The sequence below is a fragment of the Candoia aspera genome, chromosome 2, assembly GCF_035149785.1.
Source record: "Candoia aspera isolate rCanAsp1 chromosome 2, rCanAsp1.hap2, whole genome shotgun sequence".
Classification (NCBI taxonomy): Eukaryota; Metazoa; Chordata; class Lepidosauria; order Squamata; family Boidae; genus Candoia; species Candoia aspera.
In genome coordinates this window covers 19,224,478-19,295,863 of record NC_086154.1, presented here as the reverse complement: position 1 = coordinate 19,295,863, position 71,386 = coordinate 19,224,478, and the positions used below count along the sequence as shown (strand labels likewise).

At 43.5% G+C, this 71,386-nt stretch overlaps 3 protein-coding genes across 6 annotated transcripts in view; all 3 read right to left on the bottom strand.

The window, feature by feature from the left end:
- Positions 1-5,310: 5,310 nt before the first annotated feature.
- CRELD1 (cysteine rich with EGF like domains 1) lies at positions 5,311-23,444 on the bottom strand. 3 transcript variants are annotated; one of them, XM_063291436.1, is made up of 11 exons: positions 23,305-23,444; positions 19,639-19,792; positions 19,250-19,332; positions 16,439-16,549; positions 15,725-15,816; positions 13,603-13,779; positions 9,527-9,622; positions 9,101-9,184; positions 8,222-8,317; positions 6,844-6,990; positions 5,311-6,414 (listed from the first exon to the last, which is right to left on the bottom strand). In XM_063291436.1, the coding sequence occupies exons 2-11, from the start codon at positions 19,771-19,773 to the stop codon at positions 6,194-6,196; spliced, it is 1,242 nt and encodes a 413-aa protein (XP_063147506.1). In that variant the 5' UTR covers positions 19,774-19,792; positions 23,305-23,444; the 3' UTR covers positions 5,311-6,193. The 3 variants fall into 3 exon arrangements, with proteins under 3 accessions (XP_063147506.1, XP_063147509.1, XP_063147507.1); XM_063291439.1 differs by lacking the exon at positions 23,305-23,444 and adding an exon at positions 22,742-22,796; XM_063291437.1 differs by lacking the exon at positions 23,305-23,444 and adding an exon at positions 22,732-22,751.
- A 4,434-nt stretch (positions 23,445-27,878) lies between these two features.
- On the bottom strand, positions 27,879-57,836 carry IL17RC (interleukin 17 receptor C). Its single transcript, XM_063292824.1, has 19 exons — positions 57,825-57,836; positions 57,333-57,351; positions 56,463-56,624; positions 55,595-55,669; positions 55,391-55,500; positions 48,771-48,888; positions 48,631-48,675; positions 45,830-45,975; positions 44,702-44,761; positions 42,728-42,791; positions 42,399-42,583; positions 40,298-40,348; positions 39,704-39,749; positions 38,799-38,929; positions 38,634-38,693; positions 37,036-37,093; positions 35,225-35,320; positions 31,159-31,197; positions 27,879-29,145 (listed from the first exon to the last, which is right to left on the bottom strand). Exons 1-19 carry the CDS (start codon positions 57,834-57,836, stop codon positions 28,553-28,555), a joined length of 2,070 nt encoding a protein of 689 aa, XP_063148894.1. The 3' UTR covers positions 27,879-28,552.
- Positions 57,837-66,447: 8,611 nt separating this feature from the next.
- Positions 66,448-71,386, bottom strand: part of IL17RE (interleukin 17 receptor E) — a 23,908-nt gene continuing 18,969 nt past the window's right edge. For both annotated transcript variants that reach the window (XM_063291435.1, XM_063291434.1), the window contains 2 exons: positions 69,845-69,952; positions 66,448-68,410 (listed from right to left, as the gene is read on the bottom strand). In XM_063291435.1, coding sequence (XP_063147505.1) covers positions 67,716-68,410; positions 69,845-69,952 — 803 coding nt within the window. In that variant the 3' untranslated portion in view covers positions 66,448-67,715. The remainder of the gene's footprint in view (positions 68,411-69,844; positions 69,953-71,386) is intronic.

The following is a 71,386-nucleotide window of genomic DNA, read 5'->3' as shown; positions in this document are numbered from 1 at the left end:
ATGTTAAAATATGGAAGGAAATTAAACAAGATTTATTGAGGTGGGAAAAATTAATCACTTAAGAGATCATTAATCTCTGCAATTAAGATGAATATTCTGCCGAAGATGCTATTTTTATTTCAAACTATTCCAATATTTATAACTGATAAAAAAATTTAAATTATGGCAAAAAAATCTTTTAAAATTTATTTGGCAAGGGAAAAGACCAAGAATTAAATTTAAATTACTACAAGAAGATAAGGAAAGAGGAGGCTTGGGTCTTCCCGATTTCAGGCTATATTATGAGGCATGTGGTCTATTATGGTTAAAAGAATGGATCACCCTACAAGATCATAAATTACTAAATTTAGAAGGGCATGATTTAAAATTTGGATGGCACGGCTTCTTATGGTATAACAAATTGAAAGTAAATAAAACATTTAACAATCATTGTATTAGACCGTCTATTCTTAAAATTTGGGAAAAATATAAATCTATTTTAACATTGACAATACCACTATGGATTTCCCCACAAGAAGCTTTTGTAAGGCGAGAAACAATAGGAAACCATAAGTGGCTAAAATATTCGGATTTAATAAAATTTGAAGGGACCAAATTTACAATGAAAACAAGAGAAGAACTGGAAAATGAAGGATATTCATGTCAATGGTTTATATATATTCAATTAAAAGAACAATTTAAAACAGATGCCAAAAGTTACAAATTTACAAAAAATCTATCTTGGTGGGATGAACAAATCTATGCTAATAATGAACCCATGATCTCTAAAATATATAAAATGTTATTACAAATGAGAATACTAAATGTACAAATTAAGCAATGTATGAATAAATGGGAGAAAAATTTTGGATACAATACTGAATACGATGTTTGGGAAAGACTGTGGACTAAGGGATTAAAATTTACATTAAATTATAATTTAAAAGAAAATTTTTATAAAATGATGTACATGTGGTATACTACCCCTGAAAAATTATCGAAAATGTTTCGAAATACGTCAAATGTTTGTTGGAAATGTAAAAAAGGAATTGGAACTTTATACCATATGTGGTGGACCTGTAAAAAAGCGAAAAAATTTTGGTCATCTGTACATAATACAATTTGTAAAATGTTGGCAGTTAATATTGATAAATTACCGGAATTCTACTTATTGGGCTTTATGAACAAAGATTTGGGAAAAAAAACTATGGAAAACTTCTACTGTATTTGATTACTTTGGCCCAAATTATCTACGCTGCAAAGTGGAAAGAAGAATTAATCCCATCTGTGGAAGAATGGATACTTAAATCCCTAAACTTGGCACAAATGGCAAAACTAACGGACCAACTAAACGATAAAAATATGGAAGATTTTCAAAAGGACTGGAACCCTTCTTTAAATATGTGGAATGGACTCAAAAAGTTAATATGAATATATAGTATGTAAATAGCAAATTACTTTAATTGTTTAATCTCTTATTAGAAATAATGAAGGCAATTTAGAGAATTAAGGGGGAAAAAACAGCATTCTAGGATACTAAGCTGTACCGTCTAGAAAGTTGGAAACCCTAATCTTTCTATTTATTTATTTATTTTTCATTTTATCCCGTTTTTATTTTTATTATATATATATATATATATATATATATAATTTTTTTTTCCTCTTCTTTTTTTCTTTTTCTTCTCTCTTCTCTTTTTTGTATTGTAAGATATTATTGTTTGTATGTAATTTTATGTTTATTTAAATAAATTAATAAAGATTCTGGGGAAAAAAACACCCTGCTGAGCTTGATTAGCTGAGAATGTTTCATGCACTGAGCTTAATGGCCAAGCAGGCATTTGAATCCGGGTCTCCTTGGCCCCAGTCAAACACCCTGGTTACTTTATTTTTATTTGACTTTATTATTTTTTTTCTAAACTTGTTAGGGAGTTGCAAGTTTTTTCTAAACTTGCTCCCCCCCACCCCGCCCCCGATGTCGACACTACTAAGTTTGAATTTAGAAGTCAGAAGCCCCTAAGTGGCCTCTGGGCAAGCATCCTGCTTTTGTCCAAATGGGGAAAGCAGTGTCATGCTGCTAGATCTGTCCCTTTTCAGTGTGCATGCAGTGTCAAGACATACGTACAAAAGGGGCAAGGCTCGTATTGCAAAGGCCGCTTTCATCATTCCAGCCCCCTCTTGATCCCTTCCTCCACAGATGCTGCTGGACCCCTTTCATTGGCGCCTCCTTAGTAAGCGTGTTTTAAGAACAGACTGAAAATGATGGATCGGAGAATTTTACTAAGCCTTTTACACACACACACTTTAAGCACTGGCCACTATCAATACGCTGGCAGGAAACATGTTTGTTATATAGCATGTCTATCTCCTAATGAATGTTAAATAGGGGAAATTTCTAGTGTGGTGGCATAAATTTGCTGTCGCACTAAAGTCCATCTAGAATATAGCTCACATTTTGCAATCATTGTTTTCTTACCCTAAAAGAAGGCATCAATATCAGACTTCTAATCTGCTCAACGCTTTTTTGTTTTTAAACTACAAAGGTGATTGCACAGCCTACCCAGATCCACTGACGCTGACATCCCCTTTGCAAATCCTTTCAGGCAGGAGCAATCCCTAAGTGGGAATCTGCTCAGCACTCCTGGCAAAGGGAGGGTAGGAGACCTTTGCCAGTTCACCTTCTCCTCATCTTCTCCAGGGGTTCCTCAACTCTCCCAAGCAGTCAGGGGCTGCAAAGGAGGGGCGAGTCCAGGATGTGTGCTCTGCTCCATTGCACACTGTCAAGATTGCTCATTAAATTGCTTCCGTGAAAGGTCGATTTATTCTTTCCTTCCTTTTAGAAACATACCCCAGCCAGCAGTATCACCTCATCTAACCCTGACATCAGGGAGAAGAACCCTTTTGTCAGCAAAAGGCCAGATTCATACAGCAGTTAAGATTGTACAGTGCACCTACTGTGCTGTGTAAAAACAGTTGAACAGGAGTGAATGTGCATGACCCCATCTTAGGCTGACTCAGTCAATGCGTCTATCAAGTGCAGCATTATTTCTGTACTGGTGGGTGGTGGATCTCCAGAGATCCTGCTACCAGAGGCATTTTAGCTGCAGGTGCCAGATGTTGAACCCAGGACTTCTGAATTACAGCAGCAAACAACACTGATTACCAGAATCTTTTAAAATGCTTCCTACAAACTTTCTGGCATGGAAGCTTTTCAGCAGCAGACCTGTTTGTGGTGGTATGACCCCATATACAAAGTCAAGGACAATTTCCCCTTTTTTATAAAAGTCTTTGCTAAAGAATCAAGATGAATTTAGGACTTCTATGTGCTGATTAGTTCTTTCCTGCAGCCTACTCAGTGTAAATGTGCAGATAGAAGCAATAAATTGCAAATCTATATCATTTATAGACCAATACAGGATGTCAGGATGGAATTTTTATTTCTTTAAAATATACTGTACACCGTCTTGCACAAAAGCCAACACAAGCTGCATTGGTTTAATCTACTAATAATAAAGGCAAAAATGAGGGTGAGCAAAGAAACAACTGCAGCTATAGTGGCACAGTTTCTTCATGTTTGCACTGCTGCATTTTAAGTTAAGGTTTGCACAACCTAGCTTCCTTAGTAAAACGTTAAGGGTTGCGTCTGATTTGCAATTCAAAGAATTATCAAAGATCAAGTTGCATCACCAGCCAAAAACATCAGGAGCATCAAGCCTTCGAGGGGTGTCCTGAAGAGGATGGGGAGGGGGGAGAGAAATTGTTAGAAACATGACTGTGCAACTGGATGATGATTAAAAGAAAGAACAAAAAAACCTACAAAATTCTCAAATGATTATGTAGCCATTTACATATAAAAAAGACTTTCAATGAAACAATTTGACTAGGATTTTTAATTCTCCCAGCAACCTTAAAGATTTTGAACAGTTGCAATAAATTTATAAACCAACATGAATTTCCTACCCTCTAAACATTTATAGATCTTCCTGTAGGTGATTATGTACATGGAACCAAAGTAAAATAGCTCTTTTTATTAATGGCTGTAATCCAATATTGTCTGACCAACGAGCCTTTGATTGCAGTTATCTATTTATATGATCTATCTATCTATCATCATCTATCAACTCTATGATCTCTATCTTTTATATCATTATCTATCCATCTTTTTATCTATCCATCTTTTTATCTATCCATCTTTTTATCTATCTATCTATCTATCTATCTATCTATCTATCTATCTATCTATCTATCTATCTAATCTATCTCTGTCTATACATCCATCCATCCATCCGAGCTGCAAACTAGACCAGAAATTTAGGATGGAGTTGTTACTGATTCCAGAGGCTAGACTTCAGGAATCAGGAGACACAAACTTCTGGAGGGGTTTGCACACTTCCTTCAGGTTTGCACTCTGGGGGTGCTCCTGGATCCAGCACTGATATTGGACAGCCAGATAACATTAATGGCAAGGAAGGCCTTTTATCAGCTTTAGCTGATCAATTTGGAAGAGATAGAGGCCCGGCTTGGGTCACCTAGTGCTGGTCACCTCAAGGTTAAATTATTTTAGGGTCTCTTGATGCGGTGGCCCTTGAAAATAGTCTAGGAATTGCAGCAGACCTCCCAAAGTCCCACATAACCCTTGTTGAAATGCCATTAGTTGCTTACTCAAATACAGTCCATCCACCCACTTAGATCAACAATGGAGCACCTTCAGTGAGCTTGCTGTGGATGCATTTGATATCTAGGGTTAATTTTGCTTTCTCTCAGGAAGGGGCCACATTGTGGAACAAACCACAGTTTAAATTGAAGCAAGTCTGCTCTGTATTACAGTTTGGGAGGGGCTTCTTACAGTAGGAAAAATATTTGTTTATTCAGGCCTTTTAATTGTCCCATTTCTTAACAATGGTTTAAGTAATACTTGTTTTAAAACAGCATTCAATGGTTTATCTTTGCTGTTTTTTAGCTATTTTACTTGTATTTCTGTAAGACATCCAGAGCCATTAGGGAAGTGGGTGACCTACATGCTCAAGCCAGCAGCCCAGCAAAGCCTGGGAGAGGAATGAGGCTTTCTTAGCTGAAATTCCACTCACTCCTGTCTGATAGTCCAATGATCAAACTTTCATGCATGAGAAATCACCCACAAAGATTGGAGAAAGGAAATGGGGTTGTAGAAAACAGAGAGGGAGAGGACTTCAGTGATTTCTTCAGGTCCTCTCCAAGGTCTTTTAACATGAAAGCTGAAGTAGAATAGCAAGTTTTGAACCTTGTGTGAACAAGTCTGGTAGAACAAAAACCACTGGCATGTGAAAGAGAGAGAGCCCGACAGGAAGAACGATATGGATATAGACACAGACATTTATTTTCCTGAGAGACAGAATTGCAAAGCGAAAAAGTGGACATGCAGGCCTCTTCAATTTCCTTCGCCTTCCAAGCTGCCACTAGCAGCCTCAGAGCAAGTCTACACATTACACACACAAAAATGAGAAAATTCTGAAGTGTACCACTTCTGACCACAAGAATTAGTGTATATATTATTATTATTATTATTAATTAATTAATTAAATTTATATTATGCTCTCTCTGATGATACTGGTTTATTCAATACAGGGTGAGTTTGAGGTCAGGGATCAGCCAAAACACTGACTCCTACCTGAGGCGAACACTCCAAAAACTATCACCACCATTTCTCACTTCCTTCAGTGCAATGTGTAGGTCAGCTCTTGGCCAAAGGATGGGCTCTCAAAGAGCCAGCAGGGAACCACTCCATACCAGCACAGACCCAAAGAGCTGAGCTCCTCCCCAGTAAGCCTTGGCAGCCCCAAGTGGGAGAGATCACAGCTTATTGGGATGAACCCTTCCAGATCATCCAACATGCATGGAGAGCAGGCCAGATGGACAATAATGGGGGCTTCTTCTTCTGGAGCCTTCCATTTCCTAAGGAGTACTCAGTCCCTTCTAATTCCCATCAGGACCTCTCAGTCAATGACAGGCCCGCAGAGGACCCATGATGTCTTGGCTCCCATTTGTCCCTCCAGCATATGTTCAGAAAGTCAAGGCTTCCTTTAGCCCAGATGGAGACGCAGGCTGGCTTGTCCACCTCTTTCCTTCTAGATTTCAAACCTGCTAAGGTAAGGGGGTGGGGATGGGGGTCAAGGTATTCCTGCCCCCCAGCTGGCTCTCCGAGGCAGGAAGCAGAAGGGAGTTGTTCCCTGCCTAAGTCCTATCTTCCTTTGATGAAGCCATCAAGAACACGGTCACTGCGCTCCGACATCCAGTAGCCAGCCATCGCAGCCACGGCACCTATGAAAATGGCAGTGAAGACCATGTCTCCTTTGGCAGCCAAGGTGGCCAGTGCGCAGATTATAGCCCCGAAGAACATCTGCTGCAGCACAACCACTTCATCGTCTGTAATGTCGTCAAAGAATCCTTTCTCAGGAGCATCTGTAGGACAACGAAGAGGCCATCAGCAGTGGCAAGGACAGTCAACCGAGATGTTTCTGACCTCTGGAGCAGTCTGACTGTCTAGGTTGTCCCTGATGGCCCTTCCACTGCCCAGTCTGTAAAAACTGAACCTCAGTTTGATTCAGAAATATATTTAAGGAAAATAATAATTCCACAATTTATTTATTCCAAAATAAATCCAAATTTTGCATCTGATTTGGAATATAACTCCATAATTGGGAAGACTGTGCTGAACTCCATTATTGACCCCAACCATTCCTGAAGGGCCCAGTTTGTGAGGACGTGCCTGCAGACTATGGGGAGCCAGAGAACAACAAAGACAGATCCCAGAGCCAGCCCCAGACTGCACTACAGCTACCCCAGAGAAAGACCCCGTGAGCTGTCAAGGCTGCACCTGTTGACAGTTACCTGGGGGGGTGTCTTCCACACAGATCCCTTCTTTGCGTAGGTGTCCCTCAGCACAAATACAGCGATAGCTGCCATCTGTGTTCTCACAGACCTCGTTGGCCCCCGTACACACAGGTTCCTCCATGTCACCAGTGCATTCATCCACATCTGACAGGGAAGGGGAGCCGTTAAGGTTATAGGATCATAAGCATATTGGCTGAACTCATCCATTTTGTACCTCCCACGTTCACCCACAAGCTCAGCAGCCGCGGTTTCTGAGCTTTCTACTGCATGATAGCGCAGTATCATCCTGCCCAACTGCTGCCCCCCACCAACAACTTCTAACGCAGTAAAACCTTGCTTTTCCAGACCTTGATTCAGCAGATTTCAGTTGTCAAGGACAAATCTAAATTTGGACTTTGCTCTATACAAGGGAAAAAGCCTGCTGCCCAGCAAATCAATCCAGATAATGTTCATACACTTTATGTACATCAGCTACATTTTACACACACTTGGCTCAGATGCTTCATCTTCCATTTAGTCTCTTACATTGAGGATTTACTATTGGGGGAAAGATACAGTGTATCTAAGTGCAGAAAAGCCATGACAATGTACTGGTAGCCAACTCTGATCAGCCTCTTTATTTAACTCTATGTATTTGGTTCACTCCTTGAGACTGTCTCTCCACAACTCCACAACTTTCCTACAGCCTTTTCTGGAACTCTCTTATGCCTGCATACCTGCCAAAGGACAAAAACTAAGGTGACACCATTTCCCGGTTCAGGGTTCAGTAACTCTTTAACACCTGTGACACCATCAGCAAATGAACTGGGTATCTTCCAACTCACCAATGAAATCAAACAGATCCTGCAAAATCCCGCAAGACCTTGAAAGGTTTCAGGGAATTCAGTTGGCCGCATCAGTCAGAAATCTTGTAGAAAAAGACTAAAACCTTCTGACGCTTTGCGTGAGATTTTTGGCATTGGCATGTGGATTGTGTGACTTTGCAAGACTTCAGCCACTTAATTAATTAATTATATTAACTTTAACTCAATTTGGGGGATTTGCAGGCGTTGCTTGGCAATAATTGCAGATGCCATGTTGCCGACAGATGGCCAATTTAGAGCATTCTCTGGGATAGATCCAACTGCCCCATCCCCATCATTCTCTTACGTGCCCTCAGGAGTCCAAGGAGAACAATAGATTGTAACAATTCAGAAAGTCCCAAAGTTGAAATGAAAGGAGTCACTTCTACTTTAACAGGCATACTGGCAGGAAGAAAGCATTGCTGCTTTAGAGACCTTCTATGGGGTACCCAGAACATGGTCTGATTTCCTGGCTAACTCAGTTCTGCAGGGATGGAAACACCAGCTCAGAATGGGCTGGTAACTGAACTTACCAAGGCACTTAACGCCATCTCGCCGATAGCCCTTGTTGCATTTCTTGCAGCGAGAAGGCCCAGCACCCATGCAGCCAATACAAGCCTTGGCACAGTCTAAAGAGAAAGCAGAGGGCAGAATGAAGAACTGGGCACAGACGTTGACCCCCTGTGGGTAAGTAAGGCTGGGTGGTTGGGTGAATGCAAAAGTAAGGGGAATAAACCTTTGTGTATAAACCATAGCCAGTTTGGTGTAGTGGTGAAGGCACCAGGCTAGAAACCGGGAGCCGGTGAGTCCTAGTCCCGTCTTAGGCATGAAGCCAGCTGGGTGAGCTTGGGCCAATCACTCTCTCTCAGCCCTAGGAAGGAGGAGGCAAGGGCCAACTATTTCCAAAACACCTTGCCAAGAAAGGGACTTGCCAACAAGGGACCAGGCAGTCAAAAACTAGCTTGAAGACACACACTCATAAACCCAGTAAGCTTAACATGAAGCATCAATCCATCTACTGTTTCCTGCTATGGTTGAAACAACAACACACTTAGCCCTGTGAGTGAACCTACCCCCCTGCCTAAATGTGTAAGAATGTCTACATATGGGAGATGGGAAAAACAATGCTCTCCAGCTGGTAGATTATGCCGTTTTTGCATGTGCTCCCATGAAGAACTTCAACAGCAAGGTATATTCTAGGTTTCATGCCCCAAAGCAAAACCAACAAGAGTCGACATGCTCGGAGCATGACTTCCCAAGGGCAGCATTGCCAACAGGAACAGAGTCGCCAGGCCATCTGATAAAGACATATTTCTCCAACAGAAGCATGCCTGCTTCTTGAATGAGCCCCCTCCAGACCCCCAGTGGTCCACAGCAACAGACTGTCCAGTTTGGAAGCTTTCATCTCTTACCTCGGCATTCATAGGAGCCTTCTGTATTGACACAAAACTGGTTGCTGCGACAGTGTGCCATCTCAGTGCCACATTCATCTATGTCTGTAGGAAAGATGGAGAGGTCAAGATGGCGGGGGGCGGGGAGAGTACCTTCTCTCTCTCCTTCCCTCTCTCTGAATTCCCATGGCAGAATCTTAGAATCTCCTTTGGGCTTCCAGGTTGTTGTTGCTGTTATTATTATTATTATTACTATTATTTATTACGTTTATTATGGCTGCCCACTCTAAAAGACTCTGGGCGGCTTACAACGTCCAAATATACTGTGCAAATAAGACAGTTAAAAACATGATACTACCGTATCCAGAAAACACAGCCCCCTGAAGGAGTTCTGCCTTTTCAAACATTACCAAGCCACCCCAGATTTGTTCAGGGCCACAGGCTCACCAATGCATCTTCGGTCATGCAGCATCCAGCCTCTCTTGCAGCGCAGACAGCTGGAATCTTCAGGGCCAGAACAGCGTCCACAGGCCCGGTAGCACTCTGGGTGGGAGAGAGAATTGGGTGAGCGGGAACAGCAAATGCCTTCCCATCTTTCCCAGCCCAGGCCCAGTCGCCACAGCAAACAGGGTTTGCAGACCTTACCGTTAGCCACCCTGCAGGCCAATGCTGGCAGAAAGACAGGACAGAAATTGATTCACTAAACAAACAAGAACTCATGAAGGTCTATGGTACATTTCCCCAACCTGATGTTGGTGTTGGGACTTCAACTCCCAGAATTCCATAGCCAGCACAGCCAACTGAACTCCCAGAATTCCATAGCCAGCACAGCCAGCTGTAGAATTCTTAATATCTCTGGAGGGCACTAGGTTGGGGAAGACTGGCCAATTACTATGAATGAGGAATTGAGGAGTTGGTTTCTACTACAAGCCTGTGATCATAAAGGAAAACAAGTCATCACTCATCCAACAAGGGCTGTTCTTTCTTGGCAATAAACTTGGCCATGTATAGAGTGGCTAACAGCAGCCACACAGATGGAGCAGACAACTTGTTCTTCGTAATATGCTGGTTTGGCCTACTACAGCAGGTAACATTTTATGGAAGAAGCGGAGAGGGACTGTGACTCAGGCAGTAGAACACATACTTTGAATGTGGAACACCCCCACTCCACCTCTGGCATGCTGGCTGGGGAATTCTGGGAGTTGAAGTCCACGCTTCTTAACACTGCTAAGGTTGAGAAACACTGCTCTAGACATTTGCCTAGGAATAGAGATTAGGGTTATGCAAACGTTTTGTTCCCGAAATATTCCAGACAAAATTTGTGAAACAGAATGGGAGATTTGAGAAATTTATTTTGAGGTTGGAACACAATGAGGCTACTTTGAGTGTTCTGGCTATTCCTAGCCCCCTGATTGGAATTGTGTCATGTTTCCCCTTTCAATGTTCTGTTAACATTGTAACGTTTCACATGTCAAGTCATTTTCCGTGTATACGCGCTTGGTTCGTTCGGGGTTTTTCCATTCCTGCGCTCTCCTTTGTTTTGGATCTTTGGAATGTATGTTTGGGTTTGCAATCCTCTTCAAGGTTACTTTCCCAGGCGAGTCTAATGGTTCCTAACACCTGGGAGGGGGTGCGTGCTGACGAGTGCTTGGGGCGGGACTGGATTGAAGGCAAGGCTTTTAAGTTTGTATTTGGCGCGCTTTTGCTCATTCTCAGCTTTCTTTGTATTTGCATACTATTCCTTCAATAAATCAGTTATCTTTAAGCCCGAGCTTGTGAGACTGAGTATTTGGGATTAGGCAACCATTACAAATTGGCTCTTTCAGGGCGATCAGTTTACAATTGATGTGAGGAGGGAGTGCGAGAAGAAAATCAGCAGCACGGGACAGAAGAAAACACTGCTCCCAGCTGCATGTCTGCTGGCCAGCCTGTCTCATAAATTACAGCTTTTGAACAAACTTTGCTTAGGGATGGGTAGATTGCATATCTGTTGGCTGCACTTTATTTTACGGACAGGTAATACAAGGTGCGCGTATGTGCGGTATACTGTTTTCACACATGAATGTGGCTAATGCTGCTAAGATGCTATACATGTAAATGTAGTATTATTACAGTATTGACTTGGTCGATCGTGAAACTTTGGTGTGCTTGTTCTTGTAACTTGCTGATGCAAACTTCAGACTATTCTGTATTTAAAATGCAACCGTTGGTCTGAGCTAATTTGTTGACTTTTGGTGTGAGAGTGTGCACTCTGTGCATGCTCTCGTGTTTGTTGTTATAAGGGTAATGTTAGTCATGGGGGTTGATGGGTTTTTTATATTGTGGATTTTAATTTTGTAAGCCGCCCGGAGTCACTGTGTGAGAGTCGGGCGGCCAAATAAATTTATTATATAAATAAATAAAACATTAATAGAAACACCAGCAGCCCCCTTTATTTTTCCTTGCAGACAGCACCTATTCTTATGTGCAAGAAAAACATCACCAAAAAACAAATACAGTTGGTTTTGCTGGGCTTGTGCCTGGCAGGTAGGCTGCAATTTTTTTTAAAAATCCAAATCTGTTGCTTGTCCTTACTAAGGACATGGGTGCCAGTAAAATTAATCAAGGACTGGATTTTTTTAAAAAAATCAAAAAGGAATTGTGCTAATTAAAAAGAGATTAACTCCTGTCTTTGTCCTATAATCTGCTGGCTGAGTGACCCAAAGCGTTTATTTAAATTAAAAAGACCTCCGTCTGTCATTTTGGCTGTTAACAGATTCTAACCTATTTGATTTTTCAGTCAGCAAGAGCTGAGATGTGTTCCCAATATTTTCTACAGGAATTTATCTTAATGTTTTCAAAATTACCCTCTTAATCTAATTTTCTGCAATGAGAGGTAATTCATACTCAGCATGGACCTACTGTGTGGCCTGAGGGTGAAAAACAAGACAGCGCTGTTTCCTACGGCCAGAAAACGTGAAACATTCTGAAAAAATATAGAACACTCAGGCTTCTTTGAACCTTTCAAATAGAGCTGTTCCTTCTGATCTCGAGAAACCTCACTTTTTCATTGTATGCACATGCCTAATATAGATCGGCACTTATAATAATCAATGTATTAATAGATGCTCCAAGTTTTGCCACATCCTGGGCATATTCATCTGGCATTAATCAGGAAACAGGTATTTCCCATTGTTGTGTCCTGTCTTCATTGTAGTTAATCCCAAAGATAAATTTAATAAGGTTGGTGCATGCTTTAAGTTCATCCTGAAAGTACTGACATTCATCTGGGCATCTGGCACTTCACGAGGGTATTGGTTATTGGTTAAATTTTTAATTTATTCTATCAAATGTGTAAGTTTTACGGTATATTACATTGCATGGAATGCATTTTAATGTTATGTATTTCCTAGAAATGCATAACATTAATGCTTTGCATTACAGACAGTATTTATAAGTTTTCAAAATAATAATAATAATAATAATAATTGCTACTACTATTACCCCAAAGCTCAGCTCTTCAGCTACAATTTTCTTTAGTAATGAATCTTGCAAAGATGGCTTCTGATCTCTTAAACGTTGTGGCCACTGCACTGGGGAATTTGATAATGTCCCCTCATTTAGCATGTTGTGTTCCTTTGAGTTATTGCTGACTCCTGGCGACTGCCTGGACTAGTCCCTGCAGTTTTCTTGGCAAGGTTTTTTGGAAGTGGTTTACCCTTGCCTCCTTCTTCTTCCCAGGGCTGAGAGAGGGGGACTGGCCCAAGGTCATCCAGCTGGCTTTGTGCCTAAGGTGGGACTAGAACTCACGGTCTCCCGGTTTCTAGCCTGGTGCTTTAACCACTACACCAAACTGGCTCTCTTCCTAATTTAGTACTTTCCAGATATGTTACATTACAACAAAGTCATGCTTAATATCTACCATACTTAGAGGGTGTGGAGAAGACTGGAAAGTATTAGGTAGACATGGATAGGGTTGTCCATCAAATACAAGGAATAAGTAGGTTAATCATCCGTGTAAATCTGTTCAGAGGATGTAAATGTAAGATAGATAGCTTTTAAATTCAAAACATTTATCTTTCCTAAAAGTAATGGCTATTATCTTGTATTTAACAAGACTGTACAGATATCTTCAGACCCTCCCCTCCCTCCAAAGGGCCAAAGCTTGGAGCAAAGGCTACTATTTAGGATGTAAGGGAAAGACGGACAGTGATTATAGAAAACCACTATCTAGTATTAGCCAGCAAGGAGTTTTTTCTTTTTTTTTTCGTACCTTTGAGTCAGTGCTGACTCCTGGTAACTGCCTGGACTGGTCCCTGCAGTTTTCTTGGCAAGGTTTCAGAAGTGGTTTGCCCTTGCCTCCTTCCTAGGGCCGAGAGAGGGACTGGCCCAAGGTCACCCGCTGGCTTTGTGTCTAAGGCAGAACTCACCGTCTCCCGGTTTCTAGCCTGGTACCTTAACCCTGGTACCCTCTTAGCAAGGCGCTACAGAATGACAGTTCCCAGACCTTCCCCAGCCCAGCCCAACACAAACACTCTACATACCCGCACATACCAGGTGGCTGTCATTGCGAGCAGCTTCATAGTAGCCATCTCCACACTCAGAACAAAAGGGACCACCATAGCCAGTCTGGCACATGCAAAGACCAGTGCCCCCACGTGTGCCTTCGCCATCACACTGCCCATATCCACTGCAAGGCTTCTGGGTACCCCCAGGGCAGGCTGCGGAGAGATGGAACTCAGATGTGGAAACCAACATTCAGCTTGGCTCTACTCTCTTTCGCAACCCACTTCATCTCTTCTCCCCATTCCAGATACCCATCTTTTGCAATGTTAAGAATTTTACTTTACTTCACTTTTCAAAGTGAAAGACTGACGTCTCACCCCACCACTTCAAGCTGACTGGCTCCCCTTATCCCAAGAGGTGAGCATGCATGCATGCATTCTGAATGGCCACCCACTCATGCATGAAGAATGAAGCTGACTGCCTAACTAGCGTGATGAATTCTGGGTACCACAATTTGAAGAAGATTCAGAGAACTGGAATAGTTCAAAGAAAGACAATAGAGAAGATCAGGGAACTGGAAACTAAGCTGTATAAGGAGAGACTGAAGGAAGTTTAACTCTTAGAGGAAAAGTTGGAAAGGAAATAATTAGCAGTCTTCTAGCACCTGAATGCTGTCATAAAGAACACAATCATGACGGGTTTTCTGTCCTCCCAGAGTGCAGGATATGAATTACTGGTCTTAATTTATGGGAAGGTAGATTGTGGTTGGCTGCTGGAAACATTCCTTAACAAGAAAAGCAGCTGGACACTGGACCCCAATTACCTCGGAAGGTGGTGGCCTCCCCTCCATTGGATGCATTTAAACAACTGGGCCGCCATCTGTCAGAGATGTTTTACGTTGGACTCCTATACTGAGATGGGTTGAATGGCCTGAATGATCCCTTTCAACTTTGATTCTCTGAATTAACGGTGGCTGAATGCCACCCTTTCTCAAGTGATTGAAAATCCTACACAAACCTATACAGGTAGTCCTCGCTTACCAACTGTCTCATTCAGCAACCATTCAAAGTTACAACAGTGCTGAAAAAATAACTTTACAACCAATGTCTGCATTTACAACCTTCACAGAGTCCCTCAGTCACTTAATCACCATTACAGTCAGTATGTGTTGTCCTGTGCCTGACCTGTTGTTTTTCCTTTCCCCTCACCTCACAGAGTAGAGAGATTGGAGAGGAAGGGATTACAGGAGAGTAAGCAAGCACACAATGGGGAATACACATTGAAAGCGATGTGCTAGTGCCAGCAACCACAAGTGTGCTACACAAACAGCCTGGTGTATTCCCCATTGTGTGCATGCTTACTCTCCTATAATACTTTCCTCTCCAATCTCTCTACTCTGTGAGGGGGGAAACAGGTCAGGCACAGGAGAGACTGCCTACAGAAATTGTCTTTTTCCCCTCCCTTCCCCCTCCTCTTGCAGAGTGATTGGAGAGGAAGGGATTACAAGAGAATAGGCAGGCACATAATGGGGAATACATCAGGCCGTTTGCATAGCACACTCGCAGCTTTTGGTTGCATTGCTTTCAATGTGTATTCCCCATTGTGTGCCTGCTTACTCTCTTGTAATCCCTTCCTCTCCAATGAATGTAAATGCAAACATTAATTCCCTTCTTGCTAATTATCCCAGTGCCAGGGTGAGCATTCCAAAGGATGGGGGAGTGGGGAAAAAGGAAAGCACAGTTACAGTCACATGATTTCCCACTTAGTGACCACTTCACTTAATGTCAGAGCTGCTGGTCCCAATTGTGGTCGCTAAACAAGGATTAAAATCAAGCCATTTTAGATCTTTCTGTTTATTAGACTTTCATGATACTTTCCCCCATCCGGTGCCTTCTAGAAATGTTGGATTACAACTCCCCTTATCTCCAGCCAGGCGGCCAATAGGAATGCTGCCAAGCTACAGAATCAGTAGAACACCTTCTTTTGAAAATAAGCACTCCTAAGGTATTAAATCAGGGAGCGTAACACCCTACAGATCAAACTAGAGTCTTTGCTCTGGCCAGGATCTGGAGGACCCACATATGAGCAAAGGGTCTGAGATGCACAAATGACTGTTGGAGCATCCCCTACAATAAAACCAGAGGCCTTATAAAAACTCACTGTGGCAATCAGGGCCATAGGTGCCAGATGGGCAGCACAATTGCAATGTATCCATGCACAGCCACTGGAAAAAGTCTGGGTGCTGCTGCTGCCTAAGAAAAAAAATATTCTGGTTATTGCTGTCCCTCGTTCCACCATGCTATACTTTATCAATAATACAAGCTCTGCACAACTCCTGAGAATGAAACAGCCATATTTAGGCAGGAGAAGGACACAGACACAAAGCCAGGTCATCGGTCCATGTAGCACAGGATTGTCCACACCAGTGCTTCTCAACCTTGAAGATGTGTGGATTTCAACTCCCAGAATTCCCTAGCCAGCATGCTGGCTTCTGGGAAATTCTGGGAGTTGAAGTCCACACATCTTCAAGTTGCCAAGGTTGAGAAACACTGGTCCACACTGACTAGCAGCGGCTCTCAGGGTTTCAGAAGGGCTTTTTTCAGGCCTACCTGGAGATGCTGGAAACTGAACTAGGACTTTCTGCAGGCAAAGCAGGTACTCCGTCTCTGAACTAGTTTTTGATCTAACCTTGCCCACTTAATTCTATGGCTCGTTGAAGTTCCTCCTTTCAGCCCCATAGCTTGAGTTTTCCTCCTGCTAACATGGGGGAATACTGGCATGACCTTTGCTAAATAAGGCCCCAGATTGGGCTTCTTCCACACCACATCAGTAACAGCATCCCTTAATGCCCCAGCCTTCCTCTTTTTAACTCACTCATGGAACCACCAATGTTCTACGTGTTCTTCACTTTGCTCCAGCAGCTGGTGGCAGGCAAAATCTGACGTGGAACAGACACCTTCCAATACTTCCAGCAAACGTGTCTCACTAGGAGGGGAGAAAGAGACTGCATGAGCACTGAGGGAGTTGGGAAAGTCAAGGCAGATTCCTGCTCCAGAAGGTCTGTGCTGCCCTCTTGACCAAAACAACCCTTTGCTATCCCTTTAAGTCAGCGTTTCTCAACTTTGGCCATTTTAAGATGTGTGGACTTCAACTCCCAGAATTCCTCAGCCTTGCTGAGGAAGGTTGAGAAACACCGCTCTAAGTTATCTTTTGTCCAGCCAACCATTCAGAAATCTCTCTATTGACCTTTCACAGGGGAAACTTGGTTGACCTTCATATTCTTTCCCAAAATTTCATCCAGATATTCTCTGTGCAAGCAGCCAGTCTCTAATGCTTTCCTTCCTCCCCAGAGTCAAGTCAGGAGCCGGCAAAATGATAGACAAGGGTCTCTGGGGATGCTGTAAGCAACAGCTGTGAAAGCACGGAACAAACACGAAAGGTGTTTGTCAAGCTAGAGAGCATTTCCTTAGCTAATTAATTGTTGCAGCAATCAGCCTCTTACTGCAGCTCTATTTTATGAAGAAAAAAAGGATGAAAAAATGTATCTTTATCAGTTATTTAAATTATTTTTTCTTTTAAAAAAAGCAAGCTTTCAAGTTCACCCAAAGTCACAAAATGGATAATTAAAAAGAAAAATGGTAACAAACTTGGTCTATCCATGGAGGAGGCATGGGGAATGTCATAGTAGAATGGACTGTGCAGAGTACATATGAGGAATTCCAGATTTGATCGTGTATCTATATAGAAAATCTCCCAGCTATCAAATGATAACATCACAGAGAAAAATTACACCCTAGCTATGTGCTCATTTTTCAATTTAAGACTGGTAGAAATGAAATCTACCTGCAGTGGTACAATCCAATCCATTAACTCAGCTCTATACCATTTTCCTATCAGTTATTGTCCAGAAGTGACAACTCCCATAATTCCCAGGCAGCTATCCCAGCCCATACCCCCTTTCTACCTGGGAATTCTGGTAAATACTGGAGGTTATAAGTTTGGAGATGGCTGAGCTCCATTTATGTCCTACCACGTGATTCATCGCTACACAATCACATATATGTTTACTCAAAGATAAATCTTATGTCCACTGACATTTCCTTTTAGGTAAGTGAGCACATTATAGGATGCACTGTAAATTAGGTTGGGCTATGCAAAGAAATAATCTAGCTACATGATCAGATGTGCTGCATTTAAAACTTGCTCATTCTTTATAATTCTTTAAGCTTTCCCCAAATGGTCTGATATTCTTAATGAATATCAGTCATCATCACTTAATAATGATTATCATTATCAATCAATATCAGGATCAACTACCTATTAAGGGAGAAAAAGCCATTTTTCCCTTCACCCATAAATTTCATGATCAGCTAACGCAAATCCTTAATGGCCCGTTGAGGTGATGATCACTCCCAGAACATTCAGAATCATGGTCATCATAAGGAATGTTGGGAACTGGTTCAATAACATTTGGAAACATAAACATCCCCTATTTCTGATCTAAAGTAAAGGATTTAATAATTTCATATTTCCTTGACATTATTATTTTTTTCCTACTTGTCTCTCAAGGAGAAAATAAATGACTTGTACTGTCTGCATTCTGAGGCCCAAAAGGCAGAATTCTGCACTTAGAATAAAATACAGGTGAGCTTTTTTGCCCGGCATGGACTGGAAAAGTCCTAAAGCAGAGAAATACATCTATACTGGCAAAGAAATAGACCAAGTGATACCAAGAGTTGGATCAGTTAAAAGCTGCCCTACTTTTTCATCTGATTAATGAAAACTCCTCTGGAGTGAAAGCTTGCTTTATAAGCACTGACCTCATTGTAAACTCAATATTGAGAAATGCTCCGGTGTACAGTATGGATGAAGACTGACTCAACAGACCAAAGATAAATTATTGAATATCCTCAGCCCAAATGTGGACTTGACAGAACTAAAATGACAGACATGTAAATTGAGCTCCTGCATCAATGTTTAAGAACAACCTGGATGCTCATACATTTCTTTGCTCCTTTGCTATTGTTATTAACAGTAATAAAGAAAATTCTATGCACATTTTTAAAAAAACTAATAAATAGAAAAGACACAGGCAAGAGTCTTGATGATAAAGGAGGAGGACCTCAATCAAGACTTGCAGAAATATTTTTTGATGTTCCCCCTGAAGAACACACCTTTCTCAGCTAATAGAAGAGTTGGAAGTGAATGAGTTCTACACATTACAACTGTCTTCTCTCTAAGACACTGTTTCTCAACCTTGGAAACTTTAAGATGTGTGGACTTCAACTCCCAGCATGGCTGGCTGGGGAATTCTGGGAGTTGAAGTCTCCACACATCTTAAAGTTCCCAAGGTTGAGAAACACTGCTCTAAGAGAATAAACTGGGGCTTTAAGACAGGTCACTCTATCATTCATCCTCCAACTGCAGTAAGGATTCTGGTCGACTGGGGTATTGTCAGAATTGCCAAAACAATGTTTAAAATCATAGTCTTGTTTTTCCCTAAGGGACATCAACTTGCATGAATATCATAGCCTACACCTTGAGGTATGACAAGGCCCATCTTGTTGGACTTTATGTCAGGATGCTAGTAATAGGTTGCTACTTCCCAACAAGGATGCTGGTATGGCGCAGTCTGCAGTATCAGCATCTCACCAATGGCCTGATGCAGCCCAGCCTTCAAATCACCTGTTGGCATATTTTGCAAGCTTCTCTTCTTCCCAGGCTGTGTTCCCGCCCCCGAAGTTCTCTCGCTGTGTCCGCTCCAGACCCTGAGAAGGCAGGATAAGCCTCACAGCAAAGCCAGAGCTGGTTTTCTTGCCCCATCCCAGCACAGCAGCCCTCAACCACATGCAACACAAATTGAATGTCTCCATTGCTGCTTCCTGCCCCTCCCCCCCTCCACACCTCCATATGTCTCTCAGCAGCTCTTGCTCCAGCACACTCCCCCCTTCCCCCGCTTTGAGACAGGAGACCAATGCCTAGCAATCCCAGCTAAATGCTAACACATATCCACTTTGCATTAATCATGATTACACACACCCAGCCCACTTTGGAGACCCTTTCTAGCCTCAAACCTTATTGAAGTTGCTGGCAAGATCTCGACAAGTCTGGCAGGTTTCTTGCTGGGAACCAACTGAGCTTGGCATCCAAAGGAATAGCAAGAGAAAGGAGAGCAGAACAGGTGGGACCTTCATCCTGGAAAAAGCCATCTTCAGGCCAGGAACAAGACTGGAAAAAAGAGAAAGGGTTATGAGACAAACAGGAATATTTGAGAAGCTGATGGAGCAAGAGACTTCTACGCAGAGGTCATGTGGCAACTTGGGTTAAAGACTATTCTGCGTCACCTCCACATCTGTATTCTTGATGTGCAGAGTGACAATCCAAATCTTACCCACAAGAAGGGAGTGTCTAAAAATTTCATGCTATGATAGAAGATGTATTCTGAAGCAACTGGATAAAGTCAAACAGTCTTTATTTATTTGTTACATTTATATCCCATCTTTTCCCCAGGAACTCAAGGTCACATACCTAGCCATATATTCCACTTTTCTCTAAAACAACTTTACAAGGTAGCTTAGGTTGAGAGACTGAGACTGGCCCAAAGTCAACAGCTCAGCCTCCATGTCTGAAGGTGGATTTCAATTTCAGTTTCTCTAGTCCTAGTCCAATATCTCAATTGCTCCTCTACATTAGCTCTCACGGTATTAAGAAAGGAGGGAGATGGAAAAAGAGAGAGAAGAATGAATTATTCAGGCTTCTCTGGAAATCACAAGGAAGAAATTTTGCTTGGGAACACAGCAGAAAAAAAGAAAAAATGACGTACTTGTGCCCTGGGCAAGTGGGGGAAAACCCACAGAATGTAAAGGAAGATTTTAAAACAAGCCAGCATTTCTCTTAGGCAGTGTTTCCCAACCTTAGCAACTTGAAGAGATGTGGCCCAACTCCCAGAATTCCCCAGCCAGCAAGCAAGCTGGCTGGGGAATTCTGGGAGTTGAAGTCCACACCTTTTAAAGTTGCCAAGGTTGAAAAACACTGCTTTAGGGCGAGACAAATCTAATGCCATTGTTTAGGGACACCAAACAGTGGAAACCAGAGGGGGGAAAGTCAGGGAAGGATTTACATAAGAGGCCTTCTGGATTAAGTCCAAAATCCATCTAGTCAAGCACCCTACGTAACTAAATGCCTTTAGGAAGGCCACAGGCAGGACTGGAGAACAACCATCTCCTCCCACTGCTATTCCTGGCTTATATTCAGAGGGATTCTATTAGGTTTCAAGATGTGTTGGGCTACAGTTCCCAGAATTAAAGATTGCTCTAGGTAGTATAGATAAATAGGTACCGCTTCGGTGGATAGGAAACAGCGTTCCATGACTGTCATGCTGGCCATGTGACTGTGGAAGTGTCTTCGGACTACGATGGCTCTTCGGCCATGAAACGGAGATGAACACCGCTCCCTAGTGTCAGACACGACTAAACCGGAACCTTTACCTTACCTAGGTAGCATATAGTCCCTGAGCTTTTACTTGCCATTATTAGTCATTTTTAAATGAAAAACCTTCCTACACGACAGACTTTTTTTTTAGATTTTTTTTAATCTGCCTTTTTTTTAATAAATAAATCAAGCTGGGGAACATACCTAGTACTCCTTCCTCCTTTTCTTTTCCCACAACAACCCTGTGAGGTGAGCTGGGCTGAGAGAGAGGGACTGGCCCAAGGTCACCCAGCCGGCTTTCATGCCTAAGGTGGGACTAGAACTCTCATACCACACCTGATTGGCTCTTGGGCTGAGAGAGAGGGACTGGCCCAAGGTCACCCAGCCGGCTTTCATGCCTGAGGCGGGACTAGAACTCTCATACCACACCTGATTGGCTCTTGGGCTGAGAGAGAGGGACTGGCCCAAGGTCACCCAGCCGGCTTTCATGCCTGAGGCGGGACTAGAACTCTCATACCACACCTGATTGGCTCTTGGGCTGAGAGAGAGGGACTGGCCCAAGGTCACCCAGCCGGCTTTCATGCCTAAGGCGGGACTAGAACTCACCATCTCCTGGTTTCTAGCTTGGTGCCTTAACCACTACACCAAACTGGCTCTTTTTTTAAAGAAAGTAAATGGATAATAATCCACTGTAATCTCCTTCTCAAGGGCCATTTAGGCAGCTGGCCTGAAAAGGTCTATGGATTCTCTGCACTTTGAACATTGTTCTCTCCATCTTCCCATGCATGGAAGAGGAGAAAGCCAGGCTTTTTGTGGGAAAAGAATCCGCAAATCAGCAGCTGTGTTAATCCCGGTTACCCAGGATATAATGCCCACTCAGGAATGCTCACAAATATAAATTAGTTTCAAGTCATATCAACTGAAAAGCCACAAACAATGGTTCCAATTTATATCTAGTTTTTTTGTATTAATAAGTCATATCAAGAAGTAAAGACTCACTCAATCTGGTAGTATCCCAAATTTATTTATATTTCAAGTTTAATCACCACTAGTGACTCTGGGCAAATCCAAAAAAACTGCACTACACTTCTGAATAAAGTTTGGCCTTGGGCTTCTGCCATTTCCTTGTTGCATCAGCAGTATACAGAAACATAATCCAACGGCTCAGATCACATTTGAGGCGGTCACCAATCCCAAATGTAAAGTTCACAGATACCGGATGCAGCCAGTAACAGCCAGATCATGCTGCTTGATCTAAAACCCCCCAGACTGCAGAACTGACCTTAATGAATAGAAGATGAATCTCATTCTTTTCTTACTCTTATTCCACCTATTATAAACTGGTGGCGCCTTACTAAATTTCTAATGATTTAAAATAAATTGCAAAAATCCAGATGACCAACAGATACCAAAAACACTAAGGCTGCTGGGATTTTTTCAGTGAAGGTAGGGGGGGGTCCTAATCTCCAGCAGGTGGCATCAAATCCACCTTCCTGGCCCAAGGCCTTCCAAAAGCGTTGGACTACAACTCCCACCATTCCTCAGCCTGCATAACCAAAAGTCATTCTGTGGGTAGTACTGATGGGGGTTGTAAGCAACCATATCTAAGGCACCAGGGTGGGGAAAATACGTGTTATGCTGGTCCCGCATTATTCAGAATACAGCCGCAAGACACCGCAGAACAATACGGATGACAGCTGATGCACACTTGCTTAGAAGGGCAGTTGGGAATTTACCAGGGTTTACTTCAGGATCCAATGGATCACTGAACAAATCAATCCAGAGTTCTCACTCGAGACACAAATAACCAGGCTCAAATTATCCTATGTCGGACACATTATGTGAGGATCGCTGGAGAAGGCTGTAATGCTGGGAAAGGTGGAAGGAAAGAGAAGAGGATGACCAACAGCAAGATGGATGGACCAAGTTACAATGGGTGCGATGTTGGAAGACCTATCTATGTGGTTGCTAGGAGTCGAAAACGACTTGATGGCACATAATCATCAATCAATCAATCAATCCAGAATCGGCCCATGCTAGAGAACCGGGAGGTTACATCCATGTAAACGGGATGGGGCGGGATTCCGGCTGGTCCCAGCTCTCTGCATAGGGCTCCACATCCAAGGGAGGGGTGCGGCGAAGGCTTTCCCCCTGGGGCGCCCGGAGGCGGCCCTGCCTATTTCTGCAGGCAGGAAAAGCTGAAGCTACCCAGGGACACCGATAGGCCAACCCAGCCCAGAAGACAAGCCCAAGAAAACGTGTTTCTCTGACCCACCTCCCTGCGGCAAGCCCAGGGGCTCCAAACTTACCTTCCCTCGCCCCGCTCGCCCCTCGGGAAAGCAGCGCGAGCCAACTGGGGAGGCCGGGAAGTGCAGCGCCCACTTTCGCGCACAAGGGTACTCCCGGGTCCGCAGTTCGGCGCTGCCCCCTCCCGCCTTGCGACCAGAAGATCGCCATCAGGGGGCCAACCCCTCCTCTCTCCACCAATCACATCGGGTCCTGTGCGATGACATCACCCCTCCGCCTCCGAGTGACCAATAGGCGGGCTCCGTCCGAGTCCCCGCGGAGCAGCACCTGTCAAGGCGCTTAAAGAGGCCGCGAGGCGGTGAGTCGGAGGCCTCTGCAGTCGCAAGGGTGAGAGGTGCTGTCGTCGTAACGAGGTTGCATTTCATCCTCCATTAAAAACGCCTGGGCAAAACAATTCTGTTGCTATTTAACACAATCTTCTTGTTCTGAGCCCAAAACGCCTCGGGGAGCTCATAATCCAATCTTTCCCACCATGTTGCCCTGCAGATTCGTTGAATTTATTGTTTTTTTTCCATTCTCTGCCTGGTTGGGAAGATGTAGAGGGCGTTAAGATTGAGTAGGGATGCAGAAGATGCAACTCAAAGATGCACAAACACTGTCTCCAGCAACCTTTGCTTAAATTAACATCTCTTTTCTCATGCATATAAAAGTAGAGTCTGCATTTTGCTGTGTTACTGCCAAATAAACCTTTGCAGGGCATGAAGCAGCTGTTCAAACACCAAGTTTGAGTATGTAAATATGAATTTGCGTGAATTTGTACCTCGGTTTCAATAGCAGAAAGATCTTCCTAATTGCTAGATGATCAGGGGAGAATCCCATTCAAAGAAATTACTAAGTAACCTCTGAATGGACTTTTTTAAAAAGTGAAGGAAGGTCAGCAATTGCATCACTCCTAGAGGAAGAATCCTGTAGAGAAGTGCTTCTCAACCTTGGCAACTTGAAGATGTGTGGACTTCAACTCCCAGAATTCCCCAGGCTGGTTCCACACATCTTAAAGTTGCTGAGATTGAGAAACACTGATTTACCCAATAGTTCTCCAACATAGATAATACCATTCCTTCTACTTTTCACTGGAAATGCAAAGTACAAACTGAGAACTTTACACATGCAATACTGTACTATTACCTTGCTGGCTACTAAGCTGAAAATCAGAAGAAGTCTGGTAGCACCTTTTCAGACTAACAAATTTTATTAAAAGCCATAAGCTTTCATGAGCTGCAGTTCTCTTCAGCAGATGCGTAAAATGATGAAACAAAGATACTTCCTGTACTCTTAATTCTGAAATTATTTTCTTATGTGTTTTACATACTTCAGTTTATGTAAGATTTTTTCAGTATAAATAACTCAAAAGCAGGATGTCAGTATCTTAAGAACATAACTGTTGATTCAGGATGTGGCACTGAAGGCTGTCCCAAAATTTACCCCCAAAACACTTGTTAGAGACTAGAACAAAATAGAATTAGATGTCCTTGTAAAGGATGACATGTTTCTTTCTTTGTTTTGACCTAAACCTGCCACATCCTGTCCTAAGGATAAAAGAAATACAGAAAAAATAAATAGAGAGGAACTAAGGTAGCCCTAAGGGACGCGGTGGCGCTGCGGGTTAAACCGCTGAGCTGTCGATCGGAAGGTCGGCGGTTCGAAACCGCACGGCGGGGTGAGCTCCCGTTGCTAGTCCCAGCTCCTGCTCACCTAGCAGTTCGAAAACATGCCAATGTGAGTAGATCAATAGGTACCACTTCGGCGGGAAGGTAACGGCTGTCGTCATGCTGGCCACATGACCCGGAAGTGTCTATGACAACGCCGGCTCCAAGGCTTAGAAACGGAGATGAGCACCGCCCCCTAGAGTCGGACACGACTGGACTTTACGTTGAGGGAAACCTTTACCTAAGGTAGCCCTATGAGATTGACAATAGCAGGAGCATCTATCTGTGAGGCTGTCCGGAAAGGTGAAAGGATGGCAGCCACAATTGTGTGATCAAAGCCCTGCCCCTTTTTCACACACCACACATGCACCACACACATAAAAAGGGGTGTAGCTTCAGTCACAGCCATCATCTTTACTTTTTTGACACCCTGCCCCCACACCATGGACGTCCCTGAAAGCAAGCTTCAGTCATTCCAGATACTAAAGGTATCCTCCAGAGATCTGTATGGCTCCCACCCTGGTGACATTCTGAAAGGTATCAAAAACCCGGCTATTTTCCCAGGCCTTGTGGTAGGGAGCTTGGTGAGGCCTGTACGATTATGTTCAGTTTTTATTTATTGAATTTATATAGCCACCTATCTCACAAGAAGTAACCCTGGACAGCATACAACCATCAGGTAAAACAACAAATGTATAAAAACAATCATTATAAAAATATAAAACAATCATGATTAAAATTAGAATATTCTTAAAAAATTAAACTATACAAACCACAAGGCACAGAGAGAGTGACTATATCAACCACAATAGTGGAGCCATCTTAAGATGTCACCGGTTCCTTGGGACCCTGAAGCCTGATGACATAACCAGGACTTGGCAGATTTCCGGAATGTTAACAGAGATGGAGCTAACCTGATTTCGGGGGGCAGGGGGGATATTCCATAAGGTGGGCACCACAGTTCTATGGTTTTTCTTTTTTCTTTTTCTGGACACAGATCTCTTTCTTCTTTTATTTTATTGTTCTAGCTTTTTTAGAACATAAAGTACCAAGTGTCATTCGGAATCAAGCATTCTTTCTATTTATGTAAAATAAATAACTGAATGCTAATTTAGTTCAATCTGATAGCGAAACAGTTCGGCCCACTCTTTAATCTGGAGAATTTCACCAATCTTATGGTTTGCTGCTCATGTTTCCATGGAACAATGCAACTGTGAAATAAGTCCTGCCCCACCTGAGTTTTAAAATTATTTTATTTGAAAAATAAAAAATAAAAGAGAAGCTGACATGCTGTAAAAACAAACTTTCTAAGCAAATAGTCCTTCTTTCCAGCTATGCTTCTGTTCCCCAGAAATGCTCCAAAGGCATTCTCAGGAAATAAGAAGCTCAGGAGTTTTGTTTGAAAAGAGCCCCTTGGAAGAAAAAGTCCAGGAGTAGGAGAATAAGGCTGCAGAGCACCCTGGAAAACTAAGAAAGATAACATGGAGTCAGCTTACCAATTTGTTTTCTCATAAATGAGCATTTTGTGACTATCCACACCCATTTCTCTAGTCACTTGAGTATCCATAACATGAATAAGTTGCTCTCGCACAATTTATGTATTTAGTATTAATTGTTCTTATTTACAGCATAAATAATAGAGGACTACTGGAAGTCCTCGACTTATGACCATTTGTTTAGCGACCGTTCAGAGTTATGACGGTGCTGAAAAGAGTGACTTGCGACTGGTCCCTGCACTTATGACCATTGCAGCATCCCCACGGTCATGTGATCAAAATTCAGGCACTTGGCAACCGTCATGTATTTACGACAGTTGCGGCATCCTAGGATCACATGGTCACCATTTGCAACCTTCCCAGCTGGCTTCTGACAAGCAAAATCAATGGGGGAACCTGGATTCATTTAATGGCTGTGACAAAAAAGGTCCTAAAATCAGGCATAGTCACATGATGCCTCACTTAACTACCACATCGCTTAGCAATCGAGGTTCTGGTCCCAACTGGGGTTGCAGATGGAGGACTACCTGTATTGTGCTCTTAGGTCAATTGTTTGCATCTGCAGTAATTCAGCTGACCTCTAGATGGCAGTATCTATAAATGTGTTTCATTGGGCTATCAGTCTCCTTGGAAGGGCAATAGAAGAAAATAGATCTTCTGTCAAAGAAACAAGAGGATTGATATACCTACGTCGACTCCCCCCTCCAAAAAAAGTCTGCTTGAGTGATCAGAAGAGCTAATTTGAAATACGAAGCCCCAAACCAGAGAACTCTCAGTGCTATTGAGCCTCTGGAGCTTTCTTTCTTTTCTCCCTCCTGAAGGCAGCTTCCCCCACAAAGACCAGGTGTTTGGTCTGTCCTCCAGCCAAAGCCAAAATGACCACGGAGGCACTGGGCAGGGAAGGAGTAGACTTGCCAAGACAGCTGAAGCTGATCAGATCCCTCTCACTAATCATCCCTGAACTCTTCCCTGATAAACCCTAAATTGTCCCCATGGAAAATTTTGTGTCAGGAGAAGAAGGAAAACACCACTTCCAAAGTGGAACAACTAAGGAGAGTTCTAGTTTGTCTCAGCATCGGTCTGTGAAAGAGGTGAAGGTGACATGAGGAGATGTCTCTCAAAAATGTTTCGTAAAGCAGACAGTATGGCAAGCAGGATGTGAGGATGAGACCCTCATGAGGCTGGGTTCCTCTTGGCACCTGTCAAAAGCCCTTTCCTTTTTAAATAAAGGCTGTGTCAAGCATCTGAAGGAACATTCTGGAAACCAAAGAAAACATCCCTCCAAGCCTGCTGAGGTGGCCATATCTGTCCAAAGCTTGGTGTCACCATTCTCAGAGGCTTTCCTAATCTTCTGAGAAGCCAGCGCATACCCTGAAGACACTTCCATCAAAACTAAGCCATGCTGAGCCTTCAAGGGACAGGGCTGCTTTGATGCTCTGAGAGCCAATTCAGAGGGCATGATGACCGTTTCATGAAGTGCTCTGCACAATTCTAGTTTCAGTATTTCTAATCTTTATCTTTATTGCACTGAGCACGCCTCAGCAACTATCTCAGAGCACAGAAATCAGAATGCAGGTCAGAATTTCATCAGGCCAGCAGCCCAGTTTTCTTTTTCCTCAAACAACAAGCCGGCCAAGGAGTTGCTTCTAGGAGCTCCAAAGCAAGGCATGAAGCTAACAGGACCACAGCTTTGGGTACTTGAAGACTTGCTGCTACTGTAGATCCTCCATTCTGGCTGCACTGATGGTCTCTCTGCCTCTTCCTAAATCCAGTAAATACTGGCTGGTTACCATGCAGTAATATGACAAGTTGCTTGCCACTTAAATAAGTACCTTTCACTTGAACCACTGTGTTAAATAAGTTCCCATACACAGTTCAGCCTTGTTATACCATCACAGGTCCCTTTCCAAATTTCAGGAACAGATTGGCCACTCTGACTTTGGAGCTGCTTGTTGGAAAAGCCGGTGCGGGAATTTTGTGTCAGTGCACTCAGATGAACTTTTACAAGCTCCCTTCTGAAAGACTTGTTCCTCAAGCAGGGTGACAGGGTGCCTGGGCCCCTTTCTCTGTTCATCCTCCAGCTGGGGAAACAGCGATTCCGGGTTCTACTAGCTGGGGTGCTTTTGCTGGCACTCACGCACTGCCTGTTCCAGGCTCTTGCTGATGCACCCTGCGTGTCTCCTGAGGCTGCTTCTCTGCTTGTGTCCAACACTGGGGCCAGCCAGTGCCAGCAGGAAGCCAAAGAGCTGGGAGGGCAGAGGATAGACCCTCACCGAACGGAAGAGGGCAGGGATCTCACTGACTGGAAGGAGGTCCTCAAAGCAGCCAACAATATAGGTGGCCCTGGCCTCACCAGCCAGAAAATCAGGCAGGATGCAGTTGAGGGAGGCCAGAAATGTGCCGTCTGGTTTGAAGGTGGGCTGAGGGTCTTTCTGTGCCCAGCCCAGCCATTCTGCACAACTGGCCACTGCGCCATGGGAAAACAGCAGCACGACAGCTCCACCCTCTCGCAGCACCAAGCGTCGCTGTGCATGGAACCACTGAATGGGCCCCAGAGACCCCAGCTCTCCACGGCTCCACAACTCCAGGGATACAGATAGCTGCAGCTGAGTCAGTGCACCTGCCAGGGTGCCCACCACGTGCTCGTAGCCTTCATGATCTGGAGAGTAGAGAATGAGGATATGTCGTCCCGGAAGGGTTCCTGCACCGAGAAAGAGAGGGATCAGATGCTCCATAAACAGTGATAAATCTTCCTACCCCGGATCCCTCTTTTTCACTTCTAATCCAGCACCTTCAAGGGACTCTCTCTCTCTCATATTTGCACTTGGGGGCTTTGTCATCGTTGCAAATTTTTCATCTTACCTGCTAAACCCTCCTCTTTCTCTTTGCACTTCCTCTTTATCTACTGCTGATTTCTTGAAGGGCAACCATGAGATTTGCATTCAAAACCATCAAGGATTTAGGGGCATCTTAATTTTTTGTCTTTCTAGCGTTTTCCCATGGGTGCAAGGCCTGCTTTTTTCTTTTTTCAGATCAACTGAATGTTGATCCATTGGTTGCAACAGGAACTGACCAACCGGCTTGTCACCCAAGCCTGATGTTGTGGGCTGAGAGAGTGACTGGCCCAAAGTCACCAGCCAGCTTTCATGCCTATGGTGGGACTAGAACTCACAGTCTCCTGGTTTCTAGCCTGGAGCCTTAACCACTAGACCAATGTTTCTCAACCATGGGAACTTGAAGATGTGTGGACTGCAACTCCCAGAATTCCCCAGAAGCCAGCATGCTGGCTGGGAAATTCTGCGAGTTGAATCCACACATCTTAAAGTTGCCAAGGTTGAGAAACATTGCCCTAGACTGATATATATTGATCCATAAAAGCTTGTGATGATACAGTTGTTAGGGGGTCTTTCAGACAATTTGACTCTCAGACCTTCTGAATTCACCCAAACACAGAGAAAATGAATTGCCTTTTTGAGTATTTCCAGATTTACATGTGTGACAGTCTAGCACTCATTGAGAAGAACCAGCTAATCAACACTTGCTCTTTCTAGCCAACAGCTGAACCCAGAGGACTCTTGCCTAACCAATCAGTACTTGTGTTCTGGCTGGTAACTGAATGCTGCATCCATCCCACTCACATCTGTGTTAAACATCTGTGCCTTCTGCCTCTTCTCAAAAAGATAAAAGAGAATACAGGTAGTCCTCACTTAACAATGGTAACTGGGACCGGAAACTCCATTGCTAAGCAACACAATTGTAAATTGAAAAAAATCACATGACCCTGCTGACTTACGACGGCAGTTATGGTTGCCATTGTTAAGCGAATAACCACGGGTCATTAAGCAAGGACCTCACATGACTGCAACTTGCAACTTCCTGCCGGCTTCCCCATTGACTTTGCTTGTTGGAAGCCAGCAGGGAGCATCAGAAATTGCGATTACGTGACCGTGGGACGCTGTAGTAGCCACAACTTCAAGGACCAGTCGTAAGTCCCCCTCATTCAGTGCTGTCATAACTTCAAATGGTCACTGAATGAGTGGTCATTAAGTGAGGATTACCTGCCCATTTGATAGGATTCTCCTTGTTACTGTGCTCAGAAGAGTAGCAAACCTCTATTGCTATCAGATTTCAGTGCTAGTGACTGGAGGAATGCATCTGGACTTCTTTTTTTTTAACCATGCCAACAAGCTGCTACAACAAGAAGCAGGACGGGGGAGTGAGACAAGAATGACACCTAGTGAGAATAAGACTCCTCTTTCAAGCACATGGCAATGCTATGTTGCTGTTTCCAAAGGGGCATTTACCCCCGGAAATGGCATTTTCCCATTCACAGATACGGAGTTACTGGCAGAGGGAGGGATGAGAATTGCTTGTAACGATGTGTATCCAGCAGGGATTTCCTCTCGCCCCACTTCTGGGACTCTGGCACAGCAACGTCTTTAAGGGGGCCCTAGACTCATGGGTTTCTCTCTTGACAGAAGCACCATCCATCAGCCCTTCCACACTGAACTTGAATGCGTTGAGTGGGGAGGAAAGTATAATTGAACAGCAGCAAAGTTCGCGAACTCCATCGGGGCAGAAGTGAAAGGCTGAGGATTAGAAAAGGCAGAGAAAAATCTGGAGGTTCAAGAGAGTGACGATAAGAGGCTCCCCCAGAAAGAGTGATTGCCATAGTTAATCTTCCAAATGCTACAAAAGCTTCTGTTGCCTTTACCTCTAGAACTGTAATCTTCTTTCAGGATCTTGAACCAACCTGTGAATAGAGAAAAAACATTAATGGGTGGTGGAGGCCCACTCACTGCCAGGCCTAGTGTGTGCTGTGGGTGGGCTCTGAGTTGGAAGAATGAAGGATGACTTCTGTAGCAAGTGGACAACTACCCCCCACCCCAGGCTTGGCAGGGAAGATCCTTCCCTTCTTCACATTCAACCAGATGGCAAATATACGTATCCCAGGTACCTGAGCAAACAGGCAGGAAAATCCATCATGGCTTCAAATGCAAGCACACAGATGGGGATGATCCTCTCAACCGTGACAACTTGAAGATGTATGGACTTCAACTCCCAGAATTCCCCAGCCAGCATGAACAAAATCTTTGGTCTGGTGGGAATCCTGGCTTCCAGAAGAAGGAAGAGTTCCACCAAACAAAACTAGCAGGAGATTCTCCCATCCTTCCTCTTCTCTTTAAAAACTCTTAAGATTCTTTGGGGAAAGAGGTAGCTGGGAGAAATGAAAGCAGATCACCTGGGGAAAATCCAAGGAGAAAGAACACGTGGAAGAAAGAGATGTTGCTGAAACGTGTGAGTGAGATTGAGACCGGAAACAGGCCACAGGCCTTGGAGAGCTAGATTGCAGGAGAGGCAGAGGTGAGGAAGGGTTCAGAACCAGAGCCAAGAACTTCAGGGAGCAGAAAATAAGTCTTCTTGAGTGTGGAGGTGGCAAAGGTTAGGTTAGATGGGATAACGGTGACCCAGAAATCTCTAGGGAGTCAGCAGGAGCTAAGTTCTTCTAAAGCTTTGATTAAAGGTTGCAGTCTATGGGAGTTGGGGCTTAGTCAGGGCAAGCTGGAGATGGGAGCTGGGGACATACCCCTCCTGTCAGAGATAAAGTGAAAGAGGCCAGGATTCAGAGAGCCAGTTTTGTGCAGTGGTTCAGGCACCAGGCTAGAGTACAGGAGACTAAGAGTTCTAGTCCCTCCTGGGGCATGATGCCAGCTGGGTGACCTTGGGTGAGCCCCTCTCTCTCTCAGCCATAGGAAGAAGCGGGCAAGGACAAACCACTTCTGAAAAACTTTGCCAAGAAAATTTCAGGGACTAGTCCAGGCCGTCACCAGGAGTCAAGACTGACTTGAAGGCACGAAAAAAAAAAGCCTGCTTTATAGATTCTGATATTTTGATTGGGTCTGCTAATAGTCTCAAGGGTTTGCCTCTGATTTTTGTAACAGATGTTTTATTGTCTTTGGTTCTAACTCAAGTGCTGTTAGTTGTGTGTCATCTAGCAGTCTTTGAACCTCAGATCCCGCCCATCTGGAACTGAGTACAATCTCCACACTGCATTTTATGGGAGACTGATGCTTGAAGCACCATTTGTGACATTATCACGTGCGAGATGGGCGGTAGAGAAATTTGATAAAATAAAGAAATGCCTTATTCCATCCAATTGTCCTAGTGTGGAACATTTGATTATCTAAACTTAAAAGAGAGTGTAGTGACATTGCGGAAGACCATTGTACTTCAAGGAGTGTAGTGACATCTTTTAATTTCTCCTTCATGTTAACAAGATCCTAGAAGTTTAGAGTTCATTCTGAGTCATGATCCTGTCTAAATTGCTCACTTTTCACTTCTGTTAATGGATAAAAATAAGGTAGGACTCTTAACACAGCTGTAGTACATCAGGGAGGACCCCAAGATTACTTCAGTTGGCACTGGCTTATCTGCAGTTACCAGACTCTTGGTCTATATTCCAGGTGCTGTCAACAGGTGTGCCATCTAGCTAAAGCCAGGTCATGCAATCTTGGTACAATGTAAACAAGGTTATGAGGCTTTGGTACCAGGTGTAGACAATCAACCTCTGGGCACCTCGTCTGGTGCAAGATAGGGATAAAAGACCCTGGCATTGCCACTTGTGTTTGGAGCTTTGACACAGACCTGGAGCTGGATGCTGTATGAATTGGCCATCTTGGGGTCTCTCTACTGTTGTTCCACTGAGACTCCTGACAGCTGAATGGAGATTTATTATCATCTTGCTTGGTATGTTATGCTTTTGTGTTTCTGTTTAATCTGCCTGCTAAAGTTAACAATAAAGCTTAAAATCTCCTTACTTCCTGGCGTGTTTGTTGTCTCTGGATCCTAAAAGAACCAATTGCCCAGTACTGGACAATACAGAGAGTTTTCCTTTCTTTGTTCTTATTTTTAAAGAACGATTTTCAAATCATAAGGTGGTGCTCCTCACAAGGAGGCAAGGCTAGTGGTCTCTGGCCCCTTCTCTCAAAGCTGCTAGGTCAGATGATGCTACAGGCTTCATCTTTCTCCTCCTCCTCTTCCTCATTATCACGCACAGTTTACAGGCAAGAAAGTTGCTCTTGCTGGGGAGCAGGTAATAAGAAAGGCGAGCCTGCTCCAATAATTTCCTTCCTCTGGGAAGATGGATGGTGGCAGTGAGAAATGCCACACAACCCATCATGAAGAGGAGCTGTGCCAAGGGAGGCGTGGCTCCAGGGTGTGGTCGGGTGAACAGAGATCCCCTGCCACCCCACAGATATACTTTGGAATATCCCCCCACACGTTTATTTATTTATTTAATGCATTTCCACGTTGCTTCCCATACAAATGCCTCTTCAAACTGTTAGCAACAAAATCATAAAAACACAGTAGTAGGAACAACAAATTAAACCAGTGTAAAAGCATAGTTATCATAAATGGGGAGAGGAGAGAGAAAAATAAAATAGAACCATTTATACAGGCAGAGCTGAGTGAAGGGATAAATCTTCAAAAGGCTCCTAAAAAAAGTAATAGTGCGCATCTCACAAATTTGGAGGAGGGGGTGGGTGGGTGGGAAGAACACCGAAAGCCACTTGGATGTGGTGGTTAAGGAGCTGGCCTGGAAACCAAGAGACCCCGTGTTTTAGTCCTTCAATATGCTTGGAAACCCTCTGGGTGACTTTGGGCTAGTCACTCTCTCTCAGCCCAACTCACCTCAAAAGGCTGTTGTTGTGGGGAAAATAGGACTAGGGAGCATTATGTGTGCAATAAAGTTGGGATATATAAATTAAGTAAATAAATAAATCCAAAGGGCAGGTGCCCCCACAGAGAAGGCCACCTAAGCTTGAAACTGTGTCTGTCTTGGCAAGTGCAGCCGAGTCTCTTGTAACGTTCCTAATGACCAGCTAGATCAGTATTCCTTAACTTTTTTCTCTCAGGACTCCACCCCACTTTTAAAAATTATGGAGGACCCCCAAGGAACTTTTGTTTGTATGGGTTATATTTCTCTCTCGCCCTCTCTGTCTCTCTCATTCTCTCTCTCTCACCTTCAAGTCATTGTTGACTCCTGGCGAGTGCCTGGACAAGTTTTCTTGGCAAGATTTCAGAAGTGGTTTGCCCTCACCTTCTTCCCAGGGCTGAGAGAGAGGGGCTGGCCCAAGGTCACCCCGCTGGCTTTCATGCCTAAGGTGGGACTGGAACTCACAGACTCCCAGTTTCTAGCCTGATGCCTTAACTGCTACACCAAACTGGCTCTCTCTATATATTTACTGTATTAAAAATTAAAATAGATGCATTCACTGCCACTACCACTTCTCACGATTGTTTGATGGGATTTTAATATTGTATTATTTTTCAAGATAGGCTGGCAAATCATTTCGATCTTGTGGACCTCTGAGAGGGTCTTGGGGGACCCCCAGGGGTCCTAGGACCACACTTTAAGAATCACTGAGCTCATTCATTAATGGCAAGGGCTGCTGTGTTGTCAATTTTCTAGGGCCTTTGATCCAAAACAAACCTTTGAACTTGGCTTGTTGCCAAAATAGCAGCAGCGCAATTGCTTGAGCAGAAACGTAACCTATGCAAAACATTAGGAAAACATCAAGGGAAATACAATGCAAAGTCCAAAGATGAGGAGGGCTGATGGATTAGAGATAAGGCAGGATTGTTAGCAGACAGGAGGCAAAGGCTACAATGAAAGAGATCAAGAAAAGAGCAAGGGAATAAGCAACTGGGGCAATATGGGTTGAGTATGGCAGCACAGGATTAGCATGGGGTTTTGAGAAACAAGAAGGATCTCATACCTTTTACTGCTTCTTTCTTGAACAGGAGCAGCAGCAGAATAGAGCAGCCGCCAAGGAGAATTACCAACCAGATCAGGGCCCAGTGTGTTCGGGAATCTGCACCAAAGCACGGAGGGCAGGAATTCAGTACTGTAGACGAAATTGGTCCCAGGCCAGGTTGCAGGGCCCACCCCTCCCTCTTCCTGTCATTCTCCCATTGGCTAAGGCTGAAAGGCAAAGTCTTGGGCAGATAGCCCAGGCTTCACTTTAAGGCCGATGTCATGTTCATCGGTCCAATGATCTGGGTACATTGTAACGTTTTGCATGTCAATTTCCTGATCCGTGTCTGTCATTTGCTGGGAGGGGAATTTCAGCTGTGCCGGGCTGTAATCTCCTTACTGTTACTGAGGAATGTATGTTTGGGTTATTGCATGTGTTCAAGGTTACGTTCCCAGGCCGATGTGCAACAGTTACCAACACCTGGGAGGGGGTGGTTGCTATGGTGGGGCGAGGGGCAGGATCGGGTTTGAAGCAAGGGTTTTTAGTTTGTATTTGGCACGCTTTTGGTCATTCTCAGCTTTCTTTGTATTTGCACACTATTCTTTCAATAAATCAGTTTTCATTAAGAACCTGCTTGTGAGGCTGAGTATGTCAGAATAGGCAATCACTACCGCCGACTTCTTTGGGTCCCCTGGATCTGGGGAGTTGCCATCTTTAACTCTTGATAAGGTAGCGTTCAATTTGTGGGGGGGTCTTCCTAGATTTGCAGCTCCTGCTGGAGGAACAGGTGGCAGCTGTGGCTTTTGCACAAAAGCATCTTGTGCATCATTTGTGCATCATCAGCAGGCCCAGCTCATGGTCACTCATGTCATAGTCACTTCCCAACTGGATTACTGCAATGCACTCTACATGGGGCTGCTCTTGAAGATCACCCAGAAATTTCAATTGGTCCAGAATGCAGTTTTGGGTTTGCCCATGTTACACGACTGTTGCACAAGTTGCATTGGCTCCCAGTTTCTTTCCAGATGCAATTCAAGGTCCTGGTTGTCACCTTTAAGGCCCTGCATGGCATGAGGCAAGATTGAGGGACCACCTCTCCCCAAGGGTATCTGATCATCCCACCAGATCAGATAGCGTGGGTGAGCTCCAGGTCCCCTCCATTAAACAATGTTATTTGGCAGGACCTAGGAGATGGGCCTTCTCCATAGCAGCATCTGCCCTGGGGAACAGCCTCCCCACAAGATCCAGAGGGCCCCTACTCACCTGGCTTTATGGAAGGCTGTGAAGATCTGTCTCTTCCCCCAGGCAATGGGTTGGGATGGGAGTTGAGCAGAGCATATACTATATATACTTGGTATGGAGTGCTATGGCACTTTGGTTATGTATAATGTATAATGGATTTTGTACTTTATTTTTCTATGCTGCTGTTAGTCACCCTGAGTTATTCTGTATAAGATGGGCGGCCATATAAATCTTCTAAATAAATAAAAGGCAGACTTCTCCAACCTGGTGAACTCCAGATGTGGGCATGTTGGCCAGGGACTTTCGGAGTAGTAGTCCAACTCATCTCAATGACACCAGATTGGAAAAGATTGCTTGAAGCATGCCCAGAAGAAAAATCATTTTTACAGCATGTCTGTTAGGCTGCAATTAGGAACCCGAACCCCTGCTAAGTCTATCAGTTGAGTGGTCTTCACACATTGCTCCCCTTCCCAGGGCTGTTCCACACAAGCAATCCAGTCCTTTCCTGTGTAACCGCTACTGAAGCCTGTTGATGTGGTGGGTTTCAAAGTAGCATTCCTGGTCTTTGAACTGAAACACAAGACACTCACGCTGCTTCGTTGAACAGGCCCAGAGTGTAGTAGCATTGGTCCCTTCTGCTTGCCACACCTGTAGAAGGCAATAAAGAACATCTTGTAACAATGTTCACCTATGACAAGCCCCACACAGCTAGGCAAGATCAAGAAAGCAAGAACTACCCAGATTTTGGTGCGGTCTCTTTAATGCTCATCTGGGCTAAAGCCAGAATCTTGGAAACTGCAAAAAGAATTTCCAAATTACCCAAAGAATCTTCCTGTATAGTGAGTCTCTTGGAATCCTTCAAGAGGCTTTTTCCCAGATCTCTCCCTAGCTGGGCTGAGTGGCCGCTCATGAGATACGCCATCAACTCATTCACTCAATCCTAACTCCTCCATTCCTTTCCCAGCTTCCCCACAATCACAACCTGAGATCCTGGATGTGGTATATCTAGAAGAGATTGTTATTTGGAAAAACGGATACATTTTATTTGGGAGTTTTAAGGAAATTGGTTAAGTTTTATTGTATGCTTTATGGATTGGTTTTTGCTTTTATTTAGTTAGGAGGAGGCCAAAGTGTGTATGTGAAGGTCCTGCCTTTCATTGCATGTGCTTCCATGATTTCACAAGGTTCCATTCAAACTGAGAGAAGACACCACAAGAGAACCCTTTTCCATTGGCCTTTTTCAGATTTGGAAGGGTGGACAGCCAGGGAGGCTCCAAAGTGCACAAAAGATATGATCCAGAATCAGTCCTTGCACTTACAACCATCGCGGTGTCCCTGCGGTCACATGATCAAAATTCAGGTGTTTGGCAACCAGCATGTACTGTATTTATGACAGTTGCGGTGTCCCAGGGGTGCATGATTGCCATTTGCAACCTTCCCAGCGAGTTTCCAACAAGCAACATCAATGGGGGAAGCTGGATTTGCTTAACAACCACATGATTCACTTAAAAGGCCGTAAAATCTGGCATGAGTCACTTAACAACCGCCTTGCTTAACGATGGAAGTTCCGGTCCCAATTGTGATTGTAAGTCAAGGATTACCTGTGGTTTGATGCATGCAATATGTAAGGGTAGCAGAAGGAGGAATAGAAAAAAAGAGTGAGGGAAGGGTGGGTAGAGGACAACACCATCAAGGAAATCCTGGCCTGCACAGAACAGATTCCCTATTCTTCATATAGGAAAACTTCTCCAGTAGGACGACCACCATCACAACTGAAAATAGAAAGATGGAGCACCAACATGTGGCATAAGGCTCATCTTCTCTTACAAAGGTCTTGGTTTAATCACTGGCACCCCACGCAAAGGAGTTTGGGCCTATTTGCACATCATGGTGTCCACCAGTATTAAAAATAGACAGGTGGAATATCTGAGCTGCCGTTCGTCCCTTTCTGTGCCCAGCAACATCAACAGAGCTGCCACTTCTCCAAATGGACAGAAATGAGCGCCAGTGTGTTATATACTGTAGTTCATGTTGTGATGGATAATCTGCCCAGAGACTTCTATCCATCCACAAGGGTTTACTGGCATATATGATACAAGGGCAAGTATGTGCTCTCTACCGTTCATTTCCTCCTTCTGGGTCATCGCATCCCACCACCTTGGCTTCCAACCCTCATTTTAGTACTCACTTGCATGCACTTTCCTGTCTGCATACTGTTCCTCAGGTCTTCCTCCAGCATCCCATTTCTCTGTAAAGAAGGAAAGAAAAAGAATGAAAGGCACACTGGATTCTCCACTGGAATCAGGGTCAGACTCATAGCAGGAGGAAGAGGAAGGCAGGAGAAAGGCCTTACTGTATTGAAGACCTGAGCAGAGGAGACCCAGGTGCCTTGCTCCATGATCTGAACTAAGGAATTCCCACGGGAATCCTGAGACTCCAGAAACAGTAAGTATCGCTCACTTGGCTGTTGGCTTCCTGTGACATCTAGGAGAAAAACAAAGCAGCATAAAATACTAATCACAGCCAGAGATCTAGTGGATTTAGACTCAGTTCTTGCATTCAGAGAGTATTTTAAACCAGAGGGTATTCTTGAGAGAATCTATTTTTCCTAAGCACCTTTGGAACCAGGAACCAGGAAAGCTAGAGAATGTGACTTCACATTTCAGCCCCTCTTTTTTTGAAATTAAAACACTGCTTGATTGCAAGTGTCCCAAGTGATGGGCTCATGCATTATACAAAAATAGTCCTGGAATTGTAGCCATTTGTTGCAAGGCCATCATCCTTCCCATCAAGTCAAGGCTTGTGGAGATAAAATGTGGGGAGAGAGAGATGGCATCAATGCCATTCACAGAGTGGACAGCGGGCAGAGGCTGAGGGAGGATTTAATGATTTGCTTCCTTATGTTCTTGATCTCCGTTGGGCCCTTTGCATGGAGCAAATCAATTGCTGAATAGAAAGAAACGGCAGAGGTGGGGAGAGAGCTGTGTCCAGATCAGAATCTTATCTAAGGGTAAAGACCCCAGGCAGGATCCCAAAGCTCGCACTTGAGTCTGCTTTCCCCAGGGCTCCTCACAATCTGTTTCATTTTGCACCATATTTTTCAGACGATTGAATCTTTAGAGTAAGAGCAGTCTCATGGCTGATTTTCATATGCTGCTCCTGGAACCACTTTTGGAGCTAAAACAAATATCGCAGAATAAACAGAACAGCTGGTTGTGGGAACAGCTTGGCACGAGTCTACAGTACATCAGCACTTACCATCCTGCAGACAGCTTTGGAGGTGGGCGTTTCCATTGCTTCTTACCTGCATAGAGAGGGAAAACCTGGATTGTTGGAATTTGGGGAGATCAGTGATAATCACGTAATAGAATAATTTCTATTTAGTAATAAAGTGTGTTGCTTTGAGCTTCCAATCTGGATAGACAGTTATGGAAACACAATGCAGAAACAAATTGGAAGAAATGTGTCTCTGGACTTAACTTTCCTACGGAAGTCAATAAAACAAGGGAGACCTTAATTTGAGGTTGGATTATACTCTCTGTCTTATTTGTATAAGACAGGGAGCATGTAATTATGCAGAAACACTGATCTAGATTCAGAGATGGATCCAGCCACATCCTGTGAATGAAATTCAATAAAATCACATCAGCTAAAGGGAAGAAGCAACAGCTTCAGGTCACTGAAGATGCCCTCTGGTCCACTCTTTTTTTTCTGCAAATCAGTCTGAACTCTTGTTAAGAGCAATGAGAAAACCTCATTTTGACTTTTGATGTCTGCTAAAATAATCCAGCCCTGTGGAGGATCCCCCTGAAAAGGAAGGTTGACCATTTTCTTGATTTTTTTTGTTCCTACCTGCACACAGAGATTGGGATGAGCTTGCAGTCTTGGGAACTCCTGTGGTTCCTATGAGAGTTGGGAAGAGTGTGTTACAAGCAATTCCACTGCAGAAAGGCTGGAGCCCAAAGTTACATGCGCATGCTGTATGTCTGCCCCCTCTGCTCATGTGCAGAGCACAACCCTCCCTTGACTGCAGGGAGTTAAAAGTCTCCAACAAAATGCTTACTGTCCTCCAGCCTTTCTCCAGCAAATGCTTCAGGCATACAGAGCTACCAGTCCCAAAGGCTGCTTATCCTAACACAGGGTCAAAGGACAAGTCTGTTCCTCAGCCCAATCTGATGAATGAATGAATGAATGAATGGGGAGGCCAAGCAACAGAAGGGCGAACTTCAAAAAGCAGACAAGGCTAGGACAAAGAAGTGCATAGGGCAAGAGCAAAAAAACTTCAGTTAAAGCCTATGTTAAATTAAGTTGATGAAATACAGTTGGAACATTTGAGTTGAGTTGAGTTGAGTTGAGTTGAATTGAATTGATGGAATATAGTTGGAACAGAGCTAGTAGTGGTTAAGGTGCTGGCTTAGAAACCAGGAGACTGTGAGTTCTAGTGCCACCTTAGGCATGAAAGCTGGCTGGGTGACCTTGGGCCAGTCCCTCTCTCTCAGCCCAAGAGCCAATCAGGCGTGGTAGGAGAGTTCTAGTCCCGCCTTAGCCCTGAAAGCCGGCTGGGTGACTTTGGGCCAGTCACTCCCTCTCAGCCCAACTCACCTCACAGAGTTGTTGTTGTGGGGAAAAGTAAGAGGGAAGAGTATTAGGTACATTTGCCGCCTTGAGTTGATCAAAAATATATTTTAAAAGGCAGGATAAAAATCTAACAACAACAACAACAACACCACTCTCATGTATTTAACCATTTAAACATGACTATTCCCATTGTTTCCATCACAAAAACTTAATTTAGTTGCATATTTTGGAGGGGGCTTGGTGGGGGGCGTGCACCAAAGTTTTTCAAGGGCACAGGCTCTTAGAGGTGGCATCTCTTTGCACCTATGAGCCTTTTGACTAGTAGGGCAAATGGTGAGAGACTGTCTCTCTGTCTCTCATCCAGCCTGCTGTTAGTCAAATGAGGCTAGGGAGCTTCCCGTCTCTCACTGCCTTGCCTTTCTTTCCCTTCACAATATAGATTTAGATGGAAGTGGGGCTTTCCTATCACATGCATTTCTTAATACATTGAATGTTTACTTAAATATAATAAATGTGGGTCAGCGTTCCTTGACGAGCCTGTAGTCGGCATCCAAGACAATTATCTTATGAGTGTTTTTCTTTGTGAATGGAACCTGCTGCTATTGAATTACCTGACATTCTTTTAGCACTCTGAATATGCTCAACAGCACATCCCCTAACCAGGGCTCCTGCTGAGTTCAAATCTCCAGCACAGACACCCCCAAACTGAGACAACCTGGCCCCTTAAAAATGAGAAATGTGTCTTCATTTCCCTATTTCTATAGGAGATAGAAATACGTCACATATGTTCCTCAAGGCAGCTTCCACAGAGGCAAGGGGGAAAAAAATCCTCCTTGGCCCTGTTTTTGAGTGAATGTCCCAGTGACCTAAAGCTGTACACCACTAGGTCTGAAACCCTGGGTGCAGGTCCAGGATCCTGTGATGGGTCCTCCAAATAGAAGACCACGTGCCCTTTTCCATTGAAAAATTCAGCAATGGCCCTTCCCTGTCACCTCTTCCATCTCCTAGTCTTCTGGAGAAATGAAGATCTCAGATGCATCATTTCTTGGCAGGTCCCTCAGGCTCCTAAAAGAGGGAGGGAGGGAGGGAGGGAGGGAGGGAGGGCAAGCTGCTGCTCAGTGCAAAAGTGGGAGGGAGAATGAAAAAGCCAAGAAGAAAAAAGAGAGGAACTGGGGAGGGAAGAGAGAAAAGGTTGCAGCAACTAGGGGTATATTATGTAGTTCCTAATGGGAATATTTCCTGGGACCCTTTCAACCTGGCGGCAGCAGCAGCACCACTAACATGAAACCTTATCATTTTTCTAGTTCTCGGGTTCTTCCTCATCTCTTGATTGACATTTCCCTTTCCCCACCCTCTCTTTGCTTTCTCTACTCACATGTGGGATGAGAACCAGATGCAGATGGGGATGCAGAGGGTGGCAGGCAAGCTGTTCCACCCGCCAGCAGGGAACCAGCTCTCCTTGAAGGTCACACGGAGCAGAAAAAAAGCAGCTCAGACTTCCATCAGAAGGGCGAACTTCCAGGTGGCTGTGTGCCCAGGCCCTGGTCAAAGCTGCTGGGTCTGAAATGGGAAGTTGCACTTCTATCAAAGCAATGCCATTTTCCCAGCAACCCCATCCAGAAAATATGTATATATTTACATTTGTTTTAGCCAATGGTTATCTGCCTTAAAAACTCAAAAACTGAATGAATACCATTTTCATACCGTTTGCAAAGGGACAGAGATGAGTTCGAGGTGGGTCAACTTGGCCTTCAATCTTGGGCCAGACCTACGAACACAATATTCAAGAGAATAAGGGGAGAAAGAGGTGTCCCCCAAAAGCCTCATTCATTCATTCATTCATTCATTCATCAGATTGTTATACTGCTGCAATATCAACCCATGAGAGGAATACCAAGATTGGATATCAGCAATATAGCAGAGCCCCTTGCATCCACAACAGCAGCAGTCCTCTCTGCCCCTCCCATCTCCAGTTGTTTGGAATCGGCTCTGGATTGTGGTGTCATTTCTGAAGCCAGCATGATCCAATCCAGTGTAGGGAATCTCATGTGAATCGGTGCAACTCTTTGATTTGGTCTGTTCATATATTTGACTGGCACAAGGAAGGCTGTATATGTATGCCCAGAGCCTCAGTTGCATGGTTGACGTTTTTGAACCCCCCCTGTGGATGCCCCCATGGATGCCCCCACCCATACTCCATGCATTAACAGCTGGTTAAGAGTGGTGATATTCCAGTGACCATGCAGGGCATTTGGTGTCACTATCACAATTCTTGAAGTGCTTATCTGGCAATGGATGATGCCGTACAACCAGATACGTGCAGATTGCAGATTGCAGATTGCCATACACGCCATTTCAATTGCACACTAAGCCCCAAAGTCTGATATAGAAAGGAGACAAATTTATCTGAGAATTGCTGCATACATGAAATAGCTCACCAGATGGTGTCAGACACAGTCTGGAGGCAGTCTGAACGTACCCTGCCATTCCGTACAAGTCAAATATTCCTGTCAAGCTCAGCAATTGGTGACTTCATGGGCACATCTGTGCAGTGTTTTTTGGCAACAGCATGGACGTCAGGATGCTTTTTTAATTCCCCAGACAAATCTACAACCCTGAAAACTTCCTAGATTCCCATCTAAGTACTAACCAGGCTCAACACTGCTTAGCTTCTGATCTCCAGATCAGATTGGCCAGGTGCTGCCATCCGCCAAAACTCATTTGCTACAGATAACTTAGAAATCGGCCCTTGATCTTTGAGAAAATCCAATGTCAATCAGGCACCATTAGAATAGAGGTAGACAAAGTTTTGATGATGGGGTCTACACTTAACATTTTTGAAGGGCCTGGGGTTGGAATGGATAAGGCAATGATGCAAACTGGCAGAGACAGGCTTTAAAAAAAACTATATTATATCTATGGCAGGTTTACAGTTTTCATTGGAGGCTTTACAGTACAGTGAATCCTGGAGTGGTCAGGAAGAGCCACAAAGAAGGTCCTTGCAGGCCTGATGCTATCTGGGGGCTACAGCTTGTTCCTCCCTGATTTAGAATAATCTAGGAGCTTCTGATTACTATTGTAACTGCTGGTTAGAGGTAAAAACAATCACTCTATAATCCTCTCTTCTGTTGTTTCATCCTGGAAGCAGTCTGCAGAACTTTCTGTGAATCTCCTGCCCCACCTCAGTGACTCCTCCGGTGCCACTCCAGGGCCATAGCCACCTGCCTAAGAGTTCTCAGGCCAACCTCCAGAGGAACTCAGTCTTACCATTTCTGGGAGCAGTTCTAAGGAATGTTGTAGGTGTGAATATGGGGCAAAAATATCCTAACTAGTTTGTTTTTTTAATTCATTCAATCATGTCTGATTCTTGGGGACTGCTTGGACAAGTCCCCAGAGTTTTCTTGGCAAGATTTTTTCAAAAGTGGTTCATTGCCTGCTTCCTAGGGCTGAAAGAGAGGGACTGGCCCTAGGTGACCCAGCTGGTTTTGTGCCTAAGGCAGGACTAGAACTCACCGTCTCCCTTCTAGCCTGAAGCCTTAACCACTACACCAAACTGGCTCTCTATCCTAACTATAACTCTGCCTTAATCTTGTTCTATGATACCTGATGGTGCAGTTGTATGGAGCAGATAGCATAAAGATGTGTGGGAGAGAAGACCTTGTGAAGTATTGTTCTCACCTGAAAGCAGAGACAAGGAAACACCTGCGATATTGGTAAGCTCACATTCTCCGATCCAGTCTAAAAAATAATAGTAGTTATGGGGAGATAGAAAAAACTGCCCTAAGACATGATGGGAAATCCCCTGATTGTAGTCATTCCTCTCCCTGATTTGGGAAACAAAACCCTGGAGATCTATCTTCTTCATTCAGAGGCAGTAGCAAAATAAGCAAGGTTCATAAGCATGTATGAAACAAGAGTAAATGGAGGAAAAACATACAGGTAGTCCTTGTTTAACGACCACTTACTTGTTCAATGACCATTCAAAGTTACAACGGCGCTGAACAAGTGGGACTTACAACCGGTCCTTGAAGTTCCGGCAATTGCAGTATCCCCACGTTAACATGATCGCAATCTGGGCACTTGGCAGCTGGCTCGCACTTAGGAGAGTTGCAGCATCCCGTGGTCATGTGATCACCATTTGCTACTTTCCCTGCCAGCTTCCCACAAGCAAAGTCAATGGAGAAGCCAGTGGGGAAGGTCACAAGTCGCTCCGGTAAATTATTCACACTCTCCCCCACCTAGCAGCAGCTACCCCCACCCTGCCACATTTGCACTGTACCTTGCCAGCCACCAGCACACCCTCCCCTGCCTGGTAGCAGCCACTTACCTAACTGCCAGCCTGCATGCGAGCCTCCTGGGACTCACTCAATGACCCACGATCCTCACTTAACAACAACGGCAACAGGGAGTGCTGGGATTGCCATTGCTAAGCAATGCAGTCACACAACATTGCATTATGACCTCATCACTTAGCAACAGAAATTCCAGTCCCAGTTACCATTGTTAAACGAGGACTACCTGTAGAAGAAATAACTTGAGAAAATAACTTGAGAAAACATCACAGACAAGCCTTTCCCTCCCAAAGATAAAGGGAGGGAGGGGGAAGCACATTCAGACTTGCAAAATTCTGTTACTATATATAATAAAAGTAGTCCTGACCTACATGGCATTGGTTTCTTAGTCTGGTCTACCTTATAGGGTTGACACTTGCTCTTTCCTTAGGCTGAAAAACAACCATCTCTGACTTCCACCTTAGAAGCAACATCATGTCATCCTTTATAACAATGGGGAAAACCTTTCACTCACCAGCAACTTGGTGGTCCCCTGATCAAGCCCTTTAAATCCCCCTGTCCGATTCAGATACAGCCACAGTTCAAAATGCTGTCCTTCCAGGGTGTCCTGCACATGTAGAACTGCCGACTGTGGTCCCACAGAAATGGCTAAACTGGGCACTGTAAGACCAAGGTGGTCATTAGCATTCCACAGCACTGAGTGCTCGGTCAGACTTCCAGCATGAACACTGCGCGATCCAGATAGGAGCTTCTGTTTCCTGGGAGATCAAAAAGCATCTAATCTTCCTAGATGACTTTCTGTTACCTTTTCCCCTGCTATCTTTTCTTCTACTTCAGTCGTTCATTTTCCTTTTATGCAGGCAGCTATATCATCTCTGAAGGCTTTTGAGTATAAGTCAAGAGCCAGCAATATGGCATCTGCAGACAGGACTGTCTCCAGATGGTGATTGCAGGACCCCAAAATGAAATTAAAAATGTTTTCTAAAAAATTAATGGCCCAAGATGATGAGGTTAACTAATCTCATTAAGGTTCAAGCAAGAAAGGCAAAATCATAAAAGACTAAGCATTTTTCTAAGATTCTGTCATGAGCGCTGATGGTGAGCAGGAGGGGGGCCCTATCCAGGGGGGAAAACGCATACATAGTTTAGAGACTTTGAGCTGTCATTCAAAGAGACACAGAACAGACCCGCCTTGACTTTTGGGGTTTATCTGTCCGGGTTTTCTCACGCTTTTTGGTTTGTTAGGATTTTCTGTCTAATGTAGCAGTAATAAAACACTAGAGACCTATTCCTCATCTCAGCGTGGTTCCTGCTTGTCCAGACAGATTCTGAGTATAGTATTAAGATTTTTGCTTGTATTTTGGTCTCTCACCTGCAGTGCCTTCCCAGACCACCAGTGGTCCTCAAGCCACAGGTTGAAAACCAAACATGTTCTGCCGTGTGTTTTCCTCCTCCTCGGGGCTGATTCCAAGTGGTACCTCATTGAGGACAGTGTGTCAAAACCTGCCCTCATGCACCAGTCATTTGGGAAAGACAGCTGAGCTATACTGTTCTCCTAAGATTCCAGAAAATTTGCTATCCCTAGACAAAAAACCCAAATCTCATTGATCCAGGCCCTAAGATGCTTTATGTGTTGCGTGCCACTTGCCTGCCAAGGCACTGGGGAAGTGGCACACATGGGAATCCCAGATATTCTTCCATCCAGGTATTGAATGGATCAGTCTCTCTCTCTCCCTCTTCTCAATTAGAAATTGGATCATCCTTGAGATGGTTTTCATTGCCCGCCCCCCCATCACATCCTTTCATAATGAGCCAAGGAAAGGTACCTATGGAAAAATCTTCTCTCTTTTCCCTGGATTTCAATAAGTGTAATTCTAAAACTGTTTTAACATTTTTAATCCCTGCATGAGTTTCATTCCTTGGTAGAGAGCATGTTTTGCCTGCAGAAGGCCCTACATTTAATCTCTCCTGTGTGAACCTCTGATGAGCTGACACTAGTTGATGCAACTAGTTCACACAATGCCCTAAGCCTTAGCTTGTTTAATCATGATTTATGGGTCAACCTGCAACACCAGGGATATTAGGGATCTCCATATTCCCTTTTCATAGCCCTTCAAGGCTCCTCTTACCAGGATTGCTAAAAAGTGACAGCTCAATTTCTCACCATTGTGAGGTGGAAAGCACATTAAAATGTAAGCCCTCAAGCAGTGTTTCTCAGTTTTGGGAGTTGAAGTCCACACATCTTAGAGTTGCCAAGGTTGAGAAACATTGCCCTAAAGCAAGCATTTTACTGTTAGAAAAATAAAGAAAAGTACCAGCTTAGTGCCCACATGTGTGATGTAATGCACTCAGATGTATAGTTAGCCCATTCAAGGTTACCCAATCTTAGTCTATGGAATCAACTACAGCAGGTTGGATTAACACATTACATTGAGTTATAAAGTGGCTTGGTAAAATGGATGAACACAGCCAATTGTGGCTTAGTGAACAACTAGATTAAAACAAATCCTAAATTTAACACAATGCGGAATCCTTCCAGTATAAGAAAAGTTTGTGCTGCTTTCTAAGATCACACCACATGCAAAAACTAGCTCTGATCACTGTTTAAATATCATACCTGCCAACATCTTTTCTTTACCTATTTGGATGACTTTTATTTAAATAAAAAATGGATTTTAGTGCAGCATATGAAGTTTGCAGAGTTCAGAGGTGCTAGTAAATTGCTTATGACAATCAGAACTGGCTGTATTCTGTAGTCCAGAATTACATAGTATAGATATCATGGCCTATGCAAATTTTATTTAATATTTCAAGTATTCCTCAGGCACAGAAATTCAAACTTCTCCCTGCAGTAATAAGAACTAGAAACTTGGTATTTAAGAATGAATGCCAGGACCACAGATTCCCATCTTTGGACAGTATCTGTCCCTATCTAAAAGAAAATCTGAATTAGGAAAGCTTGTAGCATGTGTCATAATTGTAATTAGCGTATCAGAGAGGGAGTGTGAATGAGTACTTAGTGGCCTGATTCACACAACACAGTCATAATACGGTTAGTTTGTTTGGGCTTAATGTGCTGAGTGAGTGCAGCTGTTTTTGCTTACAAGTTACGGCTTATGGCTTAACCTGTGATTTGAAGCCTTGTTTGCAGACCTCCTTCAGATACCTGACTGTTGGGTTTGATCCAACAAGAATGTGTTTCTTTTATGCTACAAAAAGGTATTCTGGGAATTGCTTGAATCCTACGAGATGGCCCTAAACAGACTGTCGAGTCCCTGTCGATGCCTGCACTGGGGGAACTGCATTGCAACATACCTTGACAGAGGCGAACGGCGTCTTTGGCCTTGGGCCAGGTGCAGTCTATGAACAAAACACAGCAGAAATATCCAGTGGGTGAAAGGGTTTAGGCTGATTCTATCAAAGTTTGCTCCATGTCTCATATCTGCAGAACTTACCTGGTCCATAGTGCGTGACTTGCAACACACCTGCAGAACGATAGCGAGGCCATGTGAAGACAGTGAGATGCAGCTCCCCACCGAGAGCTACTGGGAAGCAGTTGTACTGCAGGGATCCCTACAAAGGAAGAGGGACCGAAGTCAAAGAGCTTTTCCCACTTGAGGCCTGCCAGATATGGGAGGACCACAGTTCCCATTGTCTAGAGCCAGCACAACTGGAGACCGCCAGGTTGAGGGAAAATGTTATTCAGCTAGTCCTTGTTTAGGGACTGCCTTGTTTAGTGACCATTTTCAGTTACAACAGTGATGAAAAGGTAACTTTGCAACCAATCCTCACATTTACAACTTTTGCAGGTCTGTAAAGCAAAGGAAAGCTGAAGTAAGATCATAAGCACAGTTGTGGTTTCACCTAGTGACCGTTTTGCTTAATGACTGAGTTGCTGGTCCCAATTGTGGTCACTAAATGAGGACTACCTGCATATTCATTCCTCATCTTCTTTAAGAAAACCTGCAAACATTTTTAAAACATGGGTCTGAAGGATGCTAGTGAATTATAGTTGATGACAAGGCAGCCTCCCACAACTGGCTGCTCCTCTTTCAAAATGATCTCTTCGCCAGAACTGGCACTCAGGAAAAGATGTTTTGACTGCATGCCATGGGATTATAAGCAGTTCCCAATATTTTTATTCCAAGAAATTCAAGGAGACTCAAAGAATCATGTATCCAAGCACTCATGAGACCCCAACCTTCTTAGTTTTTCTACAATTGCACATTGTTTACCTACTCCTATGTCTCGGGACCAGGACCACTATTGCTACAGTAAAACATTGTGTTTCAAAGAATAGTGCTATAGGCTGCTGTTGTCCTCCCTCTGGGAATGCAAGCAACCAATACCCACTTGCGATATTGGTAACTACTGTCATTACAGGTAGTCCTCAGCTTACGTCCATTTGTTCACTGAGTGTTCAGAGTTACGGTGGCACTGAAAAAATGGACATACGACCAGTCCTCAAAGTTCTGGCCATTTCAATACCCCAGTGGTCACATGATCACTTTCTGGGCGCTCAGGTGCCCAGCTCGCAATTATGATGTCATAGTGAGAAGCAGTCATGGGACTGCCGTTTGCAACCTTCCCTGCTGGCTTCCCACAAGCAAAGTCAGTGGGGAAGCCAGCAAGGAAGGTTGCAAGTCACTCTGGTAAGGTGCTCCCACTGCTTTTCCTCCCACCTGCAGAGGCCTCCCCCGGCCCTCCCAAGGCGTCCCCCGGCCTCCCCTACCCCCCACGGCATCCCCGCATTCCTTGCCTGGGACTCCTCCACTTTCCACTTAACGACCTACACAGTCCTGGGGTTATGATGGCAACCAGGACTGCTGGGATTGCCACTGCTAAGCAATGCAGTCATGTGTCATTGCACTTTACAACCACATCTCTTACTGATGGCAGTCCTGGGCCCAATTGCTGTCCTAATGCAAGGACTGCCTGTATATCATTATTACTATTAATCTGTAGTTCTTGTGGAACCTTAATCCTGTAATAAAAACAAGCAAAAAACCCCCAGTGTCTCTTCTAATGAGGAGTTTGGAAGTTTCTACTTCCCTTTTTAATTAAGTGGATTTTAGTGCAGCATCATATGAATTCTGATCTATGGTTAATGTTAACTGAGATGTGCCCGTCAACCTTACTTGTGGTCCTCTCAATGAAATCCTAGCTAATACGGCTGGGAGCTCAAAAAGTTATCATCTCAGCAAATATGATGGGCATCCGGTAGGGCACAGGTGACATCATCCAGGCCTTTGAAGTTGGCGGTTTCAAATAAATTGTAGTTAAGGGTTAGTCTCATCCGTTGGGCACAAAAGAACAAGCTGAAGTTAATGTAAGCTGAAAACAAAACTCTTCAAACATTTCTTTGCAGCTGTGCTGGAGGAATAGGCAAGAGACCGCAGCTCATGGTCACCAAAGACCCTTCCAGACACAAGGATGATGCTGAAGTGATATCAGCATCACCCTTGCAAGTTGCCAGGCATGGGCATCTGCTCACAAAAAGAGAGGCAGGCCTTGATCGCGCGGGCACCATCTTGACTTTTTGATCCTCCCGTCACATGGCTGTGGTCAGGATGCCGTGGGACCTACAGCACGTTTCACTCCAGGCTGCAAAGAAAATGTAGGGAAGACAGATGTCCTGGGTCTTCTCTATAGCTTCGGGGTGGGTTGTCCCTGCTAGTGGGAGCTCCCACCTTCTCCTGCCTCCCAGCTCCTGGGCTTCCTCTCCCTTCCTGAAGTGAAGGTGTCCCATCGTTTTCTTGTGTGTCTGTGGGGTGGCTTTGCATCCCTGTACCTGGTAGCCAATTCGGTGAATACTTATTTACCTTTTGCCTCCCCATGGAAAGCAAATCCAGGGGAGGGGCCAGGCAGGAAGACATTGATCAGCTGGAGGTAGTTTGGTCAGCTCAAGAAGAGGGATGGGAGGACAGTCAATGAGTATTACACAGCAGGTGAAAATGTCACTGGGAGGCAAAGCTAATGGCATGCTGGCTGGGGAATTCTGGGAGTTGAAGTCCACCCATCTTAAAGTTGCTGAGATTCTGTTAGTAACCTAACAGAGTTACTCTGTTACTCTATATCAGGGGTCCTTCACTCAGCCTGTTTGCTGGTGAGGTACCCCATTGGATCAGATATTATGGTTTGCAATTGCAAAATAAATACTGGTTGTTTTCCTACCATTCTTTGGTTAATTGGGGCAGCCCCTGGGCAATCAACAAATATTTGAAAATTATTATTTCTTGTTCTAACAAGCAGGAACCACACCGAGACGAGGAATAGGTCTCTAGTGTTTTATTACTGCTACATTAGACAGAAAATCCTAGCAAACTGAAGAATCGTGGGAAAACCCAGACAGATAAACCCCAAAAGTCAAGGCAGGTCTGCTCTGAGTTTCTTCGAAGGACAGTTCAAAGCCTCTAAACTGCGCATGCATTTCCCCCCCCGGATAGGGGCCCCCTCCTGCTCTCCATCAGTGCTCATGACATTTCCATGACACTAAGCAAACATGAGCATTGAAGATAATCATTTGGAAAGGCTACCTGGATAAATTAGATGAGATCAATACAATTCTTGGTCCACTGATTAAAGGGTAGGGCTCCATCAGCCAGCTATAAAATAACAGCTGTCTGAATTCTCCACTGCCCATCCCCTGAAAGTCAGTCGAAAGGTATTGGCATGGCCAGAAGTATCCCCAGGCAAGTCAAGATGGCGGCCACAATAGTGTGATCCAAGCTCTCCCCCTTTGCTCAAAGGTGGAAAGACTCAGTCCCACTTCCAATGGAAGATACCAATGGATGGTAAAGTTGATGGAGTTGGCTGAGATGGCGAAATTGACAGCTTTGATTAGAGAAAAAACATTGACTAATTTTATGGTGTATTGGAAGCCCCATTTGGACTTTTTGCATGAAACAGAAAAGAATGAAATTATGGTATACGGATTTGATGATTAATGATATTAATTGACAATAGAAAAAATGGATGTTATGTTGTAACCTTGGAGTAAGAGTTTAGTGAAAGTTTTACTTACATCTGTTGTAAAAGAGGTTGGGAGTTATTCCTTTTTCTATTTCTGTTCTCTTCTTTTTTTCCTGCACTTCCGTTCTCTCTTTCTTTGTTAGATTTTACCTCTTTGTTTTAAAATTTAATTTTATTAAAAAAAATAAAAGCTCTGCCCCTCTTTATGTACATGACAATTCCATCCCTCTGCATGTATGACACACAAAAAAGGGGTGGAGCTTCAGTCACACTGTTTTGGCTTCCATGACGACTTTTGACTACGCCCTGCAAAAACCCTTGGGCTCTGCTAAGATTTTGCAACCACACCTTAAGGAACCTAGCAACATAGAAAGCCCCAGGACTCTTTCTTTTTCAAAATCTAAGTTTCAAAAGCCCTAAAGCAGAGTTTCTCAGCCTTAGCAATTTTAAGACCTGTGAACTTCAGCTCCCAGAATAGGTTAGGCAATCATTACACCCAGCCAGCCAAGTTGCTAAGGTTGAGAAATCCTGTCCTAAAGACTTTGACTGAGTAGGCAACACTTGGCGATGTTTTGAGAGATCAGAAGTTATGCAGAGCAGATGACACCCCTTCAGTGCTCTGAGGACCTCTTTATCTCTCCAGTAAATGGGGATGTATGTTCTCTAGGGCCAAGGAGATCCAATTTCACATCTCCATCCACCCACGAAGCTGCACAGATGCCACTCACAGCCTATATTGGGGGTAAAATAAGGAGAGGAAAAGAGACAGTGCCTGGATATATACTTTGTGTTAAACCCAAATGTGGTTTGCTTATAGTTTAGGGTTGTGTGAAAACAGCCACTATGGTTTGGAAACCATGCCATGTGGGTCAGCTGATTGGGTGAACTCAGCCAATTAAGTCTATTCAGTAAATCTCAGCTTAGTGTGCTGCACAAATGCCAGCATGCCTCCTTTGGAGGAAAAATGAGATACCAGTGTAAATAAATTATTCTTAAGTTAATAGCTGCTGACTGAAATGCAAGCAAGGGAATGCCATTACCACCATGCCTTGTTTGCCAGCTTCCCAGATACACAGGATAGGCTGTCCGTGCTGGGCAAGGTCAGCCTTTTTACACATACCCAGTTCAGGTTGCGTACTTTAATAATAGATAAATTGAGCACAGAAACAGATTATGCAGAATAAGTACATGTACTTTTGTTTGTTTGAGAGCCAGTTTGATGTAGTGATTAAGGCATCTGGCTAGAACTGTGAGACTGAGTTCTAGTCTGGCCTTAGGCACAAAGCCAGCTGGGTGACTTTGTGTCAGTCCCTCTCTCTCAGCCCAGGAAAGGAGGAGGCAAAGGCAAACCACTTCTGAAAAACCTTGCCAAGAAAACTGCAGGGACTAGTCCAGGCAGCCTCCAAGAATTGGACACAAATGAACAGATTTTTTTGTCTGTATCCTTATGGAATCTGTTTTTTAAATGGATAAAGAAATTGGCAAAACTGGTATGTTTTTATTGGTTGGGAGCTCCACCTGAAGTCAAAATCTTGTCTGTGAAAAGCAAGGAGAAATGTATAATCTTCAAATTCTTCTCATAAACATTCTCTAAAGCCTAGAACAGGCTTCCTTAAGCTAGCATCCTCTGAGCATCTTGGACTACAACTCCTGTCAGGGTGACCTAGCATGGCACTTCATTGCTCTGTTTGGAGATGATGGGAACTGAGATCAAACTGGAGATGGATGTGTTAGATACACCCAATAGTACTAGCCTTGTAACAACAAAAGACAAAAGCAGACTGCAGGGCCGGACTTGGCATGTTTGCTGAGTGTCAGATGCCATTATCTGGAGGCCCAGGCTACGTGCACTCTCAACCTTGCAGTTCACTGGGTGACTTTAGACTGGTCATTTCCCCTCAGCTCACCTACTTTGCAGGATAAAATGAGGGGAGACCTCACATGTACCATGTTGTCCTTTGTTACGGCAAGCTCAGACTCAGCTGAGGTGACTGACAACTCACAGCCTGCTCCAGAGTTACCAGATGAACCATTGCCTGAGGACCTGCAGGCAGCTGAGGCGGAGCCATCTGGTAATCAACAGGAACAGCCGTCAGACAAGGAGCCTGACCTGCCACCTCCACCCAGCGCAAGGGTTCACCGTGTGGAGAAGAGAGCAGAGCAGAGGTGCCTCACAAAGCTTCTTGCACAGAAGAAGCCGCACCCTTCTGTGATGAGTAACTCCGGCACTGGCTCTACTTCGCAGAGCAGCAAATCCAAGCCTCTCCGTTTGCAACAACCCTCTGCTAACCCAGACTCCGCGTGCTTCGAATCCTGACTTTGGATCCCACAATTTCGATTTTGGTTCTTGGACCAGCTAATGACCCTTCTGTGACCCTTTGGCCCTCCGGCCTCACCCTGACTACTCTTGTGCCTGCTTTGGACATGGAAACTTTGGGACTCTATTAAGGGGAGCTTGCTTGACTTTGGGAAATTCTTTCCCGCTTGTGGGTGGGTGGGTGTTGTGCTCACATCCTCCCTGCCATTTGGGCAGTTGTAAAAAAATGATAGTAAAGTTTGCAACCACCTCTCCAGTGGGTTTCTGTATGTTTGGCCTGGGACAGGACATCCTTCCAGAGAAGGGCTGGGAATTATTATTATAATAAATAACTTGTCATGCTCCCAGATCAAATGTTCCCAGAATATCTGATCCGACTCACATGGATGAATGGAATCAACATGGGTTGAAACTTGTGAGTCAGTAGAAGTGGGAGGGGGGACAATCCAGGAGTGTGAAAGCATCTTGTTTGGACTATCTCTGACATCCAAGCTCAACCGGCAGAGCCGTTGCAGACATCTGCACAGAACTGAATGGACTGGCACGAAAAGGGGGGCTGCATACTGAAGAAGGGGGAGGGGGTTGAATTCATTGGACTGTTTAACTTGGGGAAAGTGGGGGAACTTCTATTCACAACTTTTTCTCTGTACTGCACGCTACAATCCATTAAAGAGATTTCTACTTAACATGTATGAATTGGATTTAATGGTAATCTGAGTAGGCAGTCATCATATAACTAGATCTTCCCATCCAGAGAATACACCCCTAGGAGTCTGTATAACTTACCAGGGAGTTATTTTGACCTTCCCAACCGTAGGGAACCCAAACCTCCAATTCAATACAACGAGAGAAAGAGTATGTCTGGGCTACAAGCAGAATGGGTGTTCGCAGGATTTCTGGGGACAGAAAGAGAGCAGGGTCAAAAGCAGAACAAGGACAGTTTCCAGTGGGTAGCAAGGGGCTGCTGTTGAGAAGGCCCACCCTACTCACTCTTAGCATGTCCATCTGGCTGCATGCTGATCTTGCCAACTCCTCCATCTTGTTTTGCACCCCATGCAGTTGGCTCTAGAAGGAAACAAAGGGAATGAGGCATTGATCATTGGAATGCTTCTATTTTGGCAAAAAGGACAGGTGAAGCAATAGGGTGAAACCACAAATTCAACCATCCTTGTGTGCAAAGGACCAAATATCTGCAGCGGTTTATGTCATTTGTGTAATGATGTCATCACGCAGATGATGCAAATCGCTGCAAAGACATTCTTTTGAATTTAATGGATGTTTGCGAGTAAAGGACCCCCCTTCCTCCCAATTGGTCTGTTAAAAGAAGGTTTCACATATTACATAGGGCTAAAAGGATAGGAAAGGGAGAACAAAAGACAGATTTAAAATCAGCTAGAAATTATTTTCCTTTCTTTTTTGAAAGACCCTAAGTGCCTGTCAAATTGTTCCTCTGATGGCTGCTTGTGGTTCAAAATGACTGTTGATTTTTTGGGTGGGAAATAGAAATAGGAAAGAGGGGATCTAAAGGCAGAGGGACTTACCAGGTGGGCAAGGGTGGGATTTTACCATGAGGGATCTTGTTCCTGTTGGGATCTGCCATATAACTTACTTCTAGACAAAATCTGCTAGGCGTCTCCCTTGTAGCAATGAAATTGGTTGGAGGGTGGGCGGTTTGTCAAGGACAAAACCAGGCCTAAATGATGGCTGTCATTGCAAATTCCTCATCCCTGCCCTGCCCTGCCCTAGACCAATACCTTGGCAGCAGCAAGAAAGCAAGTTCCGGCCCTCCCAGGTCATAAGGCTAGCAGCAGACAAAAACAAGTTTCCAGGAATAGGTGCTTGATCCACCCTCCCTTACCCAGCAGTCCAAGATTTAACATCACTTGCACGCAGGGAATGCAGTTTTGCTGCTCCGGGCACCAAAGAATGTTCCTTGTGTTCATCTGAGTCAGCCCTAGGATTGGATCTAGCTCTGGATCAGATATGGCTTCACCAGGTGTACATAGTACATCCTTCTTTTCTGAAAGCAAGGTGGGAGGAGAGAGAAAGTGATTGGAGGCAGTAGAGAAAGTGGTCATCATAAACACCCCTCCCTTGCCCAGCCTATCTGTCCTTTGCAGCCTGAGGGGGAGCCTTCAGTCATGGCTGCCTTCCAAATAACTGGTTGCAAGCTGGGGTTCTCCAGAGGGGGAGGAACATTTGCTAACGCTGGAGCTCCAGGTAGCAGTGGAACACAAGAATTTAAGAGGTGCCCCCAAGTGCCTTTTCTCTGTTATGCGCAACCCCATTTTTTTCTCTTTCTCCAACATGTTTTATTGAGGGAGGCAGGTACTACATATTACTGCCATGAAATCACAAAGTATAATTTGTGATCTGCCTTTGGGATTGTGAGTGTGCATGAGAGAAAGAGAAAGTACACAATCATCACAATAAAATGCAAGCAAACAGTTTTTATAGCTAAATAATCCTGTCTGACTGGTTCCCAGAGAAGCTACATTGGTGAAGCCTTTGTATTGCGGTGAGCTGCAGTCACGAACCCTGTCGAACCGCACATATGAATGAGATATCAGTTTTCTCCTCCTCGGCTCCATGCAGATGTGTTGGACCACAACTCTCTTCATCCTCAGCCAGCATGACTGAGTGAGCTGAGGATTGTTGTCCACTACAACTTTAGTGCGCTAATTCAATGGAAAATGAACTGTCTTCTTAACACAGAGTTTATACTTACTTAGCCGGCAGCCCAGGTCCTGCAGAAGGAAGAGAAGAAGGGGCAGGTTCAGTGGCCGGGATATGTATTTTCAAAATAAACCCATTTTTCCATCTCCCACCATGCAATATAGCCAGCCAGGCTAAGCTTAAAACAACAGCTTGACTTCATTGATTTACAGCCGAAGACCAAAAAAATAAGGAAATAGCATTGATCAGTCAACAGCCAATGTTAATGCACTATCGGGAAGGTGGGAGAAAATGACCTAGTACAGCTGATCTAGTCCATACCACCCTCTATAGCAAAAGCTAAGCTCAAATCTAGGGACAATAGCAATTGAGCAGAATTGGCAGCATTTTGGCCAAGATCTAGTGAAATGTTCTTAAAAACAGCATTCCTCATTTTTAGCTCATTGTGTTTATTAATCTCTTGTGTAAATACTCAGTGTTTCCTACTGGAAGTACCCCCTAAACATACTAATCTGAATGTATTTTATTTGCTGTTGTTCCGTACATCTGCCAACATGATGGGGGATTTGAAGATCCAGATTTAAATATTCAAAAGGTGACTTTACTTCCTGCATCTTAGCTGAACTTAAGGGCATTTGGAGTGAGTTCCAGATCTGTCTTTCTTGTAACATCTGAGAGTTGAATAAATATATTACTGGCTGTGTTGTGGCGTATTTGAAAACTCAGCAAGCCTTTTTTAAAAAACTTTAGTACTCCTGCAGAGCTTCTGGTTCAGTGTTTCTCAATCTTGGCAACTTTAAGCTGTGTGGACTTCAACTCCCAGAATTCCCCAGCCAGCCATTCCCACTCCTCATATCAGAAACAAGAAACTGATTTTCTTCACACCCTTTCTTCTTAGATCTTGGAATCTCTTGAATCTCTGATCTTAACATCCTGGACCTCTGAATTTATTATTTATGCAACATATGTCAACAACAGTACACACATATAATTAATTTAGGATAAGTTAGATCTGCGATAATACATTGCAATGTAATATGTTCCTGTTTAGGATTCTAACCAACCAGCAACTCAGGAATGCCATTTTCCAGTATATTCCATTCCTTGCCCTCCCAATTTTGTCCTGCATCTTCCCATAGCTATTAGTTTGTATTTCCAGATAATGTTCTGCCCATATTGAGTTATTTGTGGAAGTCCTTAACCCCCACCTAAAACCTCCTTAACTTCTACAAACCTTGGGATTATCCTAAAATGCTGGTGTCACTTTGTTTAAGGAGGTTGGGGGAGTTATTTTGGATAAGGATTCAGTATGTCTTGTTATTTACCAATGGAACAATGGGAGAGTATGTGGATAAAAGATTAAGATTATAACACAATGAAAATGTCAAAGAGAATTTTTATAAAATGATGTACCATTGGTATTTGTCACCAGATAAATTGTCTATAATGTATAAAGGTACTTCCAATGTATGCTGGAAATGTGAACCACAAGAGGGGACTTTCTATCACCTTTGGTGGACATGCAAAAAAGCTAAAAAATTTTGGGATCAAATACGTATTTTAATTTAGAAGATCTTAAAGATTAACAATAGAAACCAGACACTTTTGGTGGGGGGGGGGGACTGATGGACAAACAGTTGGAAAGAACCAATGAACTTTATTTTTATATATGATAACAGCAGTGAGGCTTTTATATGCACAAAGGTGGAAAGATTCTACATTACCCACAATGGAAGAATGGATGATGAAGTTGATGGAGTTGGCTGAGATGGCAAAACTGATGGCTTTGATTACAGAAAAGACACTGAGAAGTAATTTTAATGCTACCTGGAAGCCCCTTTTGGACTTTTTGCATGAAACAGAAAAAAAATGAAATTAGGACATATAGATTTGATGATTAGAAATAATAATGGACAACAGAAATAATGAAAGCTATGTTGTAAACTTAGAATAAGAGCTTAATGTGTTTTCTGCACTTTTGACTTCGTTCTTTCTCTTTTTCTCCACTCTGTTCTTCTTTTGTACATTCTGCCTTAATCGTTACTTTTTGTTAGCTTTTATCTTTTTATCTTGAAAATCTAATAAAGTTTAATGAAAAATGAAAAAAAGTAATGTCTTGTTATTAACAACTCACTTCTATTCTACTTTTTCATATCCAGCAACTAACATTCATCAGAATCTACTTTCATCTTTCTGCTTGTGAAGGAGTAGAATAGGAGAATACTCTTATCTTGCCACTCATTACAAAACAAAACAGGAAAGGGTGGAAAGGAAAAGGAATATTTTTAAGAAAGGCTGTATCCACTCAACTACCTTCTACCTAATCCTTACTGGAGCAGAAGCTCTGTGTGTCTAGTGGCTACACCCTTAAAGCACCTTCACACTTATGGTGATAGCTAATTTTTTTTTATGCAGTCATTCAGATACAGATTCTGTCTATATTAACTATTGCAACATCACTGGAGTGTCCTGGCATCTCCAGTTTCGCTCATTCTTCCTTGATATGCCTTGTCTTGTTCCCAAGAAATAACTTGTGCGGCTTCATCCTGCTGTTTGCCGTATCGCAAAACCCCTGACAGTCACAAAACACACAAGGTAGCAAAAACAGTCAGGGTAAGGCATTGCTAGCCAACAACTCTTTCTAGCATCACAGCAAGAGTTGGTTCTGCTGGGAACCTTTGTATCACCATGCAGGGATGCTTTGGCTGAGCCAGACGCTACTATCACCCTTATTGTCAAACAGTCCCTTTTCTATGGGTTGCAGTGACACCTGAGACAAATAAGTTATGCTAATGAGGTAGAAATATGCTCCTCCACAGAGAATCAAGTTGGCAGAAGTCCTGATCAACAGCAGATGCTACAATGCCAACACCAGTTTGTGGCACACCAACTATGCAAAATACAAGTGCACCTTTAGATCAAGGGAAAGGAAGGGAATAGATCCTAGAGATCCTTTGGTTTGGTTGTAAAATTCACTGCCTCCTCCCACCACAATGACAAGACTTTTACTCACCTGTGAGCAACTGACAGAGTTCAGCGAAGTCACAAGGGGGAAGCAGGCAGAAAGTAGGTGAGTCAGAAACAACACCAAGGCAAATAACTGCATCTCAGGGTTGATGGGGTAGCCACACAATGATTCTTCTTGTAACTCATTACTGGCATGATAAAGACCATCTGCCTTCCATGACCCAACCTGCCTTTCCGCAGAACAAGATTAAATCCTGCCTTGGTACAATAGTTCCTTGTTTCTTCCCTCCAAGGGCTTGGTATCTTCCCAGCGTTTTCAACCTTAGGAGCTAGTGCAGAGATAGGCTGACAGGCTGATTAAAGAACCCAGGTGACCAAGGAGCCAAGAGTCTCTTCACAAGCAGCAGGAGCAAGAAGGTTAGAAGAGCTGGGATCAAGTATATCCCAGCTTGGTTTGCCAGATCTGACTTAGTCAATATCCTCTCTTTTTGCTATTACTACCAGGGTTGCGTCAAAGAGGCATTAAGCTAAGAGGGTGGGGCAGGAACTGGAACTTTATCTGGAGTGGGGTGTGCCAAAGAACTTGGGCTGAATGCCAGGGTGTCAGTAATGAGAGCTTAAAGCAGTATTTCTCAATCATGGCAATTTTAAGATGTGTGGACTTCAACTCCTAGAATTTTGAAGATTGAGAAACACTGGCCTAAAGGGTTTAGAAGAAGACAGGAAACAAAATTACAGCCAAGCTGAATTTATAATTTTTCCAAATTCCACCAGAGCAAATCCAAATGTTATCCCTTTCGAAAGGTTTATATTTTGGATTCAAATACATAATTGATACAGAGGATTTTTAAGATTAATATTCAGTTGAAGCCAGAACTTTTCGTTTTAGGATTGATGGATAAACAGTTGGGAAAAAAGCCAAGGAAGATTATTTCAATATATGATTACTGCGGCGAGATTACTTCATGCACAAAGATGGAAAGGTTGGGCATTACCCAGCATGGAGGAATGGTTGGTGAAGATGATGGAGCTTGCTGAGGTGGCCAAACTGACTTCTCTAATTGGAGAAAAGACAATATCTACATTTATTGGTGACTGAACTTCTGATTTATGGTTTTGATGATTAGATGGGATAGATTATTTTATTTATTTATTATTCAAATTTCTATTACCCCCCATCTCCCCCCAAAAAGGGAGAGTTATGATTTAACTTTAGAGAGACAGAGGTCAAAATATAACTGCAGTTATAACAGCTGTGAAGAATATCAGAAGCTACTTCTTCATATCTTCATATCTTTCTCTTGTTTTCCTTCTCTTCTTTTTTTCTTATTGCACTTTTAGCTTTTTCTTTTATTTCTTTCCCTTTTGTTTCCTCTGTTCTATTTTAGTTTGTATTAATTCTTATTATTGCTGTTAAAACTTTCAATAAAAATATTTTTAAAAAAGAAAGGTTTATATTTTGAGCTGACAGAAACTGAAGCTTTCACATATGGACAAAACTGACCAGGTTCATGCATTGGGTTTTTGTTTTAGTCATAGTTTACTGAACAACTCAAAGCCGGCTGGGTGACCCTGGGCCAGTCCCTCTCTCTCAGCCCAAGAGCCAATCAGGTGTGGTATGAGAGTTCTAGTCCCGCCTCAGGCATGAAAGCCGGCTGGGTGACCTTGGGCCAGTCCCTCTCTCTCAGCTCAAGAGCCAATCAGGTGTGGTATGAGAGTTCTAGTCCCGCCTCAGGCATGCAAGCCGGCTGGGTGACCTTGGGCCAGTCCCTCTCTCTCAGCCCAACTCACCGCACAGGGTTGTTGTTGTGGGGAAAAGAGGAGGAGGAAGGAGTATTAGGTAGGTTCACCGCCTTGAGTTATTTAAAAAATAATAAAGGCAGGATAAAAATAAAAAGGAAGGGAGGGAGGGAGGAAGAGGCTATACAACACACTAAGCCCACAAACAAAAGGAACCATATTATGACTTGAAACCTTCAAACTGGGACCTATCTTAGCTTAGGATAGGACCCAATTTTCATGAAATAGAAGAAAGATAAACATGCCATTCTGTGCAGTTCATTGCTGCAACTATGTGTTTTAGGCATAGGAGGGGAGGCAAGTTACGTTCTCAAATCTGGTAGGTAGCCTGCTGGCCTAGTGACCATACGGTAATCCACAGCAGCCGTTTTATAGAAAACAATAAATGCTTTTATAAAAGACTGGAAACCTTTTATGGACTTTTTGCTGAAAATGGAAAGCAAGTGAAATGATGATTTATGGATTCAAATTCAAACATCTTTATTATGGCCTTTGACCAGCCTTTACAATAAAAGAAGAAAAATAGTTTGGTCCCACAATTCATTATCAGGAAAAAAAGGAAAACAATAAAACAGTGAAACAACATATCTAATTAAAAGTTTTGCACAATTGTATAACTTGATAAAAATATTTGGTGTGTGAGTGTAGAGTCAGCATCCCTTAAAAAGAAATAAACATAACATCTATCAGTATGACCCTCACATTTAGAAATGATTGGGGAGATCAAAGCATGTTTGAGGGCATCATAAAAAGGACACTGTATGAGGACATGGGCAAGGGTTTCTACCTCCCTGGATCCATAAGAGCAAAGTCGAGGGTTTGCGGCTATCTAACATTTGGCAATAGAATTCAGGAGCACTGGTGGTATCATTTTGTTGATCAATGTCCCTAATTCTTTTTTTTTACTATTGATTTGGCCTTCTCCAGGGTTAATTGGCCTAAAAGGAGAGAGGCCAAGACTGCAAAGGTCTTCTCTACAGGTACGGTGCCAATGAGCTTGGTAGCTGTCTGGCCACAGCAGAGGCGTCAGGCCTGTAGGGTCAAACATGATTCCGAGTCCTGAGATCAGAATCCTGGTCCAGGCCTGAGCCTTAATACTTGGCACATTAGCTTCAAGCCTCAAGACTGCTTTAGGGGTGCATTTCGGGGTACCAAACAAAGTCCTAAGGAAATTCAATTGAATGGTTTCATAAGCCCTTAGATTTGTATATGGGCCAAGTTGTATCCCATATAATAGCTGGGTAACTGTTTTATCCATAAACAGTTTTAATTGCTGTTGGGATATAATTTGCCTCCTGTTGCCTATAAAATTTTATTATTACTCTCTTGAGCAGTAAAAGTGACAAAATTTACCTGGGCTGTTAATTTCCGAGAGGCCTGAAATACTATGCCCAGGTACTTAAAACTTGCTCTAATTCATGGGAATCAATGAATACCCCTTCTCTTCAGCTTGTATAAATCTTTCGCCTTTTACTAAAGATGTATGGATTTGATGATTGAAAAGGGTCTGAACAAGGGGGTAAAGGGAATTTTGTAATATTAAAGAGGGAGGAGGGACAAAGAGTTTCTTTATAACAGCTGAAAAGGAGTTTGGAAGTTGCTTATTTCTTCTGATTTCTGTTTCTTTAGTTATCTATTTTCTACTGTTTTGCTTTCTGCACTTTTTCTTTTTTTCTCCTATTTTTCCTTTTCTATATATAGTTTTCCTTTAGATTTATCTTTTATCTATGTAAACATTCTTAATAAAAAATTTATAAAAAAACCCAAAGCAGCCATTTTGTGAGAGCGTCATGAAATGAACTCAACATTTCTAATGTGTCCTTTAGAACCAGAAGCTGCCAGTTCCTGGCTTAAATTCAGTAGAAAGACTTACCCTGTGATCCTGTAGGACCTGGACTGTACTTGGAGTCCTGGCCCTGATCTAGTTGATCCAACCCTGGCGTTTTTAAAAGAGTGGAATGAAGCTGGTGGCTTCAGAAGAAGTAATTTCATTTATACACTGTTGGAAGAGTGATCAGCCCAGAACTGCCATGAAGTGCAGTCGTAGCACTTTCGTCTCACGTGTATCTGCACACCTTTTCTTGAAGGCAGGGTCATGGGATTATCACGTTTTTCATTTTTCTAAAGAACACTATTTTATATTGCACACCACCCATGTATCAAGGGGGTTGTATTGACTTGGGTATGGGTCCAGGCTGCAAAAGATCCTTGGGCATGAGTTAGTATAACTTAGAACATGACATTAGTGACATGTGACATTTCATTTTATATTAAATTTTAAAATTAAAAATAATACAAAATTGAACAATTCCTGCTCACATATATTGACTGAAGTTTCAAAAGGCTATATTTCAGAATAGTAACCATAAAGCATGACAATAACTATAAAAGTCTATTACATGTGGATACCAGTATGATATGCTTTTATTTCTGAAAATTTATATATTGCATATATTATATGTTTTAAATTGTGACACGGTTAGCATATTGTTAGTTCCCTATGTTTCTTTTAATTTTTAGATTGAAGATAGTTTTCTAGTCTTCATGCATTGACAAAAAGAGAAGTCAAAAGCACACACTGTTTACTTAAACAGTAGATCACCCATATGGGATTTTCCGAAGCCCATGTATTTTCACATTTAGCTATGGTAAGTGCGACAGGCTACATTATGTTGTCAAGTAGAGTACTCCCATTCAGTGCTCTAGCCAGCTAGCCATGGTCTTTTCTAGGTACATTTGGTTCTGTCTGCCCTATAAGGTAGTCCAGAACAGGAAACCAACACATATGAACTGCTAGAACATTTTTGTTGTGGGGTATAACAACAAAACATTAAAAGCCTGATAGGCTCTTTCTCCCTCTTATGCCTAAGATAGTCAATACGGGACAATCTTGAGATTCTTCCTCACCCCCTCCTGCCTTTCTGGGGTAATGTCATGTTTTTGTAATGGCTGCTCCATACCTTCTTCAAGACTATCTCTGTACTCCTCTACAGGGTTCCCCACCTTGCCTTATTCCCCATATATTCCTTCTCAGGAAATTATGCATTCCATGTCCTCCAAGGGAGCATGATCTAAGGTTTTGGAGGGCTATTTTCCCCCAATTTTGGATATGTTTCTAAAACTTCTCCAAGTCTTCACCTTGTACTGGCAGCACCTGATGAGAACTGGCTGAGACTATTGGCTATTTTTATCATCACTGGAAAGAAAGCTAGGAGTTTGAACCAAAGAAAATTAAGAAAAAAATCCACAGTGGCACCACAGTGAACAGGTTCAGGCAGGCTCTTATTTCCCACCTATTCCTGTTGTTGTTTTTATATCCCGACCCTCACTTCCATCATCACCCTGATTTGGCTGCAGGCAGCTGAATGCCTTAGACATAGGCCTCTCTAGGAATTTATGAGATTTCAGGAAAAGAAGTCTTCATTAATCCCCCAGCAGATCTGGTGGAAAATGTATTTCAAGTATATGCATGATTGGGCTAAATCCAGAGCTAAATCTAAACCACTATGGGTTACTTGACTATTCAACCCCTTTAGGGAATTCCATTACACTATCACACTTCCTCTCCCCGCCACTGAGGCAGTGAGGCAATCATGAGAACAGGAATGTTTCGCTCCATCCTTCCACAGATAGATTCCAACATTTTTGTTTAAGAAAACACAAAAAAGATGGAAGATATTTGACTGTAAGATCTGGAACTCCTACAAAATTATTTGAATAAGATAGAACAATTACCCCATAAAGGTCTCAACTCGAAGGCCACCATCATCTCAGAGAATAGCTATTGATCAGGGCATGTTTTATCTTGAAGCAGTATGTTCCTATGTTCAACATACATTGTTTTGTGTCATTTAAACTATGACATGGGAAAGGCATAAGAAAATAAAAAAATTCAAGCTCTGTGTGGTATACCAATGAATCTTTCCTATTTTACAAAATAATTTATATGTGAATGATTTGTGTGTGGGTGTGTGTGTGTGTCTAGATCTATATAGATATAAATAGTTATAGACCCTGAGGTACAATAGTATTTTAGATGGAATGACCAACTGTCTGGAAGTCATTAGGACAGTTTCCTCCAACCTACTGTCCTCCAGATATGTTGGATCTACATCAGAGTTCTAGACCAGCGGGGTCAGCTCTGGTAGCTATAAACACAACATATCTGAAAGGCCACAAGTTGGGTAAGGCTGTATTATGGAATAACACAGACAGCTCTTCCACCCAGGAGATTATTCTTCAAAAAGGATCTGCACTTACTTTCAAAACCATGAGGCACAGAAATACTTTTAAAGATGGCATGGTGACTTAAGTTTACCAACTCTATGTACTTTTTGGAAGACCATTAGCACAGTGTTGTAGTTACCCAAAACAAAAAAGTGCCCTTTGTACTTTTGGACTTCCTTTAAAAATCATATTTATTATTGTATTCCAAGGTAGCAACACTAAGGTAGCAATACCAAGAACAGATGGAGGACCTGAGTAACCTCAACAGATTATACATACAAAACAAAATAAGGATCTCTTAATGCATCTCTTAGCAACATACTTGTTTTGCTGTTTGGAAACAGAGTGGTCAAAGCAGGGCAAGCTGCTAGCCAATTACATTTGCATTCATCTAACTGTATTACTTCGTAAGTCTTTTTCCCGCTTGCACACAGCACAAACACACTCTGACAACACCTTTGTTCTGTGATATCTCCTTGATGTTACTGTCATCTTGTCCCCAGCTCATGATCAAGGAGGCTTAACCTCCTCTTCAGCTGTACTGGTGTTCAAATAGTGTTTTTCCACTTATTCTGACACTCTCCAAGGAAGCTCCAAGGTGCATAATATCTGTTGGGCTTTGTCACCTATTACCTTGAAGGGAAGTCAGGAGACTGCACTGACTTGAAACACAGGTGACAGAATCAGGATAGGGACTGGTAATGGGGACAGCTCATTCCATGCTGGCATAGCTTTCTGCCAGCTCATGGGTGGGTGGAGAGAGCCTCTACTCAACAGTGGGGAAAGGACCTTAGTGTACTATTGGGGAGAATACTATCTGCAGGCTTCATCCTTGTCCTTGTACCTCCACAAGTAGACATGTTAGGACCCATGTTTTAAAAAAGGAAAGCTGAACATTCTGAGAGGTGTCAGAGATATTCTATACCTTCTGTGGGTTAGAGTCCTGAAGGGATGGATGGTGAACAAGGTAAGAATACAGCCTCTCCGTTTAGTCCATTTAGCTGGCAAGATCATCTTCCCTGGGCCTAATCTGGCTGCCTTTTGACAAGCCTGCTATCCTCCAGGAGGAATTTGCTAGGAAGCAGCACCATGAATTACATATGACTGCCCACGACACTCATATTGCACCATCCCTCTTTCAGCAGCAAGGCTATGACCTCTTCTTTGCAGTGCACTGTCATCTCTATGGCGACAGATGCCATGACCACCAGGCAAGGGGGGACTCTCTGGCAACCAGAGCAATCTCTCTGCTTTACCATCGGATCTTTGGCTGAGTTGGACCCCTTCCTTTCTTTCATGGCATTGGATTCACATGGTTACAGATGCCATTTCTTAGGCACCATAAAGAAGCAAATCCTTTTGAGGACCGACAAACAGCTTCTGCCTACAGATTACCACTGGGATCGATCCCATTTTGCAGTGCACCCTTATTCCACAGCCCTCAAGTGCAGCTTGGCCTGTGCACCTTGGGGTGAGTGAGGGGGACCAGGGATCCTGCCAGCGTCCTGGTGCCCTTCTTCCACAGTTGATTCCGATGCTTCTGTGGACTCCTCTTCTTCTCGGCCTTGAGCAGGTGGCACACAAGGGCTTTGGCACTAGTGTGGAGCCAGCTGGGTGCTGAACTGGAAGAGCCCTGCAGGGCCCCAACCAGGTCTGGCAGTTCCTGAGGCAGGCGGTAACGGGGAAGAAGGCGCAGAGCACATGGAATATCCCGTCGGTCACACAGTTTACTGAAGTAGGCAATTACCCAGTCACATCGCTGGACAGTTCCAGGCGCACTCTGAAGTTCACCTTGTAAACAGGCCATGGCTGCCCCAAAGAGGTCATAGGGCTCCGGGGCTTTCCTACCCTTGCTGCTTGCCTCCCCTTGCCAGAGGCCATAGGCCCGAGCACTGCCCGCGCTCCACAGCAGTAGCACCTGACCCTGCTTCCGGCCCACTTGTTCCCGTCGGGCGTACACCCAGGGCAAGATGCCGAGTCGTCCCACGTGGCCCAGCTCCCAGAGGTCCAGTAACACAGGGCAGCCCAACGCCGACCGCAGCAATGCAGCAAAGGCGCAGACCAACTGCTTGTGCTCCTCTGAATCAGGAGAATAGATCAGTAGAATGGGACGAGAATGGTGCTGGCGAGGGACATCTGGAAGAGAGGAGAGAAAGGAAGTGAAACTCGTGAGTGAGAGTTGCCCATTCTTCCTGCCATAGCATCTATCTATATCAGGGTTTCTCAACCAGGGTTCTGTGGCACCCTAGGGTTCCGTGAGAGGTCACTAGGGGTTCCCTGGGAGATCACAATTTATTTAAAAAATTATTTCAAATTTGGGCAACTTCACATTACAGAGGTAAGTTTCATTCTTGGTTTTTAGTTTAAGAACACTGTTAATGCATATAGACAGGCCTACACATGAAACAAATGTAATAATTTTGTAACTTCTGGCCTATATTTGACCCTGAATGTGCAGGGGTTCCCTGAGGCCTGAAAAATATTTCAAGGTTCCTCCAGGGTCAAAAGGTTGAGAAAGTGTGATCTATATACTACTAAAACTCTTGTGTCTGTTTGTTTGTAATCTTTAACTGGGCGAAACAGTGTGTCATAGGGCAACAATTTTTGAACCAAAGTACCTCAAACTGGCTAACTTACAGAATGCATCCAAAATTTGGGGCCCATGACTCTGGTGGAATTGAAATTTGGCAAATTTTATAAAACAATTTATGACATAAAAATTATCATAACATTTTATGACATAATACAGAATGTCAGAAAACATTTCCTGTGGTCAACTCCTGATGTTTGACTGTGCTGTACAGTTCAATGTGAATGACATGGGCTATTTTTGAGGTAGATACATCTCTGAATATCTCTCTGAATTTTAAGAACTTTTCCAGTGAAGGCAGTACATTAGAAGCTCTGAGGTTGTTGAAGGCGTTGAGGAATCTGGTAAGGAAATATCTCTGAAACTATGACCCAATCGGTCATGGGTTGTCTAGTTTCACATATTTATCTCGAAGACAAGACATATGGTACAATGTAGATTTTTTTTATAATCTACCTTTGGAAGCCTCAGAAATAACTCCTTAAATCTAACTACTAACTGAAGTCAAGTACATGCACCTGAATCAACTCATATTCTCTTCTTGGTACCCTTCCTTTCTATGCCATCTTCCCCAGTGCATGTTCCATTTTAGTTTGCTTGAGCTTTTTTATTAACACTGCAGATCCATGTAGACACAGCACTAAGCCAGCACAGCGACAGCGCTTAAATTATGGGTTCTTGAACTAGTTACTATACATAATACTAAGCCCTAATTGGCAGATCTGCACATTGTGCTATGACCAAAACCAACAAACAAACCACATTTAGTATTAAATATGAATCTATACATGTTGCAAAAGGTTATTGTTATTCGGGGCTTATCCAGGCTGACCATGAGCCTCCTTCTTGGGAAATTGAGAAGACTTTGCTGCAAAATAACATTTTCTCTTTCACTGCATGAGATGGTTAAAATTATAGAGCCCCACCCCACCCCACCCCACCCACACCCATTATACACCAGTCCTTCTGATGCTTTTTACCTCTGTGGAGTCTGTGGATATTCCAGTGAATCAGGAGGATCACTAAAGCCAGCAATCCCAGGCCTAAACCTATAGCAAAGGCCAGCAACCCCCAGCGCCTGTGGGAAACTGGCAGAAAAAGAGGTTTGAAGGAAAGTGGTGTAAAATCTCTACAGAAAGTAATTCTCAACCACCTGTGCATCTCTGCAGGAATGTGTGCATGCGATGTCTCCTACTTATCAACTCTCCCCAATCCGGGCCTGTCAGATGTATTATACCACAGTTCCTGCGATCATCTAGCTGGCCATGATGAGAATTACACTCAAATGCTTCTGGAAGGCACCAGGTTGGGGAAAGTTTAAACAGTACATGTGAACTCTTTCTAAGAGTTGACCCGTATGTGGCTAAGACAGCACCATCCACATAGACAAGGAAACCATTAGCAAGCTCAAGGACAGTGTTTCTCAACCTTAGCAGCTTGAAGATGTGTGGACTTCAACTCCCAGAATCCCCCAACTCCATGAGAATTCTGGGAGTTGAAGTCCACATATCTGCAAGCTGCCAAGGTAGAGAAACACTGTTCAAGTTGAATCTCAACATGTCCCAAACTTGTACCCAAAAGGGAAACAAACATCCCAGGACAGAAAATCCTAAAAAATGATGACTGAAATGTTCAATTTGCACAAGGCACTAAGACTCTTTTGTGGAGAGGGAAGGAAAATTAGGGTATAAAAAGCGTGAGAAAGGGAACTGAGTATAACCCAGTGTTTCTCAACCTTGGCAACTTTAAGATGTGTGGACTTCAACTCCCAGAATTCTCCAGCCAGTTGAAGTCCATACATCTTAAAGCTGCCAAGTTTGAAAAACACTGGTATAACCAAAGAAAGATTAATTGACTGGCTGAACACATACAGAACTCAGGTATCTTTTGAAAATCACACCTCTGAATTTTGCAACATAATTCTTTCCCTTTCTTGTATAATATGTTAGGGAAATAAATGTATTGCATTATTTGCATGCCAAGCAAATTTTTAAACAAAAATGCATGTTATGAGGCAAAGCTGGACAAAAATGCATAATGAATTTTAGTGCAAACTTTAAATAAATATTACAAACTAATAAGGAAACCAGATGAACTGAATGTAAGGTTGGAAAAACAAGAAACAGAGAAAATGGATTTGTTCCCTGGTAACCCACATTGCAACATTTTGTCTGTGTTTTCCCTTGTCAATCTTTAATTGAAAGTCCCATATCATTTCTTTCTTCTTGTCCTAAGAGGGAAAGGAGTGCTACTAATTCCTTGGATTACTGCCTTTAATCACGCCTTTGCTTTCTCAGGAATGCCTTAATGCTTTTCCTAGTCATTGGTTTGAACCACCACTGTCCAGTCCTTCCATAAGAGGGACATATGTCCTCTGGCTCATTTCTTTAAGACCAGGAATTCCTTCCATATAGCTGAGCAAGATGTAGCTCTGACCATTTGTTAGAAGCCCCCGGAATGCGCTCTCTACCTTCTGAGAAGCATTACAGAAGACAGGATATATTGTCATTTTCCACAGTAGG

Coding starts and splice junctions, on each gene's coding strand:
- CRELD1 (XM_063291436.1), bottom strand. CDS start 19,773: ATGGCTTTTTCCAGGATGAAGGTCCCACCTGTTCTGCTCTCCTTTCTC. Junction 9,185..9,526: donor GCATGACCGAAGATGCATTG/GTGAGCCTGTGG, acceptor TCTTTCCTACAG/ACATAGATGAATGTGGCACT. Junction 6,415..6,843: donor TGTGGAAGACACCCCCCCAG/GTAACTGTCAAC, acceptor GTTGTCCTACAG/ATGCTCCTGAGAAAGGATTC.
- IL17RC (XM_063292824.1), bottom strand. Junction 48,889..55,390: donor AAGGTCAAAATAACTCCCTG/GTAAGTTATACA, acceptor CTTCCTTTGTAG/GGATCCCTGCAGTACAACTG. Junction 44,762..45,829: donor AGGGGACCACCAAGTTGCTG/GTGAGTGAAAGG, acceptor ATTATTTTTTAG/ACTGGATCGGAGAATGTGAG.